Raw genomic sequence first — 70,000 nt, 5'->3', positions numbered from 1 at the left:
ACACACTGCAAATACATGCATGCATACACACATACATATGAACACACATACACTGATATGCACACACACACACATATACTTACACATGAACACGTGCACATACACCCAAACATACGTGCGCATACACACAGATATTAACACACGCAAAAACACATACACATGAACATAAACGCGCACACACACACACACACACACACACACACACACACACACAGATATTAACACACACAAAAACACAAACATGAACACAAACGTGCACATACACACAAACATACACACACACACACACACACACACACACACACACACACACACAAAAACACAAACGTGCACATACACATAAACACACACACAGAGATATTAACACACACAAAAACCCAAACATGAACACAAATGTGCACACACACACACACGAAAACGCATTGACAGGGTTTAACGCACACACACACACACACACACACAGATATTAACACACACAAAAACACAAACATGAACACAAACGTGCACATACACACACAAACACACACACACACACACACTAACACACACAAAACACAAACGTGCACATACACATAAACACACACAAACACACACACACACACACACACACACACTAACACACACAAAAACACAAACGTGCACATACACATAAACACACACACACACACACAGATATTAACACACACAAAAACCCAAACATGAACACAAATGTGCACACACACACACACACACACACACATACGAAAATGCATAGACAGGGTTTAACGCACACACACACACACACACACACATATACATGAACACATATGCACGCACACAAACACACACATATATGCGCACACACATACACAGATACGTGCATACATGCAAAAACACACAAGCACACATAAATATGCACACACACAAACACAAACACATGAACACACACACACATTTTAACAGACACAAAAACACACAAACACAAACGTGCACATACACACACACACACACACAAAACGAATACATATGAACACACATGTGCACATACACAAACACATGAAAATATACACACGAAAATGCACGCAGAACACGTGCACATACACACAAAGATGCACACACAGAAAAACACAAACATGAACACACACGTGCACATACCCACACACACAGACACACGAAAAAACATGCATACACACAAAAACACACAAGCACACATGCACACACAGATATGCACACGCACAAAAACATGCACATGAACACATGTGCACACACAAACACACACATGACATCACATACACACACACACACACGAAAAAACACACATGAACACACGTGCACAAACACACACATACACACAAAAACACACAAGCACACATGCACACACAGATATGCACACGCACAAAAACATGCACATGAACACATGTGCACACACAAACACACACGACATCACATACGCGCACACACGAAAAAACACACATGAACACACATGCACAAACACACACGAAAAAACATGCATACACACAAAAACACACGAGCAAACATGCACACACAGATATGCACACGCACAAAAACTTGCACATGAACACAAGTGCACACACACAAACACACACAACATCACATACACACACACACACACACACACACATGAACACACATGCACACACACACATGAAAAAACATGCATACACACAAAAACACACACGAGCAAACATGCACACACAGATATGCACACGCACAAAAACATGCACATGAACACATGTGCACACACACAAACACACACATGAAAACACATACACACACACACACACACACACACGAAAAAAAACACATGAACACACGTGCACATACACACACACACACGAAAAAACATGCATACACACAAAAACACACGAGCAAACATGCACACACAGATATGCACACGCACAAAAACATGCACATGAACACGTGCACACACACAAACACACACAACATCACATACACACACACACACACACATGAACACACATGCACACACACACACATGAAAAAACATGCATACACACAAAAACACACACGAGCAAACATGCACACACAGATATGCACACGCACAAAAACATGCACATGAACCCATGTGCACACACACAAAAAAACACACATAAACACACGTGCACATACATACACTCACACACGAAAAAAACATGCACACACAAAAACACACGAGCAAACATGCACACACAGATATGCACACGCACAAAAACATGTACATCAACACATGTGCACACACACAAACACACACGACATCACATACACACACACACATGAAAACACACACATGAACACACGTGCACATACACACACACACACGAAAAAACATGCATACACACAAAAACACACGAGCAAACATGCACACAGATATGCACAAAAACATGCACATGAACACAAAAAGACACACACATTAACACACACATGCACATACACACATATTTACATATGAAAACACACGTGCACAAACACACACATATATGCGCACACATAAAAACACAAACACATAAACACACATGCAAATACACACATACAAATACACGCACAAATACATACACCCCCCCCCCCTCCACACACACACACACAAACATTGCTAAGTGTAATGGCCAGAATAAGTGCGTGAGAAACCTGTCAGGAAACAATCCTTCATTTTACACCTTTATTAAAATAAGTCATCGTGAATGCGCACAAACACACGTGTACTCCAGTCCAGCAGATGTGGACGCATCTCAGTGTTATGTCGGATCACACGACAATAAAGTGCGTCACCAGAGGAAAACAGTCAGCACACACACTCTCACTTCCCCAACACACACTCACATATGACATGTCTGCCTTGCGACACACTTTAACATAACGACACACTCTGTGCAAACAGGACACAAGGCAAGACAAACACACTCCGTCCATAACACACAGCGGTCCTGAATAATAACACAAATGATACCAGGTTACATCTAGAATCAACGTTAGTGTGTATTTAGGGATGTTTAGTCGTGTAAGTATGAACGTATGAGCTATATTTGACTGTCTCCGCCCCCTGAAACACACATTCAGCTTCAATTATCATCTAATAATGAAGTCTAATAACATCTTCTGTGTGTGTGTGTGTGTGTTTACTAGGGCTGCACAATATATGGTTTTAGCATGGATATGGCAACGTGATCATTCACAGTAGTCACACCGCAAGACATATGTAGTGTTGAGTTCGTATTATAATTGATCATTTGCGTGTGTGTTTGATGCCTGTGATTGTATAATGACTTTAAAAGCATTCAGGCATGAGAAATTGTAGCATTTGTGACTTAAACTACGATTAATTTTATTGAATTATTTAATTTTATTGAATTATTTTTATGTTTATCACTCAGATGCTCTACTTGAACACTGTTAGACTCATGATAACACATTTTATTTTTGGTGGATCTTTCTCTTCACATTCGGTAATGCGATAAATCACGGTAATGAATATGCACGATATTGTTATCGCGGGCACTTCAAAATACCGTGAAAAATAATAGATCCGAATTTATATTCTTAGAACGCGCCTTAGCTTATTTTCCATCAACCGCTTGAAGAAACACTGCGTATATGCTGCGCAGAACTGATGCGCACTCTGATGTAAACAATCCCCACATGTAGAGGCACTGTGTGCGCGCCGCCGCTGCCACCGCTCTCTAATCCTCACACGAAGAAGAAGCATGGCGGAAGGAGGAACGCTGCCGACAATTTATCCCCCTTCAAAAAAAAAGTCAGAGGTTTGGAAATATTTTGGGTTCCAAAAAAATGCAGAGGGATTGCTGATCGAAGATGGTTTCCCTTTGCACATTCACTTTGATATAATTGCTCAAGTTTACTTTTATATTGTGTATTGTTTTATTTATATTTATTTGTATTTAAATGTTTGAAGTACTTTTAGTTAATTAAAAAGTTATTAAAGTTACTAAGTTGACGAAACTGAAGTTTTTTGTGTTTTTTTTACCTGTTTCTCTAGTAAAATACCGTGATAATACCGTATACCGTGATAAAAGCTCAATCAATTAATCGCAGCATGAAAATGTGATACCGGCACATGCCTAATTGTTATACATGAAAACACTCACAACACATGCGAATACAGAAACGCACTGCAAATAGCACAGACCAGAGCGAAAACGTGTCGAGGAAATGTATATATTGTTAGATTTACTCGATTTTATGGAGAGGCTCAGGGCGCAAAAGTATTAAGGTCATGTCTGAATCCACTTTTGCTATTGTAAGGATGGATAAATACGTTCTGCGCCCCGGCGCATGGTCTAACAGGGTTGTGCTTATTCTCTTAATGAGTTCTGAGTGTGTTTTGACCATAACCTGTATTAAACCAATCAGAGTCTCGTCTCTCATTCCCATTAAGAGTCAGTTGTGTCGCTCCATGGTGCATTCGCTATTTACATGGCGACTTTATAAGTGTAAAAACTGAACACTTCACTAGTGAGAAAACAGTTAAACAGAGCATCTGCAGCGCGAGGATAAAGAACGAGCCTCCTCCATTCAGCCTCTTTACTTTCTCTTTACGTTTACTCCTCACTTTACTCCTTTACTTTGTTGGAGTAAGGAAACGGTGGAGACTCACTCCACTGAACACATCCATTAGCCCACATATTTAATTTCCTTTGTTAAGATTTGTGTCTAAACTATTTCTAAATTCAGTTCTAATCTCCAGCAAAGGAATAAATGAACAATAATAATGAAGTGTGGTCAAAACACTGAGTTATATCCAAACACACGTCCTGTTCTGATGACCCATATGGTGATGCAGACGTCTCCAAAACCTCACAGCTGGACAAATCTACACTTGTGTTTATTAAAACAGATATAAATCTGCAGATAATCAATAATCCTGCTGATAATAATAACATTATACAGATGCAGATGGTCATGAATGAGCTGAAAAATCATCATTTCTGGATCATTTTAATCCTTTAATTGTTTTCATCTGTAAAGATATTTGTGTGTTGCTGTTCATCCTGTGTGTATTCAGCAGTGTGTAAGTGTTTAGACCTGCACAGGCTCATAACTAACACGCTCTGCTGGACTTTAGAGCAGCTTTTAGTTGGTCAATGGTGCGGTCTATTTCAGTTCCTCAAAACAGCAACGCTCCAACAATGCGCCTTAACACACCTCCTTTATAGACCAGCACACCCATGAGTCCACAGAGTAGCGCACGAATGGATTTGCTATTTAAACAGCGTGATGCAAAATGGATCTGTTGCGCTGGTCTGAAAATAGCAATAAATCACGCCAAACACGTCCTGCACCTTATTGCGCCGGGTGTATGATAGAGTACATTAAGTAATCTGGTGAAATTGTATTCATATCGCACAAAATCACAAAATCACAATGCTAGGTTTTCCAATATGGTGCAGCCCTGGTGTTTACAGTCCTCAGTTAAATAAACATTAGCATGAACCCTCTATTTTCTGAATTACTAGTCATTTCAGTCATATAAAAACACATTAGTGTGTGACTCTGCGTTCTGCTCAACTCTGTTACATCGGTTATAAAAAGCCAGATCAATCTGTAAATCGCTGGCAGAAGAAGCATGTGACTTGCTCCAAGTGATGTCACTTCCTGTGGCGGGAAACTCTGGAAGGCATTGAGGCGTGTCCTTACTCTGCTCTCATTGATGTTTAGGATTCACTCATAGTAGATTAATCACTCTGTTCTTGACATATTTCAGTTAATTCACTTGTTAAACACAATAATATGATGAAAATACATGAAGCTGTGTTTTAGACACGCCATGTGGAGTCTGCTTTGAGGTTAGCAATAACACTAACATGTTAAACAGCAATTATGAACAGAATCCAATGCTTCTCTATCAGTAGTTTGGATTATTTCATATCATTAATGGATTGACTTTACTGTAGATTATGCATTTGTTGTCCATTATTGTAGTTTATGGGAAAAAAAGAAAGGAAAATGCACCAAAATATAACTACAGCTGGGGTAAGCCATTCACTCCCTGCTGCACTCACACACACACACAAACACACACACACTGTTGTTGCGTCACTGCATTCTTCCCTGAGGTGTGTTGTTCAGGTATGAAGCTTTTGAAATGAGAAGATTTCAAGCCAAACCTTCTGTGTGTGTGTGTGTGTGTGTGTGTGTGTGTGTGTGTGTGTGTGTGTGTGCGTGTGTGTGTGTGTGTGTGTGTGTGTGTGAGAAAGGTAGTTCCTCTTTCAGATGATGATGTTGCAGACTGTGAGTCACACCCTCACTGCATCGACTAACAGTTTCAATAATTAAAACAGATTCTGAGGCTGAACTACAACTGCTAAACAAAAACCTTTCAATGAAAAAGCTGATCAAAATATTACTAAATGAAGCATAAAACTACAAAACATTTGAGGCTAGTGTGTTAAACTGTGTGCATTAGTTATGGAAGTTTTATTTGTTTAGTTGTTTATACATACATGTGTCACTGAGCATACTCATTTATAACCATTATATTAATAACAATATGAGAGTATCCCGGTTTATACCATAGGGCCGTATCACAGTTTGGTTGGGTTTGAATACTGTTACACGCCTAATATATATACAAACACACACACATTTCTAAAGATGCCAATGACTTGAAATTTTCACCAGATGTTGGTAACCATCAAAGAAATCCATTTGCAAAGAAAACAAATCTAATTACTTTACAAATTAGGTTTTGTGTAATAAAATAAAAAGGCTCAGGAAAATGTGTTGAACACATGAAGAAAGGGAGCTGTAGAAAGCTAGTGAAAGCCCAGACAGCAGAGTGAAATGACGCAAGGAGAAAGAGCTGAACAACTGAAATGTATTTAAAACTTAATGTAAAAGGCTTGTTTGGTGCTGCAGCTTAAAGACCCCTTTCATATGGAGAATGAAGACTCATGCATTGCTCAGGTGTGAGTTTCTCAAGGACTTCAACAGAGGTCAAAGTCTTGATGGTTCTGTGGGTCTCGTCTGTCAAATCTGAGCTTTAATTTGTATTTTCTATTGGATTCGGCTCAGATGATTGGTTGGGCCATTCTACAGCTTGATTTTCTTTCTTTGAAAGCATCCTGAGAGTCTCATTGGCTGTGTTTTGGATCATTGTCTTGCTGAAATATCTACCCTGCTTTCATCTTCATCCTCCTGCTAATGTAGATGTTGAACTGAAGCAGCTAATACTCATTTACACCAGTGGTGTAGTCCTAAAAAAGGTGGTGTACTATTACCCACCCAACCCAAATGTTAAAAGTAGGCAAAGAAACAACAAAAGTCAGCTTCTTTGATTCATTACCAATACATGTTTATTTAACATCTGTTACCTGTAACTATTGATTACCACATAGAAAAAACAAATACTATGGAAGTCAGTGGTTACAGGTTTATAGATTTCTCTAAAATATTTTTTTATACAACTGAAGAAAAAAAAAAACCAAGTAACAAGTAATGGCTGAGTAAACGATGATAACTTTCACTTTTAGGGTGAACTATCCATTTAAATAGGAAAAATATTTAAACAAACTTGTTCATTTTAAAGCGAGATGCTAATAGTCTATGTTTATTAAATGATTGATGCTTAGCAAATAGTGCCCCCAGCAGTCCCAGAGATTGGCTGAATATTACACTGGAGATATATCCAGCTGCGGACCCGCAGAACCACACACGTTTCAGGCACACACAATCTAGGATCTAGGCAAACCACATATGGTAACTAACTAACTCCTTAGGATTATCGCCACCTATTGAATTTCACAAATATGGTTTCCCATTTCAGTCATTATATCATTATTATATCGTAACGATCACTTTAACATCTCTGCAGTTTCTGAACTCAAATTATGTAAATAAAAATACTAAGTTAAAACACTTATGACTTTATTCACGTGTCCACATTCACAAAGAAAACATAATGGACCGTCTACTTGTAGGATTAAGTGTAATAAACTAATTCAGGATCTTAATATTATCATGGTTAAATAAAAAGCAAACAATAATGTGTCACATTAAAATGAATTACTATAGTTATTTATTTAAACAATAGATAATATAGTTTATATATTATTTTATCTTAACTTATTATATGATTATAAACCAATATCTTTTACTAAACTGTTTAATTTTTATTATTATTTTAATTAATTATTAAATGTTAATTTGTTTGTAATGCTAAATTTGTTTAGACTATTATTGCAACAAATTACCAGTACTTTATGGTTTAAAAACAATATATTGCTTACTATAAATTACTACAGTATTTAATGTGGGAAATCATTAATAAAAAAGTCATCTTAAAAAAAAGAATAATAATTACTAATAAATCGGTGGAGTAAAAAATTAATATAGTGTTGTACATTTATTACATGTAAAAAGATTTTTATTACATATAAAGGTGTATTCTTGCCTATATTAACTTGCTGTGAATGGATTATATAAATGAAACCTGTCCAATTTAGATCGTTCAGCAAGGCCAGTAAACGAGTATCTGCTATATTGACTCTGTCAGATAATAATGACTGATCATCTATGATGACTGATAGAAAACTGTTCAGTCTATTATACTGAATGGCGATCGGAAACACTGCTCCCCATTCGCCCGTCTCAATCGCCATATTTATGAAATAGTAAACACTATTGTTTATTGTGTACAATATTCATAAACAATATATATAAAATTATATTGATGACGATGTCCGAGAAGACGTTAATAACATTAACATCTGTCGTAACATCATTTGGTTTGCATAGATCGTGTGTGCTGGATTGAGTGTGCCTGAAACGTGTGTGGTTCTGTGGTCCTGCAGCTGGATAATATTGTTACACGGTGGTAAAACCCAACTGTTTAACTCTAGGGGACTTGTAAAATTAGCCTATTTAAAAAAAAAAAAAAATATATATATATATATATATATATTTATTTATTTAAATACTGTATAAAAAAGTGTGTTTCAGGACAGCTATATCAAGTATTGTATGTTGTTAACATACACTGTAAATTTAAAATAAAATAAAAATCAGGACAACAAAAAACTACGCACATAAACTTAAATACTATCCTCAAGTACATTTTCCATGTATTAAATAAATAGAGCTGCCAGTATTTAAATTCAAAATAGCATGAATATAAACATAAAAAAACGTACAGGCTTATTTACATCATTCATAATAGGACATCATTTATAATACGATACACCTGATGATGTTTCACTCTGACATGCAGTAAAATGAGCACCTTCACTGAGTGGTTCTGTCACTGTGTGCATGAATGCACTGTAATGCGTTTTATAATCAGGGTTCATTCTGAAATAAACATAGCGAAGTGTTTGTTAAGAGCTGCATTTTCGCTGGAGGAAACAGCTGCGATGATGAGGGGAGCGCTGAGGAAACAGTAGATGGGGAAACCCGAATGCTCCTCCGTGACACTGGGGTACAGGTGATACAGGTGTTTCTACAGCAAAGAACTGCAGATATCATAACAATCTATCAATAAGCACGCAGCCTGTTCTCCTGCTCTGCACAGCTGTGGTTTGCTGATTAAATGAAAAACGAGTTGAAAACGGAGGAGCGGAAGTCTGCCGCCGATTTCATATTAAATTTAAAGGGGACTGAGGCGATCATTCAGTAGTGTACAGTTCATGAGCACATAGCAAAACTTTTAGGGGGGTTAAATCGAAATATAGGAGGGCTAAAGCGACGCCCAAAAAAAACATTTGGTATACAGTTAAAGGGGACGCGAATACACAAAAATTAGAAGTCTAATCAGCAAAACAAGTATACCGAGGGTATTCGCAATATTTGACCATCAGAAGTCATAATACCCAAACAGCTCGTGGAAAAAAAGTAGGCATACGGAGTATATGTGCGTACAGCCCCGACTACACCACTAATTTACACTGAGGAAGGGCAGAGGGTTCCTGAAGAACTACTGAGAGATTTCAGCTGCTGTCTGGGCGTTCACTGACAGAATACACCTCCCTTTCTTCATGTGTTCAATACTTTTTCCCTGCATCATTTCATTTTATTACACAGAACTTAATTTGTAAACTAATTAGATTTGTTTTCTTTGCATATGTGGATTTCTTTGGCTGATTTCTTTGGTGGTTTCCGGGGAAAAATTCACACTGTATTTATATTCATATATATATATATATAAATAAATAAGCAGGGGCTTTTATCAGAGCCCTGACTACACCGCTGAATTACACTGAGGAAGGGCAGAGGGTTGCTGAAGAACTACTGAGAGATTTCAGCTTCTGGCTGGGCTTTCACTGACAGAATACACCTTCCTTTCTTCATGTGTTCAATACTTTTTCCCTATATATATATATATACAAAAATAAGAAAGCAGGGTCTTTTATCAGAGCAGAAATGACTGCAGTGTCAGCGTTTCATATATATTGTGTGTATATTAGGTACCGTTACAGCCAGTTATAATAATAATACTAATAAATATTAATAATATAAACAAAATAAATATGCAGAACCTTTCCTATGAGCAGAAATGCCTGCAGTAGGTGTGTCTCACCGTGTTCGTGGCTGCGGTCCGGTGTTTCGGCCCCTGTGGAGGTGTTGAGGGCTGCGGACGCCTCGCTGACACTCTCTCTGGATCCGAAGCGGACCCTGGTGTTGGAGCGGCCGCTGATGTCCGGGGACGTGTCCGGCAGATCCTCCGCTTTGGTTGGGGTGACAGTGAAGCGCACGGAGGAGGCCACGGCAGCGTCCCGCACCGCCGGCTGCTGGGGGTCCATCAGGACGGAGTCCCCGGGGTCACTCAGCTGACGGCGCGTGCAGCACAGCGGACACACACACACAACATCATTCTACTATCAGCTGATGTGCGAAAATAACCAAAACACTCTCCTATGAGCTTAACAGAGCATTAATAATGCACTAATTTAACACTACGAGGAATCGGAGCATTCAGTGTACGAGTGTGAATCCCAAAAAGAGCTTGTTTTTGCTCAGATCAGCATCTGAATCTGCTGCGTCAGCGCTTTATGGCTCTGTGGGACATCATCTGACAGTGTGTGAAAAATTAACACGGCTCTTCTACTGTTATTCAACATAAAGCATGCTGTGTTTATAAGAATGCTGTCGTGATGGATCAAGTGTGTGTGTGTGTGTGTGTGTGTGTGTGTGTGTGTAAGAGAGAGGGAGGGGAGAAAAAGAGAAACAGAACAAAATGGAGTTAAAACATGACGCAAAATACTGAACCTAAAAACTGGTTCTAGCTGGTCTTCAATAAAAATAGGAGAATCACACATAATACACGGATGAAGTCACAGTTATCTTCTCAACAGTGTTCAGCCAGAGTCAGAATAAAACAAGCAAAAACAAAGGCACAGATGTATATATACACACACATACATTTAAGCATTTAGTTGATTAAAAATAAAATTTAAATAACAAATTATTTCTTTTTAGTTATATTTTGTTAAATATATATATTTATTATTTAATTATGGTGTCATTTTCAAAATATATACAATATTTTAACAATCTAATAACGCCACTTATGATATGAGAAACTCTCATAATGTGCACACATACAGTATGCATACTGTATATTATGTAAAAGGAGTATAATTATGCTTTAAATACTTATATTTACATGCGTAGACCATTACATATTAGTATGCATGTATATATATATATATATATATATAGATCAGTGTCTCAATTTTTGTATTATATCTACATGTATGTCTATATGTATATATGCATGTACAGTGCTCAGCATATATAAGTACACCTCTCACAAATCTCTATTTTAAATTCATATGTTTAACAGGAAGCTCTATATTATTATATTTGTGCATATACATTAGATTAGGCAGTACTGAAGCCAAATCTGGAGCAGATATAACAAAATAACTTATGATAACGTCCAAAAACTAGCACAGCTAAATTTACATGATAAAGAAAAATATTAAATACAAATTTTAAAAGAGGAAAAATCAAGAAAAGCTAAAAAAAATGTAAATATTTAGTTGAAATTTTGTAGGTTGTATTTTATTTTTGCAATATTTTGTTTGAATTTATTTGTATTATCTTTATATTTCTAAACATGTTTGGTGACTAAAATATTATTTTATTAAATACATCTGTTTAATAAATCTGTTTTGTTTAAATGCACCACAATACACTGCCTATATTCACTGAGAAATGGAGGAAAATATTCATTTTCAAAATGGGCTGTACTCAATTATGCTGAGCACCAGGGGTGGATTTAACCAATAAGCGAGGTAAGCAGCAGCTTAGGGCCCACAATAAATATCTAGAAGTATACATTATACCTATAAACTATCCATGACATCGTTTCTACCATATTTTGTATGGTTAGAGGTACAAATACAATTTTAACGCAATTAAATATATAGTATCCAATCAAACGTGATATTATTATTATAATGTAATGCTATGTAATAACAGTAATATTTAAAATAAAATAAAATATCCATCATGGAGCAGTCCAGCAATAAAATTCATTAAAAATATATTAGTTTTAGAGACTTCCGGTTAAGCATGTGAGCGGGTAGACACGCTTGAAGTGAGCTCCCGAGCATTTTCATCTTTTAATATATCTAGCTGGCTGTTTTAATCTTTAAACACACTTGGTGGTTTCTTCTTTGTATCGCGCATCAAACGGTTATAGTTTGGAAGGATTTATGGCGTCTGAAAGGCAGAAAAAAATTAAAACGTCGGCGGCCGCGACAGAAAGTCATGGCGACAGGCTGCCGCTGGATCTGGAAAATCTCCGTGCCACTCTGATCACTGAGCTAACTTCTACCATTGCAGAACAGGTGAAAGCAGCAATTGACGCTGCTCTTGCTCCAGTTGTTGCATCTTTTGAGAGTTTTAAATCAAGCATCGAGGCACAAGGTCAACGCATTGACGAGCTTGATCAGCACATGAATGGTTACAGCGACCGCATTGTAGCACTGGAGCAGACGGTGCTAAAGTTGAATTCAGCCAATAAAGTACTCACCGAGAAAGTGGAGGACTTGGAATCGCGCTCTCGGCGTTGTAATCTCCGGGTTATCGGCCTTCCAGAAAGAGTAGAAGGGAGCGATCCGGTCGCATTTATGTCGCACTTTTTCCAGGACGTGCTCGGATCAGAGATGTTTCCAGCGCCTCCGTTGCTGGATAGAGCGCACCGCATTGGCCCCGCGTCTTCGGCCGACCGGGAAAATCAAAGGGCTAGAGTGATGATCGTGCGGTTTCACTACTTCACCGATAAAGAAAAGGTTGTTCGGCGAGGGAATTGGAACCAGCTCTTCTATCAGAACCACAAGATCTTCATTTTTCCTGATTATAACTCTAGTGTGGCTAAAAGGAGAGCAGCATTTTCAGTTGTGAGAAATGGCTTACGTGAGAAGAACGTGAGATTCTCTCTTAGATTCCCGGCTCGCCTAATTATCAGCCTTGGCGATGAAAAGTTTCAATTTGACTGCCCAAAAGAAGCCCAGCGGTGGCTCAACGAACGGTATTCTACTTCTTAGACATCACACTGAGATGAATATGCAATAAACATCATTGCATTAACAGCTGTACTCCGTTAACTGATGACTGTTAACCAAGTTGGTTCAGACAAACGTTTTTTCTTGTTGCCAGAAACGACATTTGCTTTATATGTTCGGGAGTGACCTCACGTGATTTAGATGCAGATATATAAAGTTTTTGTGCATCGGAGGTTAACAAGTTTTGGCGTTCTGCCTCCATTGTTTGGGAATGGAGAGAAGAAATTGAGTAATGTTCAGGGTAAAGCTGGGTGGGGAGGGATGGTGGGCGGTGTTGTTTGTTTATTTATTTATTTATTTTATTTATTTATTTATTTTTTTTGTTGTGTGCTTCCCTATGCTTGTGGCCTTCTCTCAACTAGTATATTAATGCAATTGGATGAACAAAAACAGAAATTTAGTTAGATTCTTGAGTTGGAATGTGAAAGGACTCAATGGTCCAATTAAAAAATCTAAAGTTTTGACTCATTTGAAGCTACAAAAACCTGACATTGTATTCCTTCAGGAAACACATCTGCGACTTAAGGATCAAGGCAGACTTCAAACTCGTTGGACATCACACATTTTTCATTCTAACTTTGATTCCAGATGTAGAGGAGTTGCCATATTGATAAATAAGACTGTTCACTTTTCTATGGACAATGTTATTTCTGATGTAAATGGCAGATACCTAATTGTGAAAGGGAAAATTTCACAAACACCAGTAGTACTGGTTAATGTATATGCCCCCAACTTTGATAATACTATTTTTGCTCAGAATTTGTTGTCAAAGATCCCAGCTTTGAACACACATCTTTTAATATTCGGGGGAGACCTAAATTGTGTTATTGACCCAGAATTGGACAAATCCAGTACTATTAAGAAAGTTCCCTCTGGTATGTCAAAGATTTTTTCTGAGTTTATGGTTCAAAATGGTTATACTGACCCATGGAGACACTTAAATCCTTCAGCAAGGAAATATTCATTTTTCTCAAATGTCCATCAATCTTTCTCTCGTATTGATTATTTTTTTATTAATAATTCTCTAATCACTCAGGTGGTAGATTCTGAATATTTACCTATTGTTATTTCTGATCATGCCCCTCTAAGTCTTGATATTAACTTAATTTTACCTCATACTTCTCGATCACCCTGGCGATTCAATTCTTTACTTCTATCTGATTCGGCTTTTTGTGAATATATTTCTAACTCAATAGATGACTTTCTCCTTACTAACCAGACCGATTCAATCTCTTATTCCTTACTGTGGGAAACTTTAAAGGCCTTTCTAAGAGGAAAGATAATTTCTTATTCTGCCTATGTTAATAAGGAGCGTAGGAATAAGATAAAAAAGTTATCTGATGATATTCAATCATTAGATGACCAGTATGCTCATAACCCAACTCCTGAGCTAAATAAACAAAGGCTTAATTTGCAGTCAGAATTTAATTTGTTATCCACAGGTGAGGCAGAGAGACTTTTGTTACAGACACGTGGCAATTATTACGAATATGGGGATAAGGCCAGTCGTCTTTTAGCCCATCAGCTTCGTAATCGAGCTGCTTCACGCTTTATTACGCAACTTGCACAGCCTGATGGTACACTAACATCTGATCCAGTGAAGATTAATTCCATATTTAAAAACTTTTACTCCTCTCTGTATACAAATGAAGCTTCTAACAATCTAGAAGAATTAAACCAATTTCTTGGCCGTATTAACTTCCCTAAGGTTGATTCTATTTTAGTGTCTGAAATTGATGGACCCATTACCTTAGAGGAGATTACCAAATCAATTAACTCATTGCAGTGTAAGAAATCCCCAGGCCCTGATGGTCTACCATCGGAATTTTATAAGAAATTTAATTTCAAATTGGCTCCGCTGCTCCTGTCTGTTTTTAAGGAATCCTTAGATCTAGGTAAATTGCCCCCAACATTGAGACAAGCATCTATAACCCTATTGCCTAAAGACGGGAAGGATCCAACATTATGTACTTCATACAGACCCATTAGCCTTCTTAATGTTGATGTTAAGATCTTAGCCAAAATTCTGGCCTCTCGATTAGAAGCAATACTTCCTAGTATTATCACAGAGGAACAAACTGGATTCATTAAAGGACGATATTCGTTTTCTAACATTCGCACTCTGTTTAATATTATATACTCAAAACAAAGCAGCGACTCCTCAGAGGTAATTATTTCATTAGATGCCGAAAAAGCATTCGATAGGATAGAGTGGGTTTACCTTTTTAGAGTGCTGGAAGAGTTTGGTTTTGGGGATGGATTAATATCATGGATTCGCTTACTATACACTGACCCGCAAGCTTCAGTTTATACAAACAGTGTTAATTCTGAGTATTTCAACTTGTTTCGGGGCACACGTCAGGGGTGCCCTCTGTCTCCATTACTTTTTGCGATAGCTATTGAACCCCTCTCAATAATGTTTAGAACACTTCCTGTATTTCAAGGTATAATTCGTAAAGGAATTGAACATAAGTTAGCCTTATACGCTGATGACTTATTACTCTATATCACTGATCCAATTGCATCTATTCCCCACATAATTTGTTTATTAAATGATTTTGGTAAGTTTTCTGGGTATAAATTGAACTTACAGAAGAGTGAATGTTTACCCATAAACCAATCTGGCCAAACATTAAAACAGAATGACATTCCATTCCATTTGGAGAGATCTAAATTCAAGTATCTTGGTGTTAATGTTACCCTTTCCTATTCTGCCTTAAAGTCAGAAAATTTTACACCTTTAATTTCATACATGAAATCAGCTTTTTCAAGATGGGCATCTCTCCCATTATCACCACTAGGCAGAATAAATGCTGTAAAAATGAATAATCTTCCAAAATTTCTCTACCTCTTTCAAGCTATTCCTTTGTTTCTGCCAAAATCTTTCTTCAAGAATATAGATCAGATAATTTCTTCTTTTATATGGGCAGGTAAATCTCCTAGAGTTTCCAAAAGTTCTCTTCAAAAAAGTCGGATAAGTGGAGGGCTCTCCTTGCCTAATTTTATGTATTATTACTGGGCGGCAAATATTCAGAAATTGATATTTTGGGTACAGGCCTCTTCTTTATCATGGTGCAACTTAGAAGCAAAGTCCTGTTCTTCAACATCTCTCCCTGCTATGGTGTTCTCTTCTCTACCAGTGTCCCCTTCGCATTATACAGATAATCTAATAGTGAGTGCTTCTCTCAAAATATTCTTTCAATTTCGGCGTCACTTTAAATTTACTACTGCATCGACTATGGCCCCTATACTTAACAATCATCTTTTTCTTCCTCCTTTCTCCGATTCAGTATTTTCTTTTTGGGAAAAGAAGGGTCTGAAATGCTTTGAAGATCTATATATTAACAATATGTTTGCAAATTTTTCTGAATTATCATCATTATTTAATCTGCTCCCCTCCCACTTATTTCGTTATTTTCAGACTAGACATTGTGCTTCCTCTCTGTTCTCTGAGTTTCCCTCCTTGCCTACAAGGTCTCCATGGGAAGAGGTATTTAAACTGAATGCTCATATGAGTGGGATAATTTCTAAGATATATGCAATTATTTTATCAAAGGATAACTCTCATAACATTAAAGCTATCAGGGCCTGGGAAGAGGAACTTGACTTAGAGTTTGAAGATGACTACTGGAGTGCAGTATTGGACAATGTGCGCACCTCCACTTCATGTGCTAGACTCAGCTTTATACAATTTAAAACGATATACAGAGCTCATCTCTCAAAGGCCAAACTTTCTAAAATATATCCCAATGTTTCAGATATGTGCGATAAATGTAAACTCTCACCATGTAACCTTAGTCATATGTTTGTATTTTGTCCCAAGTTGCAAAATTATTGGATTACTTTTTTTAAAATAGTTTCTGATATTCTGGGGGTCAAGTTAGCTGTTTGCCCTTTAATCGCAATCTTTGGTGTTCCCTCTCAGTGTCAACCTTTAAACCGGAGACACGCTGACATTGTGGCTTTCACATCTCTTCTCGCTAGACGCAGAATACTGTTGTCCTGGACCTCCCCACAACCCCCCTCTATCTCATTGTGGCTCAAAGATTTGGTCTTCTTTTTAAAACTTGAGAAAATTAAATACAATATCAGAGGTAGGGGAGAACACTTTTTTGAAAAATGGCAACAATTTATTGCATTTTTTAATCACTTAAAAACCTTAGATGTGGATTGAGTGAAGGTATATGTGTATGTATGTATATGGTTTGATATTATAATTTTATTATTATTTTTTTTTTTCCTCTGTATTTTATTTTATATATTATTATTTTGTTTATTTTATTTATTTACCTATTTATTTGAAATGTTGATTGTTTTATTTGGGGATTGTTTTGTGGGTTGTAATAAAATGTAAAATGCTATTTGCAAGAATAAAAATTCCATGACAAAAAAAAAAAATATATATTAGTTTTAGATGTAAATTAATTTTGAGAAAACTAATCACTTAAAGTGTAGAGATTGCATTAATTTAAAATGTCAAAAAGAAGAATGAGTGATATATATAATATAAAAAAAATAAAAAATTAAAGTAGAAAGGGTGCATTTCAAAGGGGGGCTAATAATTCTGACCTCAACTATATAAATATATATATATATATGCATGCATGGGCGGATTTAACCAATTAGCAAGGTAAGCAGCCGCTTAGGGCCCACAATATATATCTAGAAGTATACATTATACCTATAAACTATTTATAACATCGTTCTAGAAACATCTTTTCTATCATATTTTGTATAGTGAGAGAATTTTTTTACATAATTAAATATTATTTAATATACACTAAAATATAATATTATTATGATAATGTAATGTTATGTAATAATAATAATATAAAATAAAATATCCACCACCCCAATCATGGAACAGTCCAGCAGACAAATTTATATATATACCTATTTACTATTTTTTATTGTAAGTTTTTATTGTAAGAACTAATCATTCAAAATGGGGTGAAGTAGTGGGTAGTGCTGTCACCTCACAGCAAGAAGGTCGCTGGTTCGAGCCTCTGCTGGGTCAGTTGGCGTTTCTGTGTGGAGTTTGCATGTTCTCCCTGCGTCCGCGACCCTTGATTAATAAAGGTACTAAGCCGAATAGAAAATGAATGAATGAATGAATGAATGAATAATCATTCAAAATGTAAAGACTGAATTAAGATAAACCCAGCAAAATAAATGATCATTAAATTAAAGTAGAAAGGGTGCATCAGGACTTGGGCCCCATGGCTGGAGTTGCCTAGGGCCCCCACGTCGCTAAATCCGCCCCTGTATGTATGTATGTATATTTTATTTGTGTGTGTGTGTATGTATATATTTGTCACTGAATAACAACTAGCTAGTTTATGGTAGCATTATACCAGCTAGCTTCCCAAATGGCCATATTTCTGGCCATCGCACCATCAGGAAGCTTCAAAATCTAGTGAGCATCCTAGCTAGACAGCACTTGTCAAACCCTAATGAGCTGTCTACATGGGTACATTTTGGACAGTAACAGTATTAGCATCCTACGTGATAATACCATGACACATTTAAGGCACAAAAGCCTTAATAGACTACTTGTCGAGGGCCTGGCTTGTGTGCTGTCTACATAGGGTGTTCGGCAGGGTTTGAGACACAGACCAACCGTTGTTTCCTGCGACACTTTCAGTGAGGGAACACAAACAGCACCTGAGCGCCTCCATTAAGCCAATTATAAGCAGATCACAGACACACACACGGCTCACACTGACGCAATGTCCACTGATAAAGCGACTTAAACTCTTCATACACAAGAAATAAAGCGAAAGTAATACATCACTCTTTCGCGCTGTTTGGGGTATAAACGCAGAGCCGCATTAACAGTCGCGTTACTCACTTCCGATCAGCAGAATCGCTTCATTTCAGGCTCCAGACGATCTCTAGTGTGCTGTCGGCGGTCACGGGCTCGGTAAACGCCGGTCATCACGCGAATAAACCCGGTGTGTTTATCGCTCCGGTTTCAGATCATCAAATCAGCACGTTTGACTGACTACGGGCGTAAAGCGCGCTCCCGACAGGCACGCTGCTTGGCGGCGTGACGCATGCGCAAAGGCTGCGCTGTAGGGAAATGTAGTTCTCAGCGTCATACTTCATTTATTAATAAATAAATACAAGTTAATAACGAATACATATATATTTTTTATTGTTTCTATCTTAGATGATGTTTTAAATAAGCACAAAACACACAAGTATCACGCTTTCAGGCATTTAATTTTATTTTCCAGTTGCTCCACATAACCACATTGAGCAAACAATGGAGCCATGCGTTTGGGAATCACAAATCATATTACTCTATTTAAAAAAGAGAGAGTTTAAAATAATATTGAGCACTAATGATGGTCATGTGAAATCAGAAAACACTTCTTCATAAAAAAACAATAATAATGTGTGTAGAAGTCCAGTGTTGTTGAGTTTGTGTGTGTGTGTGTGTTCAGAGCACAGGCCGGGGCTGTTGCGTCAGCAGGAGTCCGAATCTCTTCTTGATGGTCACTCGGTGTCTGGAGAACTTGTCGTCGGGTGAGAATCGTGCCGGATGAGCCGAGCTGGTGGGCTGACCGCTGGGGTCCACTTTCTGCACACACAAACACCACAATCAGCCATGCAAATACACTAATCTACCTTTCAGATGATGGAAAACCCCCACAATAACTACTAAACTTGTATTGTTGCAAAGCAGTACATTAAAACAAGTCATTTACAACTGAGAAATGTTCTGAAGATGCAGAATTGTCTTACTAATGAAATCAAAACTAGCTGTATTGATGTTGTTAGCTCGTTGCTAGTTTTGTGGTGAATAATTCATCTGTGCTGGTCATTAAGGAACATAAATAGTTTGCTCTTCTAATCTTTAATTGAAATCTGAGAATGCACTTCCTGCTTGTTTTCAGTTAAATTCTCAGATTAGGTCTGTCTGAGGTATTGGGCGGGGCTAACACACTTAACCACGCCCCTTCAGCTGTCAGTATTGACATCAACAAACAGAAATGGTGAGGAGGGGGAGGACACTGTAAAGCTACGGTCACACTGGGCTTAGTGTGCGCGAAATTCTGTCGCGCGGCGCTGCGAAAAGGGGCGGAATTAAACAAGATGATTAGACATTAAAAAAAGCGAGCGATTGCTCCATGTTTTAAATTTCTGTCCAGAGAGGTCCTGTTTTGATCCTCGATTGGTCTAACTCAGTCAAGTGATGCGATATCACAGTTCAGAGTTCACCAAGCTTAAACTTTGCACCGCAGCAACCTGCGAAACTTGACGCATGACCTTGCGTTTCCAGTCTGACGCAATCGCGTGCGTATGAATGGAAGTCTATGGGAGGAAAAGCCCAGTGTGACCGCAGCTTTAGGCTGTAATAACTCTCGTCAAACCCTTTATTATTTATCGCCAGTGTTTTCAGACATTTTTCGGCATTCACACAATTTTCACTGCCAATGAGCCAATGAACACGCAAAATCCCTCCCTGGCATTTCATGTCACTTACGAAAAACCGAAATACTCCAGTACACAAGGTGGCGCTGCAAAACTTTACAATACAACTTTTCAGCAACGATATCACAACGTGATCATTCACAATAGTCAGGATATGCAACGTCAATACTAGGGCTGCACAATTAAATCAAAATAAATCACGAACTCGATTCAACCCTACACGCAATCTTAATTCAGCTTTTTTACGATTAGCATTTTAACCAACAGTAGACCCACACATTGGCCTAATATTATTATTATTGTTGCTGTTTTACTATTTGAGAAATAACTATATTAGCCTACTCATATTAACCTTTATTTTACATCTACAGAATCCTGATCTTGATTTTAAAGCAAAAATTAAATTAAAATTGCGATTCTCATGTTAGCCAGAATCATGCAGCCCTAGCTGAGACTATTATAAATGATCATTCGTATGCATTTTTAATTTCAAAAGCAATCAGGCATACAAAAATTGTATGGATTAGTTTCTTTTATAATTTATTTTACTTATTTATGCTAGGGCTGGGCGATATGGGAAGGAGGAATGACTGTATACGATATATATCCGGTATTTTCCCATAAATGGTTAGAGTTAAAGCCTTTATTAAAACGTTTTTTATATATATATATATATATATATATATATATATATATATATATATATATATATATATATATATATATATATATATATATATATATATATATTTATTTATTTAGAGAGATAGTTTTATTTTTATACAGAATTAGATTTAAATAAAATTATATATTTTAATAAAATGCTGATAATAGAAAATAAAAGGCACAACAAATGTGTAATATATAATTGTTATTTTAAGATAGTATAATATTTGGTAATAAATAAAGGCTTAAACAAGCTTCTCACACAAAGATTTTAGAGAAAATGTCAGACAGATGGGCCTTCAAAAATTGATCAGAGAAAGAAGTGGGCCCTGCAGTGAAAAAGGCTAAGAACGCCTGGTTTATAGTGAATACTATAGTGTTTTTGAAAAATACTACAGTAAAGTACTTTAATCTGTTTTGGTGTTTTAACAGAAACGGTAACACTACAACTATAGTAATATAAACAAATCACCCAATGTTGTTGTTTTATACAACTATATGGTATATTCCAAGTTAATCTTAACCATACTCCATGGTATATTACCAAGTTAAAGACATTTTTAAGGCCATTATGAATAAAATTTAAGACTTACACAGGGCTAAATGCCTTTAAGATTTTTTTTTGAATATCCGCTAGAAAAGATCTTCACTAGTCCTATCAAAAATGATTATAATTTAATAACACAATGATAATAATTTTGGTTGAATATTTTGTATTAATTTTCAAGTATATCCATTCACAAACCCTATAACCTTTACCAAGAACAGTACACAATAAACTGCGAACTTTTAAGCAAACGTTACTGTAAGCAAAGTAATTACATACTATTTTTAAATAAAAAGTTAAGTTCATTGAGATGGATTGTTGGTGATTGTACGGGTCTTAATGACCAGATTGGGCAGCTATATAAACAAAGGAAAATTAAGACCTGTTAAAAAAGATTTAAGACCTACAACACAACATTTCAGTAGATTTAAGACTTTAAGGCCTTTAGCTTTTAAGCTTTACGACATTAATACCCCGCAGAAACCCTGTATAGTACAATACACCGCAGGTTACTATAGTAAAAACTAAAAAGTACTACAGTATTTGTTAGTTTATCTATAGCTAATACTACAGTATTCTTTAGCACTTGTTAGTGTTGTAAATAAATAGTACAATACATACAGTGACATACACTTTACTAGAGTTCGGTTCAAAAACACTACAGTATTTTCTTCTAATATAGTATACTGTAACGATGAGGTCAAGTTGGGTTTATATTCCCACATTCAGACTCTTCTTAATAATAATAAACTTCAGAAAAGTATGATTAGCAAATTCTAAATGGATAAATCATATCATCAGCCAAAGATGATCAAAGCACAAGCCTGTTCATAGTCAAATAGATGGTGCTAATGTTGTTTAACATGCTAAATCAGAGCCAAGATTCAAAGTAGAGCGGTAAACAATGAATGAGCGAATATAAATACAACTCATTAAGGTCAAGTTGGTTTCATACTCGCACATTCTGACTTTCTCTTTAAAAGTATATTTTCAGAAAAGTATTATTAACAAAGTATAAACAGAATAGAGTGATACTAGCAGCCATTAAATAGTGCTGATGTTGTTTTAAAGTCATCCTGACATGTGATTACAGAGTTAATATTCAAAGTAGCGTGGTCAACAGTAAGGGGACAGTTATAATGAGCTAATGTGTGAATATAAATCCAACTTTACCTCAATTACAGTAACAATCGATGTGGCTACTATACGACCGGATTAAATAAACACCATGACGCGTGTTTAGCCAGAACGCCGCGATAAAACAGCAAAACCTCACCTTCAGAGTGTACACCCTCTCGCCATTCTCATTGAGGTAAAACTGCAGGAACATGATGAACTCTCACGGGTCTATTTCGACGACTTTTGAAGAGAAAACAGGGTTTTATGATCAGAAAGTTGCGGCGGTACAAGGCAACACGTGTGCGAGTGACCGCGAGCAGAGCGGATGTGCGGAGCGAGACGCAAGGCAGGATGGGAAATGGAGTTTTCAAAAATAAAAGCTCACGTGTGAGAGAAAGCGCGACACCTAGTGTAGGATATAATAAAAGATTTATTTTTCCATGAATTAAATAATAATAAGTACTGATTTTAATTCATTATAATAATAAATAGATTGCTAACCATATAATAAGTCAGTGTTATGAAGGTAGCAGTATTGGTTGGTTTGTTTTTGTTTGTTTTTGAAAGTGTGCAGTTCAAATTCAGCATTCTGCATTGAGCGACTGACTCAGGTGTGTTGGGTTTTCTTCTTTACATTCACAAATAGTTGCTTTATTTGATTATCGGACATTATGAGGCAAGAAACACTCGACATTTCAGCTTTTTGATTAAATTATTGTCTGATAAAATTAGCAATATTGATGCTCCAGTGTCAGAGACAGTAGATTTACAGTGCTCAGCATTATTGAGTAGACCCCATTTTGAAAATGAATATTTTCCTCCATTTCTCAGTGAATATAGGCAGTGCATTTAAACAAAACTGATTTATTAAACAGATATATTTATTAAAATAATGTTTTAGTCACCAAACATATTCAGAAATATAAAGATAATACAAATAAATTTAAGCTAAATATTGCAAAAAATAATTACAACCTACACAATTTCAACTAAATGTTTCATTTTTTTGCTTTTCTTGATTTTTCCTCTTTTAAAATTTGTGTTTAATATTCTTCAATATCATATAAATTTCACTGCACTAGTTATTGGAGTGTTATCATAAGTTATTTTGTTAGATGAGCTCCAGATTTGGCTTCAGCACTGACTAATCTAATGTACATGCACAAATATAATATTGAACAGCTTCCTGTTAAACATATGAATTAAAAATAGAGATTTATGAGGGGTGAACCCATATATGCTGAGCACTGTACATTGTAATGTTTTCTTCAGCAATTATTTACATTTCTGATTGATTTACTGATAGTAAACACAATGAGTGATTTGTTAATAATGTACCAGCCGTTTTCCGCCAGGACATTGTATATTATTTTACACTTAATTGTTTTATGTGTTTGAAAAGAGCTATATCTTTTAATAAATCAATTAATTTAAAGTTTTACATGTCCTCTGCAGGTCTTCAATACAAGAACACTGAGCAATCCTTCACCTTCAATGCATACAGGTATTTGATGTTGATGTTTGGATTATTTTCAATCCGTTCAGGATGCATATTCATTCATATTAATTCAATTCAATAATTGATTTATTGGCAAATGTATCGTCAAAGCATTTATAAAGTTTACATTTAAAAAAAGAACATACACGTATAATAATAAAAAAAATAGTATTGTTCAAAAACTCTACAGTATTAATTAAATATAAATTCAATTCATGCCGCTGTTCATTTGTGCTTCATCTAAAACTTCACATTTATAATCCGATTCACACGGGACTTCAGTGTCAACGCTTGACGGAAGGCGTGTCTAAAGCAATCATCATACAATTGCAATTGCATGATGTGCAATCAGCTACTGTCTGAGCTGGGGTATTTGCATAAAGCGATCTGATTGGCTGACGCTTCTGTTGGCGCTTGAAAAGTATAACTGGCTAATTTTGAAATGGCGCAGGCTGCATGGTGGCGCAGTGGGTAGCACGTTCACCTTACAGCAAGAAGGTCGCTGGTTCGAGCCTCGGCTGGGTCAGTTGGCGTTTCTGTGTGGAGTTTGGATTCCGTGTTGGCTTGGGTTTCCCCCACAAGTCCAAACACATGCACTATAGCGGAATTGGGTAAGCTAAATTGTCCGTAGTGTATGTGTGTGAATGAGAGTGTATGGGTGTTTCCCAGTGATGGGTTGCAGCTGGAAGGGCATTCGCTGTGTAAAACATATGCTGGATAAGTTGGCGGTTCATTCCACTGTGGTGACCCCAGAGTAATAAAGGGACTAAGCCGAAATTAAAATGAATGAAATGGCGCAGACGGATCCACAAATCAGTTCGGCAACACTTGACATCACCCACTCAGAGCGAATGGGAAGCGTGGACGCTGACGCCGCGTGTGAATTGGGTGTTAGTCTATGCCATTGGTTCCCAAAGTGGAGGTCGAGGGACAATGACAGGGGGTCACTTGGTGATTTCCAAAAGTCAAATGAATTACATTAAATAATTAGAGTTACCATATTTTATCCATAACTCACAGACGATGAAAAAATGTATTTAATAGTTACATAAAATACAATACATAAAAAATAAATACAGGCCACAACTAAACATTGAGGATGATCTCTGAGTGGTGGTCTCTAAAATTAACCCAAGAATAAACCTGTGCTGAAAACCTTGTGCCATCATTAGGTGAGGTTAATATTAAATAAACAAATTAATAAATGACTATAACAATTATATGTGTTTTAGACTATTGCACTTTTTGTGTTGTCGATATGCTTGTGTTTATTTAAGCCTATTGTTCCTAAATAAACAAGAGTGTATTGCACGTTTGTATATTCATAACAAAGTCCCTTTAAGGCAAGTCATTTCACTCGGCGGCCATCTTTGAAACACCTCTCGGGCAGTATGCTCGGGCATTCTGTCTGAATGGGGAAACATTAAATTCTCCAAAACTACTTGCCAAGCTTACGATTACGTTACAAATTACAAATCACCAATAAAATTATACAATAACTGTGTCTTTAATTTCATTTCTAAATGTTCGTATCACACAAAATCTGCAGAAACTCACGTCTGGTCTGAACCCCTCCCCTGGAGAATTGTCATTCTACAATGATTGCTGATTGGCTCCTTTACTCTAGGGCAGGCTTTATTCACCATATAGCGATCGCTGATTGGCTCCTTTACTTTAGGGCAGGCTTTATTCACCATATAGCGATCGCTGATTGGCTCCTGTACTTAAGGGCAGGTTTTATTCACTATATAGCGATCGCTGATTGGCTTCTCTTCTAGAAGGCGGGCGTTATTCGCCATATAGAAAACGGTGATTGGCTCCTGTGCTAAAAGGCAGGCTTAATTCATCATATAGCGACTGCTGATTGGCTCCTGTATTAGAAGGCGGGCTTTATTCACCATGTAGCGATCGCTGATTGGTTCCTAGAAGGCAGGCTTTATTCGCCATATAACAATTGCTGATTGGCTCCTGTACTAGAAGGCAGGCTTAATTCATCATATAGCGACTGCTGATTGGCTCCTGTATTAGAAGGCGGGCTTTATTCACCATGCAGCGATCGCTGATTGGTTCCTGTACTAGAAGGTGGGCTTTATTCACCATATAGCTATCGCTGATTGGCTCTGGTTCTAGTAGGCGGGGCTTCATTCACCATATAGCGATCTCTGATTGGCTCCTGTTCTAGAAGGCGGGCTTTATTCGCCATATAGCAATCGCTGATTGGCTCCTGTGCTAAAAGGCGGGCTTAATTCCCCATATAGCAACCGCTGATTGGCTCCTGTACTAGAAGGCAGGCTTTATTCACCATATAATGATGGCTGATTGGCTCCTGTACTAGAAGGCAGGCTTTATTCGCCATATAATGATGGCTGATTGGCTCCTATACCAGAAGGCGGGCTTTATTTACCATTTAGAGATCAATGATTGACTCCTGTACTAGTAGGCGGGGCTTTATTCACCATATAGCAATCACTGATAGGCTCCGGTTCTAGTAGGCGGGGCTTCATTTACCATATAGCGATCTCTGATTGGCTCCTGTGCTAAAAGGCGGGCTTAATTCGCCATATAGCAACCGCTGATTGGCTCCTATACTAGAAGGTGGGCTTTATTTACCATATAGCGATCGCTGATTGGCTCCTGTACTAGAAGGCGGTGTTTCATTCACCATTTAGCGATCTCTGATTGGCTCCTGTTCTAGAAGGCGGGCTTTATTCACCATATAGCCATCGCTGATTGGCTTCTGTGCTAAAAGGCGGGCTTAAATCGCCATATAGCAACCGCTGATTGGCTCCTATACTAGAAGGCGGGCTTTATTTGCCATATGACGATCGCTGATTGGCTCCTATACCAGAAGGCGGGCTTTAATCACCATATAGCGATCAATGATTGACTCCTGTACTAGTAGGCGGGGCTTTATTCACCATATAACAATCACTGATTGGCTCCTGTACTAGAAGGCGGGGCTTCTTTCACCATATTGACATTTACACTTTTCCCCATTCAAAAGAATACGAGTGACATGTCTTGTGTATTCTACAGCCACCTTAGGGGATCGTGGGGGTCGCGAGTCAGTGGCATTGTTATCTTGAGGGTCGCAGGCTGAAAAGTTTGGGAACCACTGGTCTATGCTGACATTATCGTCAGCAGTTAAAACAATCTAATGGCTAATGGACAGACGGCTGCTTCTCACTCAGGGCGGCTGATTATGCTAATGAGGGAGAGATGGGCACTAGTGGGCGGGGCTTTCCCCCTCTGATGACATGTACAAAGAGAGAATGTCAATCAAAGTCTGATAATAAACAATACAAATTCATTCATGTTGACCATTAGAGGCTGGAGATATTCACACACTGCTGACACACAACTGGGGTTAAACCACTTATAAGAGTGATTTCTGCATAATAGCTCCCCTTTAAAACTGATTTCTAACAGTTTTCTCTCTCTCTCTCCTGTTTTTAGATGGAAGATCATCAGTCTGCGTTTGGTGGCCAAATATCAGGACAGCATTTTTCACATGCCCAAAATGCGCACGTCATGAATGGCTGGGCATCGTTTAACGAAACTGCAGTTTCAATACCTAACGAGGGTTCATACTCATCCCAAACACCATCTCTTCACTATCAGACTCAAACACAGCCGTTCCCGATGGAGGATCGACAGCAATCCAGCAGCAAGACTATAGCGCTTAACGACAACACACAAATCCTCTATATCACTGATGATTCGGCACAAAATCTCCAAAAGACACATATAATCTATCAATCAGATCCTGCCGTCCAGCAAAAGCCTCATTTTGACGGATACTTTCATCCATCTGCTGCATTAAATCATCCTCCACCAGTTTTTACACATTATAACACACATCCTTGTGTAATTCCTCAAATGAGCCATTCATGGCCTATGATAGCGCCTCAGATGAACGCTAATATTATGTGCGATGCTCTAAACGCTCGTCATAATCCGTTCTGTCAGATTTCCAGGCCTCCGTTAAATTTTAATCAGGCTTTTAATTCAAATGTAGTCCCGTGTATGAATAGTCCCACATGGTCGTGTCCTCATCAGAGCGTTTACCCTTTACCGCGGTCAGAAAGTGAAGTCTACGAAGAACACAGCGGTCATGCGAAGAACAGTTACACTCAGAAGGATCTATCTGAATACTCACAGATCATGGAGACCTTAGGGTCAAAGGTCAACGAAGAATCAATGGTCAGCAAAGGGTCAGAGGTCACGACCGGCGTTGAGGAAGAGGACGATGATGTGTGTGCGCAGTTCAAAAACGGTGAATTTCTGACTGAGGTAAAAGACTATACTCTTATCGATACTTTTATTTGTTTGTTTACATCAGCGAATTATGAATATTGATGACAAGATTAATGTAGAAAAATCTAAATATTACAATAATAATATAGGTGGGATATAATAATGATGTAGTTTGTGCTGTCAATATGCAAAGTTAAAGCTTTGAAATCTGCATTTTTTATTCTACGTTTGACGTAATCTGAACTGATTCATAAAGAGAGGGTGGGGTTATAGAGTAGCTCCTCCCCTTAAAACAGACAATAGCATGTTGTTTTTCTCACAGCTCTGCCAGTGAGAGTGGTTGAGCTCAAGCACATCAAATGAACAGCCATCGTAGAAGGGGTGGGGCAGGTCAGACACGAGGGAGCATTTGATTGGTCAGAAGATTTGATGAGAAACTGAAGTAGGAGACAAAATAAATAAATAAATCAGTGATCCATTTAGGAAGAGAAAAACTGCAAATGGTAGAGGTTTATATCCTATAAATGTGAATTTTGTCCGTTTTTGAGCACACTAGATTATAGATATCCTATCTAACATACTTCAATAATCAAAAGAAAGTCCAAGATAAACATACTCTCTCAATAGAAAGTCAGCTCTGAATCATTTTAATGAGTTATATTTTTGAAGCTTTTGCTTGTTAAACCAGCTTGACTACCTTGCCAGGCTGGAAGCCCAGCCAAAACCAGCTATGTCCAGCTTAAACCAGGCTGGTCAAGCTGGATTTAGCTGGTCATTTTCCAGCCTGACCAGCTAAGACCAGGCTGGAAATGGCTGGAAACCAGCCTGGAAATGGCCAAAACCCCTCTAAAACCAGGCTGGTCAACCAGCTAAAACCAGCCAACCAGCCTAGGCTGGTTTAAGCTGGATTTTTCAGCAGGGCAAACTGAACCAGACATCAAAAAGAAAATGATTCAAATATTAAATGCATATTTTGAGAAAATTTAGGTGTTTTTGAGACCTTTGATGCATTTACAGCTGCTGTATGAGCCTCAACACAATGTTAGGAAACTTTAAAACACCATACCTGCTCTTTGGATCTTTGTGAAGCAGTTTAACATTAGCTACAAGCTAACAAATTAGGTAAACATTAGATCACTAATACAAGATACTTGATCGATTTGATTGCTATTCACATGTTTCTAATTCGTATTTATGCATTTCAATGTAGATTAAGCAACTACTTAATTTAAAAGTAAGTTTTAAGATGTATTACTTTTTGGTTCACTGTGGATTCAGTTTAGTAACTGAAGCGCCCAATTGATTCAAATGTACTGAATCGAATACAAAATGATTCAAATATTAAAACGCATTTTCTGAGAAACATACAATGGTTTCTGAGGTTATATGCATTTAAAAACTGTTCAATGAGACTCAACACAATATTAGGACACTTACCTGCTGTTTAGATGAGAATTTGTGCAACCAGCAGAAACCGTTAGCCACAAGCTAACAAAAAATAAACATCTAAACGCTATTCAAGATACTTGATCGAGCTGATTGCCATTCACATTTTGCTAGTTTGTATTTATGTATATCAATGCATAATCGACAAGTACTCAATTTAAAAGTATGCTTTAAAAGGCAGTCTATACTTTAATTTGGTTCACGTTTGATTCAGTTCAGTAACGGAAGCCCTCGATTGATTCAATCGAACTGAATCGAATCATTACAACATTATTATGGTGGCTTGAAAAGCCAGCATACTGTTATCTATCTTAAACTTATTCTTCTTCTTCTTCTTCTTCTTCTTATTCTTCTGAGACTAATTTCTAAGTGTATCTCCTCCTAGGCCTTTCAAGCTACATACTTCAAACTTTCGTCAAACCTTCAAACTGGTCTGACTCGGGTTGCTATATCTTTTCTAACTGATCCGACCTTGGGTTTTCCGAAAAACGACCCAGAAAAATCCCAAAAGTCCCATTGACTTAACATTGGGTCAAACTTTGTGAGCTCATAACTCTGCATCAGACTGTCCTACAGACTTCTAACTGGACTCATTTAACTCAGTCTAGCCAGCAGCCAATAACTGATGACTTTTTAACTTACTAGCCACTCCCTAGCAACCACTTACAGCACCCTAGCAACTGTCCCATAGACTTCCATTGTAAAAGACTCCCATTTACTTAACATTGGATCAGCCTTTGTGAGCTCATAACTCTGCATCAGACTGTCCTACAGACTAGAGTCTGGCCTCATTCAACTCAGTCTAGCCAGCAGCCAATCACTGATTACCTTTAAACTTACTAGCCACTCCCTAGCAACCAATTTCAGCACCCTAGCAACTGTCCCAGAGACTGTGACTAGCTATTCTAACACACGCTAACAGTTTTAACATCCTACTGACATGCTAATCTGACATGCTAGAAAGGTGCTAGCAACACGATAGTGACATGCTAGTCATGCTAGTAACATGCTAATTCATGCTAGAATCATGCTAACAACATGTTAATTCATGCTAGAAACAAGCTGACTCATGCTAGAATCATGCTAGTAACATGCTAGTTACATGCTAATTAATGCTAGAATCATGCTAGTTACATGCTAATTCATGCTAGAAACATGCTAATTCATGCTAGAATCATGCTAACAACATGCTAATTCATGCTAGAAACATGCTAATTCATGCTAGAAACATGCTAGTAACATGCTAATTCATGCTAGAATCATGCTAATAACATGGTAATTCATGCTAGAATTAGGCTAGTAACATGCTAATTCATGCTAGAATCATGCTAGTAACATGCTAATTCATGCTAGAAACATGCTAGTAACATGCTAATTCATGCTAGAATCATGCTAGTAACATGCTAATTCATGCTAGAAACATGCTAGTAACATGCTAATTCATGCTAGAAACATGCTAGTAACATGCTAATCCATGCTAGAATCATGCTAGTAACATGCTAATTCATGCTAGAAACATGCTAATTCATGCTAGAAACATGCTAATAACATGCTAATTTATGCTAGAAACATGCTAGTAACATGCTAATTAATGCTAGAAACATGCTAGTAACATGCTAATTCATGCTAGAATCATGCTAGTAACATGCTAATTCATGCTAGAAACATGGTAGTAACATGGTAATTCATGCTAGAATCATGCTAGTAACATGCTAATTCATGCTAGAATCATGCTAATAACATGCTAATTCATGCTAGAATCATGCTAATAACATGCTAATTCATGCTAGAAACATGTTAGTAACATGCTAATTCATGCTAGAATCATGCTAATAACATGCTAATTCATGCTAGAAACATGTTAGTAACATGCCAATTAATGCTAGAAACATGCTAGTAACATGCTAATTCATGCTAGAATCATGCTAGTAACATGCTAATTCATGCTAGAAACATGCTAGTAACATGCTAATTCATGCTAGAATCATGCTAGTAACATGCTAATTCATGGTAGAATCATGCTAATAACATGCTAATTCATGCTAGAAACATGCTAGTAACATGCTAATTCATGCTAGAATCATGCTAGTTACATGCTAATCCATGCTAGAATCATGCTAGTAACATGCTAATTCATGCTAGAAACATGCTAGTAACATGCTAATTCATGCTAGAAACATGCTAGTAACATGCTAATTCATGCTAGAATCATGCTAGTAACATGCTAATTCATGCTAATTCATGCTAGAATCATGCTAGTTACATGCTAATCCATGCTAGAATCATGCTAGTGACATGCTAATTCATGCTAGAATCATGCTAGTAACATGCTAATTCATGCTAGAATCATGCTAGTAACATGCTAATTCATGCTAGAAACATGCTAATTCATGCTAGAATCATGCTAGTAACATGCTAATTCATGCTAGAATCATGCTAATAACATGCTAATTCATGCTAGAAACATGCTAATTCAGGCTAGAATCATGCTAGAAACATGCTAGTAACATGCTAATTCGTGCTAGAAACATGCTAGTAACATGCTAATTCATGCTAGAATCATGCTAGTAACATGCTAATTCATGCTAGAATCATGCTAGTAACATGCTAATTCATGCTAGAATCATGCTAATAACATGCTAATTCATGCTAGAAACATGCTAATTCATGCTAGAATCATGCTAATAACATGCTAGTAACATGCTAATTCATGCTAGAAACATGCTAGTAACATGCTAACTCTTGTTAGAAACATGCTAGTAACATGCTAATTCATGCTAGAATCATGCTAATTCATGCTAGAAACATGCTAGAAACATGCTAATTCATGCTAGAATCATGCTAGTTACATGCTAATTTATGTTAGAATCATGCTAGTTACTTGCTAATTCATGCTAGTAACATGCTAATTCATGCTAGAATAATGCTAGTAACATGCTAATTCATGCTAGAAACATGCTAGTAACATGCTAACTCATGTTAGAAACATGCTAGTAACATGCTAATTCATGCTAGAATCATGCTAATTCATGCTAGAAACATGCTAGTAACATGCTAATTCATGCTAAAATCATGCTAGTTACATGCTAATTTATGTTAGAATCATGCTAGTTACTTGCTAATTCATGCTAGTAACATGCTAATTCAGACTCGGCTTTTCAAGCCACCATAAAGTTTGTCCTCAAACTTTAATATCTAGTTCAAATATTAAACGCATATTCTGAGGAAAATACAATGTTGTCTGACTGAAGTTTGATGCATTTAAAACTGTTGTATAAGATATTAAGACACTTTAAAACACTATAACCTGCTCTTTGGCTTATTTTGTGAAACCTGCAAAACAATAAAGCCACAACAAAAAATAAACATCAAAACGCCATACTAAATACTGATCCATTTGATTGCTATTCACATTTTTCTCATTTGTATTTATACATATCAATGTATATTTTACACCTACTTAAAAGTAAGCTTTACAAAGCAGTTTACACTTTGGTTCGCTGTTGACTCAGTTCAGTAGATTATCTGAAGCCCCCAATTGATTCAATCGAACTGAATCGAATCATTACAAAATGAGTCAAAACATATATTCTCCCTACTAAAAAAAAAAACAGATTAAACCAGCCAAAGCTGCTTGCCTGGTTTTAGCTGGTTGACCAGCCTGGTTTTAGAGGGGGTTTTGGCCACTTCCAACCTTTTCTTTTTTACTATTTTACTAATTTACTATGACCTTTTATGTGAAGCTGCTTTGACAAAATCTACATTGTAGAAGCGCTATACAAATAAAGGTGAAAAGGTGGTCTTAGCTGGTTAGGCTGGAAAATTACCAACTAAAACCAGCTTGAGCAGCCTGGTTTAAGCTGGACATACTTGGTTTTGGCTGGGCTCCCAGGCTGAAATGGCTGGAACCCAGCCTGAAAGTGGCCAAAACGCCTCTAAAACCAGCCTGGTTTAAGCTGTTTTTTTAAGCAGGGCTGTGAAAATTCCGATGTTTTCTGAGCTTAGATGTATTTAAAACTGTTGTATGAGACTCCAACACAATATTAGGATGCTTTAAAATGTATTTCTTCAAGTTAACCCAGCATTTCTTGTAGCCTGTGTTTATTTTTCTCTTTCAGGCTGATTTGGACATGGACTACATCAACTTTCTGCTGTCCTCAGATCACAACATATCCGACATCCTCACCGAAAACTGCAGAAACACTCCTGGATGTTCAGACTGGATCCCTACAGTGGTTTTTGAAGCACAGATTCAGTCGGCATGGACTCCACAGCCTGATTCCAGTTCATCCAAAACCACAGATCTGCGCTTACCTCAAGACCCATTTCATGCATCTAAAACACATGCATGTCAGGAGATTATGATGGAAAATGAGCTTCTTACTCTTCCTGAGCATCTGTTTGCCGATCACGAGGGCCAAAATACACAAGCAGAGCAAAATGATTCAATTAGAGAGTCTGTAAATCTTGAATCTGATAGAAACAGCACAAGACAACAAGATGAGACTGTTGACTCGGTCACTCAAACATCGACTAAAAACATAGTAAATAATCAGAAATTGGAGTATGATGGAGGCAAAAACATGGACCAAGAAAAAATGGATAAAGATCAACATGTGATAAATACAATTGACGGTGGCGACACAAACTCAGAGTTACCCATTGCTTCCCAACGTCAAGTCAAAACAAACACAGCGAAAACTGACGGAAATACTGTTAACAAAGTTAAAAGATCCAGAAGACGCAAACACCGAAAGACAACGAAGCCCAATGAGAGATCAGCGCCTGAAAATGAAGATGAAAGAACAGAATCGACTGGAAAAACTCAAGGAAGATTGAAGAGAAGCAGAAAGAAACGGCAAAATAAGCCAAAAAGGGATGAGAAATGCAGCAGTGTGAGGACCAGAGAGAAGAAAACATGGAAGAAATGAAGTGAATAAAGACAAGCGACGAAAAAAGCAATGAAACATAGCGGAAAATAATACTGACGTGTTGAATGCTATTAGCGGAAAGCATGTAAACAAACTAGAATACGACCAACGAAAACTCAATAAAATATTCAAATGAACCACAGGACTGTTGGGTATTGACTTTATAAAAGTAATTAATCACATAATTTCCATTGTATTTAAATTACTTCTCTAGTTAGCGTCTACTTCTCTAGTTAGCATCTGAAAAGTTATTAAATTGCTTGATTCAGTACTGCACCGAAAGAAGTGTTGCATGCAAAACTGTTGCAATTTATTTGTGTTGAATTTAATCAAACAAATTAAATTTAATAATGTACAACTTAATTTGTTTGTTTAAATTCAACACAAATAAATTGTTTACAACCACTTAACGTAAAAAAATTGAGTATATCCAAGGAATCATCCTTGAATAATTTGTTTCAGTGTAGTTAAAATGCATCTTTAAATGTCAATATAATGAAAAAATAATAATATTGATGTGCTGAAAGCAGACTGACTGGAGGAAAACAAAGAAAATTCAATTCACCTTTACTTCTATAGCACTTTTACAAATGTAGAGTGTCAAAGCAGCTTCACATAGACGATTATAGTGAATTGAACCACTGTCAGTCCAGTTTTCAGAGTTGAAGTTCAGTTCAGTGTGGTTTAATATTCACTACTGAAAGTTCAAACACTGAAGAGCGAATCCATCGATGCGCAAATGAATAGTAATAATACATTTCATTTATAATGTGCTGTTCTCAGTCCCAAAGTGCTAACAGGGATACAGGGCAAACAAAGCAGAACAATAAAAATAGTCAAAAAATAAAAAGACCACAGTAAAATATGAACGATTCAATACAATTGGATGATAAAATGAACAAAAATAATCAATCTAAGTTAAAAGCAACGGTAAAAAGGTGAGTCTTGAGGAGTTTAAACCATTCCAGAGAAACAGCATTGCTGATGCTGCTGGGTAGGCCATTCCATAACTTAGTCCATAGTCCACCCATAGTCTTCAGTTTACAGTGAGGCTGATACAGCAAGATTGCAGATGAAGAATGAAGACTGCGGGTGGGAGCGGCCAGAGTTACCAGGTCACAGATGTAGTCAGGTGCTAGCCCATGCACTGCTTTATATGTTAAAATCAGAGTCTTAAAATCAATACGTGACTTAACAGGAAGCCAGTGCAGTGGCAGAAGTACAGGAGTGATATGGTGGTGCGAGGAAGTATGTGTTAAAACCCATGCAGCAGAATTTTGAGTGTACTGTAAACATCTCAGAGAGCTTGCTGGTAGGCCTCCGAAGAGTGAGTTACAGAATTCAAGACGAGATGTGATAAAGGCATGGAGAAGCCTTTCCGCATCAGGCCGTGATAAAGGTCTAATCTGTGCGATGTTACGTAGGTGAAAGAAGGCTATTTTAAGTGTTTGAAGTGTAAGCTGTGCATCAAAAAGCACCCCAAGGTTGCGCACCTGAGTAGAGGGAGACACTTGAAGATCACCAACAGAGTTTAAAGTCATTACACTGGTTAACATTGGTAGGAGTGCTAATAAGTAGAGCCTCTGTTTTAGAACGGTTTAATTTGAGGAAATTGATTAACTTCCAGTGAACAGGCAGATAAAACTGACGTGGCAGAGGTGAGATTAGGGCAAGCACTGATGTAAATCTGTGTGTCATCAGCATAGCAGGCCAAATTTATGCAGGATCTGTCCAAGAGGCAACATGTAGATACTAAATAGGAGTGGGCCAAGGACAGATCCTTGGGGGACACCCTGGCGCAGTGGGACAGTCTGAGATCTGTGACCACCCAAACTGACAAACTGTGAGCGGTCAGTGGGATAAGACACAAACCAGTTCAACACCATATCCACTTATTGAGCCTGTCCAGCAATATCTTGTGACAGATGGTATCAAAAGCTGCAGTCAGATCTAAGAGAACTGAGATGCCACATGCCCCAGAGTCCGCAGTTAAAAGAAGCTCATTGACAAGTCTAACTAAGGCAGTTTCAGTACTGTGACCCGATCTAAAGCAGACTGAAATTTCTCAAATAAACTGCTTGTTTGGAGATTGTTTTGTAGTTGGCATACCACCACACGTTCAAGGACTTTAGCCAAGAATGGTAGATTTGAGATGGGCCGATGATTAGACATCAGCGAAATGTCACTGCCAGGTTTTTTGAGAACAGAATCTTCAGAACAGGTGAAACTAACCCACTACTGAGGGAGGTATTAACAATGGCAGAGATGAGGAGCTCATAAACAGACACCGAGTGCTTCAGTCGTAGGAAATGGATCGAGTATACAGGTGGTAGAATTCATTGACAGTTCGAGATGTGTAATAAAATCAGAGTCAACAGTGTTAATAGTTGAGAAACCAGAGACAGGAAGGATGGAGGGAAGCAGCTCAACAGGGACAGAAGTATGATTACAGGCAATAGAGTTTAATATGTCATTAATTTATCTGTAAAGAATTGAAGAAACTCATTGCATCGTTCAATAGTCGGGGGATCTGAGTTACAAGAGGGTTTGATCAGATTGTTGACTGTACGAAGCAGAACTCTGGAATTAGAACTATATATGGTTCTTGAATACAATTCCCTCTTTGCGGCTGTAAGAGCATGGCGATAGTCATTTTGGTGCTGATCTAACAAGTCAATGCACCAGGAGACCAGATTTAATGTACTTCTGCTCCTATTGCATGCCAACAGCTTTCATTTTACGAAGATCGTGTGTATACCACGGAGATGATCTTTTAAATCTAACAGCATGACTTCTCATGGGAGCTTTGTCATCCAATACACGCTTGAAGACAAGATTGTACTGGTCGACTGAAGAAATAACAGATAATCCACCAGTTATTTGCCGGAGTTGATCATGGTCAGTTTTTCCAAGTTTCCTAAAGAAAATAGTGCGTTCTCTGGCAATCTGTGTAGCGGGTAGAGTGAGATTGAAAGTGGGGAGTTTATGGTCTCTAATCGACACTTCAGCCCCTGCAAGTGAATAATCACTCCTGAGGAGCAAACCAAGTCCAGTGTGTGACCATGTTTGTGTGTCTGAAAATGAACACGCTGAGTGAAGTTAAAAGAGTCTAAAATGTGCATAAAACATGAAGCACTGACAGTTCATATGGTCAACATGAAAATTCAGGTCACCAGTTAGAAGAACAGCAGAGCAGTGTGCGCTGGCGAGCGTCAACAACTCAGAAAATTCGGAGAAAAAGTCAATATTAAGTTCGGGTGGACGATAGATATTTAAAATCAGGACCGGGGATGGATCTAATATTTTAAACGCCAAATATTCAAAGGTGGGGAAACCAGAAACCCGAACCAAACAAGCCAGTGGTGATCAAAAAAAACTCCATTGACCAAAGTGAAGGAAAAAAAATCTTGAGAGAAACCAGGCTCAGCTGGACACGACCATCTCACCTATGGCCAAACGTCTAGTGCAGAGCTGCAGTCTAGGCGCCGGAGAACGCTGGACGTCCATCATGGAGAAATAACAGTCAATGAGAATGACCAATGACAACAAACTATTCAAATGAACCACAGGATTGTGGGTATTTACTTCATAAAAAGTAATTATTACATAATTTATATTGTATTTGAATTATTCTCTAGTTAGCACCTGAAAAGTCAAATGCTTGATTCAGTACTATTTAAAATGCATCTTTAAATGAAAATACAATGGAAAATAGATTTTTTTTTTGTTATACGAGTCAAACGTGGGCCTTTTAGCTTAAAAACTAATTAAACAAGACTATGAACACAAAAACTTTTAAACCTTTCATAATCAGTCAAATTTCTCACGCAGTTTATTCTCTCTTCAAGCATTACGATGTAGCAGTGCGGTGTGGCTGTAAATCGGTCATTTTGCACCGCTACGAGCGTGATCATGTTTATACAACAGTTCGGCGGCATAATAGTGTGTATAAATAAAAATCAAACACAGAGTCTCAAAATCCTTTAAGAGGAACTACTTTCTTCCGCCATTCATTCACATCTGCAGTTGACGTCAGAACAGCAGAAATCGTTGCTCATTTACTAACAATACTATATGCCAGAGACTCATTCAAACACTAGCTCTAATGTCTAAAGTGAAGATAATACAGCTGATTTTGCTCACATTAAGATTATAAGGCTGAACAGCATGAAATGCCATCAGTCTACAGAGACTTCCCAGTATTTCTGTTGCAATCGGGAGATCACAATAATGAACCCCTTAAGCAAACACTAGCAGATTACTCTGGTATAAATACAGCACTACTGGTCACTGAAGAGTTAAATAATGATTTGATCAGCTTTAATTTGAAATGACTGTCTCCATCTCCATCTTGTGGTGGAGCGTCAGTCTTTGCTCTGCTCGGTATGACAGGCTAATGGCCACCGATGTGCTGAATCTCCGAAATTGTGTTTAAAATAGGCACTCTCCTTATAAATAAACTGCATAGTTGCAATCTTAACTACATCGTCGACTAAAAAAAGCCTTAAAAGTACAGGATGTTGTTCAACAGCTGCAATATTTGTCAAACTGTAGTGTGTTTATTGATCTGCTGTCACTATGTGGGCGGAGTAATACACAAGGGTGAAGAGGCTGTACAAGTGCTGTTATTGCAGAATATAGCATAGCGATTAGCCAATCAGATTCGAGAACCAGACAGAACTGTTGTAAACGTATTCAAATGTCATGACCAGAGAACACATCGCATCTTTATTTAAGAGATTTAATATATTAAAGTATAAAATATATGACACATCGACAGTACAAACGTCTGTGTTCTTCCCCCCCCTAACATATACAGCTTAAAAATGACAAAAATATACAATTATAAATACACACACAGATCCTTCAGGAGTCATTATAAAATATATAGAAGTGTTTGTTCAAAGGCACGATTATTTAGTAGTATATCCTCACAGTATTTTCCCCAGCGCCAAGATTTACGTCAAAAACTAATACATTAAAAACCTTAAAAGTCTCTCGTAAACGTCAGCCTTCACACTCTCATGTCTTTTCAGTATTTAAGATGTTCATTCGCGGATGTTCATCACAGTATTGCGATACTCTAATAGATCACGTGTTTTCAATCTGTTTTCCGATTGGTCGTTCTGTAACCGTTATAAATGCCGTTATTATTGCCGTTGGTTTTTCCATTGGGAAGTCCGTTGTGATGTCCAGCCTCGAGTCCACTAAAGTGCAGATACTCCGTTATTACCTTCTGGTACGTCGGATGGGTCATCAATAAATCTCGGAGAGAAGCTGTGAAAGAACAACAGATAATCAATTATTAATTATTAGTAGAGCTGCATGATTTATTGTTAAAAAGGTCACAATTTCAGACTCAATCCAGAATTGCAGGTACACTTTACATTCATTTATTAGTATGGGAAATGCATCTCAGAGTAAACTGAATCCATTATTACTGTAAAATAACACAAAGCAAAAGAGAACATCTGACTTACTAACTGTTAATAAACTTGTTAAAATAAAAGTAGACTATAACAGAGTTGAAGATAAACCATCACTGTTGATGAAAGCAAGAGTTGACGAAACAACAGAGTTGATGATAATAGTTGATGGTAGCAGTTGACAATAGACAAAGTTTAACAATTGACAAAAACAAAACAGAATTGACGAAACAATAACAGAGTTGATGATAATAGTTGACAAATCAATAATGGAGTTGACGAAAAACAACAGTTGACAAATGCAAAAAAATACAAGAGTTGACTAAACAATAACAGTGTTGACGACAACAGAGTTGAAAACCAATAACAAAGTTGATAAACAGAATTGATGACGACAGAGTTGATAAAAACAGAATTGACGACCAATAATAGAGTTGATGAAAAAAGTTGATGAAAACAAAATTGATGGCCAGAGTTAACCAATAACAGAATTGACGACCAATAATATAGTTGATGAAAACAGTTGACAACAACCGAGTTGATAACCAAGAGAGTTGATGAAGAGAATTGACAACCAGAGTTGATAACCAATAATAGAGTTGATAAAAACAGAATTGACGATCAGAGCTAACCAATAACAGAATTGATGACCACAGAGTTGACAGCCAATAAGAGTGTTGATGAAAACAGTTGACAACAGAGTTGATAACCAATAACAGTTGATGAAAGCAGAATTGACGACAAGAGTTGACAAGCAATAACAGCTGACAAAAAAATAAAAAATAAAATAAATAAATCAATAAAGTTGGCAATAGATGAAAGCGGATGGGTGGGGGGGATTGATGAGATTAAAAAAAAAAGTTAATAAACAATAACAGAGTTGACGACAACAGTTGACTATAAACAATAACACAGATGATAAGTTGACAATAAACAAAAACGGTTGACAAAAATAAGAGTTGACAATAACAGTTGTCTATAACCAATAACAGACTAGACGAAAACAGAGTTGACAAACAATGACAGTTGACAAAACATTATAGTAGATGGTAACAGTTGACCGTAACAGATAGGGGTGTCAAAGTTAATTGTTTCTTCGGTGCACCGCGATGCAGACGCTGACAATTCGGTATGGGTTCAGTAATAATCATAACCTGTAGCTCTGTGGCGAGGGAGGCGAGCGCGGGTATTTACAACACTACAGGCACCAATTTAACTTAATTTGACTGTGTGTGTGTTTTCTGTACAGTCTTTCACTGGCACTTACAGCAGAAGCCCCTATTTCTCTGTGATTGAGGGAATGAAAGTAAACTCCATTTCTCTCTCTCACTGTGGCCCAATTCACCTGCTGGCGTGACTTTTCCTCCCCTCTCTTTTCCTCTCGGCTGTATGCAAATTTCAGAATAAAGCGTGGGAGCGGTCGGTAACTCTGGTGTAATATTAACAGGAGTGGGCGGTCTCACAATATCACTCCAGAGCGAGCGAGCGAGCGCATGTGGCGTGTGTGTGTGTGTTGTTTGGTGCTGTCTATGTTTGTGTATGTGTGTGAATGAGAGAGTGTGGTGCTGTGTGTGTGTTTATACAGACAGCTTGTTATAGCCACCCCCAAAATACAACACTGTGTATGGAAAGCATCGTCAATGCACCGTGATGCACCGAAATATCGAATTGAACCGAATCGATGGCATGATAATCGTAACCGAACTGTGAGACCAGTGTAGGTTCACACCTCTAGTAACAGAGTTGATGACAACAGTTGATGAAACAATAATATAGTTGACTGTAACAGAGTTGATTTTAACAGAGTTAACAAAATAACCTCCTAGGGCTTGAGTGGCCACATACGTGGACAGCACATTTTAGCTCAAGTGGCTATTTAAAACACTTTGTATGTCTGTAGCAAAATATAAAACATTCAGTGTCATCCTGTAACTGTTTTGCAGCATATGAAATGTCCCAAACAATATTTTTAACGGTCCAAAATGGGGAAAAAAAATGTTTATACTCTAATAGTCAATGCAAGTAAAAAAAATGCATTAAAAACATTCAGGAAAAAAGGTGTTTTATGGAAATTCAGACCCCAAGTCCACATATATGGACATCATTTCTCTGAAATACATCAAATCAAAAGATGATACTTACATTTTTATTCTAATTAAGTTCCAATAAGCCCAAATAGCAAAGAGAAATAAAAAATGCATGTAAAAAACACCCTGGGCCTTAAGAGAATAATATAGCTGACGGTAGGATGGTAGTTGATGACCAATAACAGTTGACAAAAACAAGAGCTGATGGAACAATTGACATTTTCTTTGTTGTACTTCATTACAAACATTATTTTTAGAAATAACTGGATACGTGTTATTATTCCAAATGGTTTCATTAAAAAAATTGTTGTAAAAAATAAATAAAAAAATTATAATAAAAATAAATAAATAAAATAAATAAATAAATAAACAACAACAACAACAACAACAACAACAACAACAACAACAACAACAACAACAAATAATAATAATAATAATAATAGATAACTATAATAACAATAATAATAACAACAACAACATTAATAATAATAGATAACAACAACAACAACAACAACAGATACCTATAATAATAATAATAATAATAATAATAATAATAAACAACAACAACAACAACAACAACATTAATAATAATAGATAACAACAACAACTAACTATTATAATAATAATAATAATAATAACAACAATAATAACAACAACAACAACAACAACAACAACCAACAACAACAACAACATTAATAATAATAGATAACTATAATAACAACAACAACAACAACAACAATAATAGATAACTATAATAATAACAATAATAATAATAATAATAACAATAACAACAACAACAACATGCATCTTTGAGACGCAAAAAAAAATGTAGCCACAATTCTAGAAAAATCCCCCACATATGAAATCTTAATTCACAATGACCTTATTGTATTATGTTACCTGTTGTACTTCACAATCCTTTTGCAGCAGAATTGTTGTGAAACATTTGTTCAAGCACTGCACATTTATTTGTTATTACACCTGTTAAAGTTACATTTTTGGATTTTCTGCAATTGCAACAAGTCATAAGCCAAGAAAACCATGTTTAAAATCAACTTGGCGCTTCATCATAGGTTGTGGCATTACATTGTTAGACCAAGAGGTGGCGATGAGCAAGCATTAAAATAGTATTGGAATATTTTATTCAAAGTAAAAATGACTATTATAGCTTTAAAAGTTATCATGATGATAGTTTATGTAGTGATGAATAATTTGGAAATTAAATCGCAAGATAATTTGATCCCATCATAAGCCTAATGCTGTAATAACTTATTTAAATTAAACAAAAGTTATCTATATATTTAGTTTATTTAAATTAAATTAAATCATTAAATAGTTAGTTTAATATTTCCATTCAGAAACGTATGAGAATGGAAATCAATATTATAAACCAAACAAAAGACTCTTGTTATTCTCAGTTTACGCTGAAGGGCACAGTACGCACAGCTTAAGCATGTTTATGTATAAAAGGAAATATTCACTCAAACAATGACAATATTTTTTAAATAAATTACAGCAAAAGTCACATTAAATACTAATTTAATCATTTCAATTCAGAAAGAGAATCAAAATCAATTGGAGAAACCCAGAAAGACTCAAATGTTTTGTTTGGTTTATACTGAGGTGGCGCAGCTCTGTATATTAGCCTGGGCATGTGTGTGTGTGTGTGTTGTACCTTCAGTAGGCTGCCCCCTGCTGGTCAGAGCACTGTACATCTCTGTGATGCATCTCTGAGGGATTCCCAGCAGCGCCCCCATCAGGCCGGACAGATCCTCTGCACTCAGCTGACCGTCTACATCCGCATCAAACCACTGCACACAGACCAACACAACATTTACACACTCACAAATGACCACGCCGTGCAGCAATATCAGCGTCGTTGCACAACATGCTGTAAATCAGCCAGAACACACAACACATTCTGCAGAACATGTTTATAACATGACACACCTATACACACACTCAAATACACACCCAAACACAAATGCAAACTCCCTTCTCTAGCTCACACACACACACACACACACTTCACCTCTCACACACACGCACTCACCGTAAAGGCAGTGTGTATGAGTGACTCCAGACTCCAGAATCCAGAAACAGCAGAAACACTCAGACAGATCTGCCGCAGATCCACCGTATCATCCTGAAACACACACACACACACACACACACACACACATTATTCCTCTTCTCCACAGCTAGATCCCCTGTAGAGATGTCGTGTTTGTGTATTCGTCAGGTTCTGTCCTGTGTGTAGCACTAGTGTCCTCCACATCTCCATGTGTTGTGTTCTGACGTGATGTCTGACTGTTGTAGCTGTGAAGTAACTCTACTCAACCCTGAAGCGTCTGTGATCTCACTAGCCCAGATGTATTTTTTTGTAGTCCCCAAACTTCATTCGCTGTAGGCTTTGCTAAAGCTAACTCTGTAAAAGCCAGTGTCTCCCTTTGCAGCGTCTTCCCTTCAGAGATGTTGTTTATGTTCACACAGCTACAATACACACAGTTTAACATATGATATCGTAGTGGACCACCGCTTTAAATTCAGTTCAAGTTGAATAAATTTCCTTCAGTTTTTTGTATTCAGCACATACAATAACTAAATCTAAATGAACCTTGCTGCTGTGGTAAACAGAGATATTACAGTTAATTACAATAGTAGAGCACATGTAACTGCAGGTAAAATATATGTTAATCAGGATTTTAATGCTCAATTTATTCATCTTTATTAAACGTTAACAGATTTATGTAAAGCTCTTTAATGCATTGCACAGGAGTAGACCCACACACAATCTGCACACGCAGAATTACGCAGATTTTTAGACCATCGTTTTTTCTGTGCATTTACTTGTGTACATTTATATATATATATATATATATATATATATATATTTAGTTTAATTTCAGTACTAATATGAAAATATTCATCTGATTAATTTACAATACAGTGTGTACAGTAATATCTTCTGTCTTTTAGTAGAGATGTTATATGAGAGACTTGCTTTGGTTTACCAAATAAAGTGGATCTAATTATTTTTGCATTGTAAACATTAAATAAAACAGTTAAAAAGGTCATTTTTTTTATTCTGTATATTAAATTTTCAGTTATGATATTCCCAAAATAATTCTGCATAAATCTGCAGATTTTCAACAATATTCTGCACAGAAATAGCAAATGTCCGCAGATTCCTTCTGGCCCTACACATGACTATGCATCAGATTATAGTAAACCGTTTGAACCGTCGCTGCCAGTGAAAAAGGGGTGGAGCTACAAAATAACCCCACCCCCTACTCAATATTCAATAGAGTGGAGGAACTATGACATCACTTTGTAGGCTAATCGGCTGCTAGCATAAAACTGGTTCCCTCGATAAAATCCCCATAGGATTTTCCCATAGGCTTTTCGTAGATTGCGATTTATAAGCTCTGTGTTCAAACCCAGTTCATTACACTTACAGGTTTGTCCAGTCGGGTAATCCTCACATGAAAATTCAACTTTGGGCACTTTTGGATCTTAAATGGAAACGCAAGAATTAAAAAGCTAACATTAGGCTACAAACGAACTACAGTGCGTTCGGGGCGCTCGTCTGTGACGTCAGCACCGTCCTGCTACAGACAACTTATCCAGCTTATTTTTAGAAATATGGTCCATGACAGAGTTAACCTCTCTGTTTATTATATTATAATGCATGCTTTATATTATTAATAAATAAATAAATAAATAAATAAATAAATATGCAAAACACATAGACCTACGTGACTTTTGGATCGTTTTTTTTACATGGGAGATACATCTGTTTTGCGTTACAGTTGTTGTAAAGTTTTAAAACTGTATGTATAAATGTGCCTACATAGTATTATCATAAGACATATTTAAATAAGTGTATCGCTCGCGTGCACACAGCCCGCTTACCTTAGATGACAGAAATTATGAGTGAGGGACAAGTCTATATGCCTGCAAGTTCCATCATGGACACAGAGCAACATTCAATAGTCTTTATATATGTCAAGAAGTACAGCGGAAAGCAGCTCATACAGTCACATCTGCTATACATGTTATGGAGGAGTGTAAATACTGCAGTTATGACAGAGTTAAATGTGTCCAGATGAAGAACAAAATGATGAAAAATCACTTGATCAGGTTAAAATGAGAGTTTATATGTGTGTTTTTACACATTCATTCACACGTTTACATTATTAAGAGCAGGACAGAGACTGCACTGGTGAGCTGTATCTTCATAATATCATTTAATTCAAATAAAGGATCAACAAATGAATCTGGATTAAAAAGTCTTGACAGTCTTTACAAGCGAAGGCATTATCTACACACAATCTGAATTCACAATTAGAAAAACACTACACACTATAAAATACTGTTCATGAAACACTTAAATCACAGACAAATCCTAATGCCCAACACGAGCGAACTGCGTTCCAGACCAGCTCAGCTCGATGACCTATAATGTCTCTGACACCGCCTGTAGCAAGATAGCAAGCGTCTTTTAAAAGAAGCATAACTGATTAAAAAAATAAATAATAATAAATAAATAAATAAATAAATAAAGAGTGAGATGTAGCTGATGTGTTTTATGTTGTAGAGTAAAACGTGAAAGTAGTCAGCGCCAATAGCCTAGTGGTATTGTGCTCCGACATATAGCACCGACGTGCTCACGACGACCCGAGTTCGATTCCCAGCTCGAGGTCCTTTGCCGATCCTTCCCCTCTCTATGCTCCCAATGCTTTCCTGTCTGAAATCTCTACTGTCCTATCATAATAAAGGTGAAAAAACCCTAAAAAATAATTATTTCAAACGTGATAGTGTCTTGAGTTTATGTTAGCCACAAACCTTATTTAATCGTTTTTACTGAAATCCCATTCAAAACACCCATTGACCTTGGGACAAGGGAACCGGACCTGCTGAAATGCTAACTCGCTTCTGGGTTTTTGCACATAAATTGACGTCATAGTTCATATTTTAGTTGATCTGTAAATGATTACAGTTCTTGAAGCGGGACTGACTGAAGATCTATTTTACAGCAACTCAACTGAATTCTACAGTTTTGTATAGTATTTATAAAATGAATAATTATTGTTCTAAAGCAGCTTCACAACCGCTGCAGACGGTGACATTACAGCAGTGAATAATGTGATCTTACAGGACACGTACAGCGGTTTCCCCTCACAAACACACTGCAGCTGTAATCAAGAGTCTCGCTCAATGACTGTGTGTGGTCATATTATGGTGTTCTGTTATCATACATGCGCTGGAGTGTGTGTGTCGAGTTTATCAGAGCTGTTCTGGTTTACAAACACACACACTTCACCTTTGAGTAAAGCGAGCAGATCTTCGCCGCCGTCTGCTTCTCCTCCAGGCCCAGCACAGCGGTCAGCTGATCAGCCGTTACCATAGTGATCTGGCCTGAGTGACAGCTGTCAATCATGTCCTTCATCACTGACTCCACACGGGACTTGGAGAAACTGAAAAGCAGCAGGATAGATATGTGTGAGATACTCTATACACACACACACACACGCACACACACACACCATATATGCACTGACACACAAACTTCAAAACATAACACACATGCATACAATACCTGACTAACACAGATACACAAACACACACAAATATAATTCATTAACATAATATAAACACACACACAAACGCGCAAATCAAACACACACACAAATCAAACACACACGCACACACGCAAACTTAAACATAACACGCAGATAGAATTCATTAACATAATATAAACACACACACACACACACACACACCCCAATTAACACTCAATACACGCACACAAATTAAACATAATACACACACATGCAAACTTAAACACAAACATATAACACAAAAATATAATTCATTAACATAATATAAACACACACACACTCTCGTACCCCTGCTGGTGGAGCAGTCGGAGTGTTTCCTGAGCTGGAGGTTCGAGAGGAAGTGAAAGATTTCCCAGTTTTTGGACAGGAAATCCCTCCATCACATAATCAGTAGCGGGAACACCGAGAGCTCTGGACAAACACACACACAGAGTTATTATTACTACTACTACTATTCATGAACTTGGAAACACACACTTCAGTTATAATGCTGTCTGATTAGTCAGCTCCCTATGTAGACATCTGTGTGTGTGTTCTGACCGGGCCATGAGTTTCTGCACGTTCTCTGCATATAACTCTGGGTTCTGCTTCTCCTCCACTGACGGCGTGTACACCGGGAGGAACTACAACCAATCAGAGGAGAGAGGATTATTACTGGACACATTCTATTGGCCACAGCTGGGACAGAGATTGGCCCTTGTGCCTGTCAATCAAAAGGAGGCCCCACCTCCACAGTGATGCTGCTGTAGATCTGAGACGTGGTGTGCCAGAGAGCGCCCAGCCTGACACAAAATCAATCAATCAATACAAAATAAATAATACACAATAATTAAATACACAATAAACCTACAATAAAATATATAAAATAAAACAACCACACACACGAATAAACATTAACAAATGAATAAAGCAAACAAATAAACAATACCATACACACAAACATGTGAACACACACACAAAAATAAACAGTAGTAAACCAACACACACAAAAAAAAAAGCACACACCAATAATCAAAGCAGCAACTGCAACACCACATACGTGTGCACAAACACACACAAAACACCACATATGCATACACAAACCCTACAATATATGACTTGTAATATAATAAAAACAACAACGATAACTATAATAATAATAATAATAATAATAATAATAATAATAATAATAATAATAATAATAACAACAACAACAACAACAACAACAACAACAACAACAACAACAACAACAACAACAACAGATAACTATAATAATAATAATAATAATAATAATAATAATAATAATAATAACAATAACAACAACAACAACAACAACAACAACAACAACAAATAACTATAATAAAACAATAATAATAATAATAATAATAATAATAATAATAATCAACAATATTAACAACAACAACAGATAACTATAATAATAATAATAATAATAATAATAATAATAATAATAATAATAAACAACAACAACAACAACAACAACAACAACAACAACTATAATAATAAATAACTATAATAACAAAACAACAATAATAATAATAATAATAATAAATAACTATAATAATGATAAAAATAATAATAAAAACAACAACAACAACAACAACAACAACAACAACGATGGATAATAATAATAATAATAATAGATAACTATAATAATAATAATAATAATAATAATAATAACAACAACAACTATAATAATGATAAAAATAATAATAAAAACAACAACAACAACAACAACAACAACAACAACAACAACAACGACGGATAATAATAACAATAATAATAATAATAATAATAATAATAATAATAATAATAAGAATTATTATTATTATTATTATTATTATTATTATTATTATTATTATTGTAATAACAAAATAAAATCCTTCTCACCATGTCAGTCCTTTCCAGGTCCAGCGCACTGTGTCCTGCAGAAGAGTCAGGGCAGATTAATCAATAATTCATCATCCTCCCATTCATTAGATCAATTAAATTACTCACATTATCAACCAATACATCACACAATCTTTTTAAAAGTGTATCTTTTATAGCATTTGTAGAATCAAAAAGGAGTCATTTATTGTGTCTGCATAAAACTAGATTTACAAAAGTTAGGTTATATGCAAATATAATATATTAATGTAGAAATTCACAATAAGTTACATAAAAATAAAACATGAAAATATTAAATAAAATCAAAGCTATTCTGGACAAGATAAAGATCATTTATCAGTAACTTATAAAACTATATTATTGTTATATATTAAATGTTATTTCATATATTTAACAACAGCTCTATAAATCGACTCGAGATTTTACACAAAAAAACAACATTAAAAACTTTAAATCTGATTTTTCAGTTTAATAAATTACTTGAGCTTCTGTCATGATCATACTAAATTAGGCATGGGCCGGTAGAAGTTTCTGACAGCCTTGGATTAAAACACCACGGCTTCACAGTGTTGTGTTTACTCCTGTAAAATCACTTCTTTATAAATGTCTTGGTAAAACACAAACGTTTTCCCTAATTTAACACAATATATTACATTTTAGGAAAGATTTAAGATATTTTGGACCAGTAAACATGAAGCTGCGTAATTCAAATGAACCATTATTTCTCTCTTCATTAGCTTGAGCACACAGATTTCTTTACAACACATTAAACAATACTTTAAAACCCCTCTACACAGAGCTCAGAAACAGTACAACAAAACATTACTGCGGTTTTAATACCCTGACTCTTCTAAACTGCAGTAAACCTTGATAACGGTTATCGTCCAATGGCTATAATGAACGTGAAATTATTGAATTTAAGAAATATTGTTATCAGGTGTGTCAAAAACAAAGATGTGTTGATAATAGGAGCATTTCAGAGCTAAACTGTGATCATTAAATAGCGTATTTTAATATGTGGAACAAATGAGTTGTGTGACTTGAGGTTTAGTGAGTGTTTTAGCAAAGTGTGTGTGAGAGAGAGAGTGAGTGTGTGTTCATATTTAGTCCTCCAGAGCTCTAGAGTTACATAAACAGCTAATAATAGCAGCTTCAGGCATTCATTCACTGCACACACACACACACGCACGCACACACACACACACACACACACACACACACACACACACTCACCGGTTGACTGCAGTAGTGGAGCAGCACAGGCTGAACAGGAACACCAGCCACAAACGCACCTAAGACGACACACACACACACACACACACACACACACTAATGAACAAAATCAAATGTTCTCCATCATATTTAACCCTTGTTTGCGCTTCAGATCGACTACCCTTTGGTTATGTCTAAAGCAATGACAGCAGATAATCATGCTTTCTAGACTGTTGCTGGTTTCCTCTGTTGGGATTTAGTCATTTATACTGTTGATCATCAGTGTGCAGCATTAACCCTTTAGTTCAGCCTGTGCTGAAGAGTTTCAGTCCTTTATATGGAGTTCAGTGGAGTGAAACAGCATATTATAGTGTGTGTGTGTGTGTGTGCAGAAATAGCCTTACTGTGCTCTGACAGCTGAGGGGTGCATTTTGAGTTTTTCAGACATATCAATGTGCACAAAGATCTCTTTCACTCACTAAACTCCATATAAAAGCCAGAAATTTTGCACTCAACTGATGATCAACAGTATATATATATATATATATATATATATATATATATATATATATATATATATATATATATATATATATATATATATATATATATATATATATATATATATATATATATATATATATATATATATATATATATATATATATATATATATATATATATATATATATATATATATATGACACATTTCAGCTCTTAATCCCAACAGGGGAAAACCAGCAGGAGTCAGGAATACATGATTATCTGCTGTCATGGCTTTACAATCAATAAATGTGATTATAACGAAGGTCAATGGGTCAAAAACAGCACCAACATAACTAAAGGGGAGTCAGTCTGAACTGTGTGTGTTAATGAGTGATGGAAAAGTTTCCCAAAATATGAGACAAAATCAAATTTGTCAGCAAAAATCATCACATTTTCTGAAACACAGAAAGATGAGGCCAAATTAAGCCTCAAAATCAACCCAGAGTGGATGAAAATGACCCAACAGCACACAAGACATGACACATTTGATAAAAATTATAGATTGAACAGTGAGATATTATATGAGTGTGTGTGTGTGTGTGTGTGTGTGTGTTACCAGGTTTGAATTTGATCAGCGCTCGGCCATTCGTTGTTGTTCCTTCTGGAAACATGAGCATCTGCGAGAGAAATGGAGCACAAAATGAGATCAAACAGAAAACACACGCTGTGAAGTGACACACACCAGCTGACACGTGCTGCACAAGAGTGTGTGTGACAGAGAGAGAGTAAGACCATGTGTATGACAGTGAATGAGAGGAGGCATGTGTGTGTATGTGTGTTCATACCTGAGGCCAGTGCCCGTCAGACGTCACTCTCTCACAGATCTGAGACACACACTTTTTCCTGGATTCAGGATCTTTTCGACTGACCAGCACAGACTGATTAAACTCTAACAGAGCTGGAACAAACAGAGATTACACTTCAGTGCGTGCGTGCGGACAGACATTTATAAATGATAAGAACATAAACATTAGCGTGTATTAAGTGCATACGGTGTATTTCTATTTCTAATGGTCACATTTAACCGAAAAATACAACGACATTAAACTACTAAACTAAAATTAACTTTAGTTATTAATGGATTATAACTATATATATATATATATATATATATATATATATATATATATATATATATATATATATATATATATATATATATATATATATATATATATATATATATATATATATATATATATATATATATATATATATATATATATATATATATATATATATATATATATATATATATATATATATATATATATATATATATATATATAAATATAAATATAATCTAGAATAATAAGAACAATTAGGATAGAACCAAAACACATCTTGAACATAGCTTAAACATAACCAGAACATTACTTGACTATTGCCAGAACAGAGCTTGAACAAAGCTTGAATATAACTAGAATAGTCAGAATGTAGCCTGAACAAAACATGAATATTCCTTCAATATAGCCAGAACACATCTTGAACATAGCCAGAACATAGTCTAAACATATCAAGAACAAAAGCGTTAACATAGCTAAAACCCAACCAGAATATAACTTGAACATAGCCAGAAAAAAAAAAAAATGCTTGAACATTACCAGATTATATCCTGAACATAGCCAGAACATAGTCTGACCATAACCAGTATATAACATGAACATAGCCGGAAAAAAGATTGAATATAACTAGAATACAGTCAGAATGTAGCCTGAACAAAATCTGAATATTCCTTCAATATAGCCAGAAAAAAAAATGCTTGAACATTACCAGAATATATCTTGAAGATAACCAGAATATTGCCTGAACCAAACTTAACAGAATACAACTTGAATAAACAAATGTGGCCTTTAACAAATCTTTAACATAGCTTCAACATAATCAGAAAAGAAACCTGAATATAGCCAGATAAGCAGAACAAAGCTCGAAAATAGCTTGAACCTAACCAAAATATAACAACAACATAGCATCAAACGTAACCAAACATATCTTGAACAAAGTATTAACATAGCTTGAACTTAACAAAACATAACCAGAACATAGCCGGAACAAAGCTTAGGAATAGCTTGAATATAGCTTAAACAGAACTTATATTGCCAGAACAAAGCTTTAGCATAGCTTGAACAGAACCAGGATATAAGAACATAGCTTGAACAAAGGTCTAACATGGCTTGAACGCAACCAAAACATTACTTCACTATAGCCAGAACATAGCTTGAAGAAAGCTTGAATATAACTAGAATAGTCAGAATGTAGCCTGAACAAAACCTGAATATTCCTTCAATATAGCCAGTACAAATATTGAACATTACCAAAACACATCTTGAACATAGCCAGAACATAGTCTAAACATATCAAGAACAAAGCGTTAACATAGCTAAAACGCAACCACAATATAACTTGAACATAGCCAGAAAAAAAATGCTTAAACATTAACAGAATATATCTTGAACACAGCCAAAATTTAGCCTAAACCAAACTTGAATATAACAATACTTGAATAAACAAATGTGGCCTTTAACAAACCTTTAACATAGCTTCAACATAACCAGAAAAGAAACCTGAATATAACCATATTATATGCAGAACAAAGCTCGAAAATAGCTTGAACCAAACATAACATAGCTTAAACATAACATGAGCATAGCCAGAATATAGCCAGAACAAAGTCTAGGAATAGCTTGAATATAGCTTAAACATAACTTGATTTTGCCAGAACATAGCTTGAACGTAACCAGAATATAAGAACATAGCTGGAACAAAGGTCTAACATGGCTTGAACATAACCAGAACATAGCTTGAACAAAGCTTGAATATAACTAGAATACAGTCAGAATGTAGCCTGAACAAAACATGAATATTCCTTCAATATAGCCAGAACATTACCAAAACACATCTTGAACATAGCCAGAACATAGTCTAAACATATCAAGAACAAAGTGTTAACATAGCTAAAACCCAACCAGAATATAACTTAAACATAGCCAGAAAAAATGCTTGAACATTACCAGATTATATCCTGAACATAGCCAGAACATAGTCTGAACATAACCAGTATATAACATGAACATAGACGGAAAAAAGCCTTAACATAGCTTGAATAGAACCAGAACATATCTTGAACATAGTCAGAATACAGCCTGAACCAAACTTGAAAATAACAGAATATAACTTGAATAAACAAATGTGGCCAGAACAAACCTTTAACATAGCATCAACATAGCCAGAAAACAACCTCAATATAACCAGATTATCTGCAGAACAAAAGCTTGAAAATAGCTTGAACATAACCAGAATATAACAAGAACATAGCTGGAACAAACGTTTAACATAGCTTGAACGTAACCAGAACATATCTTGAACAAATGCATTAACATAGCTTAAACATAACTTGAACATAGCCAGAACCGTTTAGGAATAGTTTGAATTAAGTTTAAACATAACTTGATATAGCCAGAACAAAAGCTTTAACATATCTTGAAGATAACCAGAATATAGCCAGATTATAACTAGAACAAAGATTTAACGTGGCTTGAACAATCAGAATATAGCCGGGACACAGCCTGAACATAACCAGAAAACAACCAAAATATATGCAGAACAAAGCTTGAAAATAGCTTGAACATAACAAGAACATAGCTGGAACAAAGGTTTAACAAAGCTTGAACATAACCAGAACACAACCAAAACATAGCTTAAACATAGATTGATATACCCAGAACAAAGCTCGAACATAGCTTGAACGCAACCAGAACATATTGAACAAAGCATTAACATAGCTTGAACAGAATTTTACCAGAATTTAACTTGATCACAAGTTCAACATAACTTGAACATAGTCAGAATACAGTTGGAACAAAGTTTAGCAATAGATTGAACGCAACCAGAATATAGCCAGATTATAACTGGAACAAAGATTTAAAATGGCTTGAACTTAATCAGAATATAGCCGGGACATAGCCTGAACATAACCAGAACATAACTCGAACATAAACTGTACAAATAAAAGCGTGTGTCAGTAATAAACTCCGCTGAATGACTGCCTCAGTGTACATTATAATCCTCACCTCCAATCACAGGCAGTTTGGCGTTCTCGGAGCGGGACACGACGATGGGCAGCCCGGTCACACTGAGCACTAGCATATCCAGAAAGCTGCTGTGAGGCGCTACAGCTAACACAGGCGCCTCCTTCAGCCCCGCTTGCCGGCCTTTGACCCTGACCCACAGGAAGCCCACGCAGAAGAAGACTGCGCGGCTCAGGAACACCATGATGTGGTGGAAGAGCCAGCGGCGCCAGCCCTGCACCGGCTCCGCCCGCCGAGACTCCGGCAGACCAGCCAATCGCAGACGAGCTATCGGCCACATCAGCAGGAAGAAGAGCACGGCGAGAGTGATGCGCACAGGAAACAGAAACACACCCAGAACGAGTCCCTGAGAGACACAGAGGAAGAAGAGAGTCAGAAATATGACAGATGCTGAGCCTTCTTCAAGAACTTCTTCAAAGTTACAATCAGTGCGATTTCCTATGCGTCAACGCTTTTAAAAATCAGATTCAGACCTCAAAAACAAAATGAGAAACGATATGTTAAAGGATCGATATAATTCAGCATTACACATACTCGAGATGTTACTATTGTGAATGATCAGATTGTGATATCGATGCAGAGACCACATATTGTTCCGCCCTGAAACAAACGAACGTATAAAACTAACTTAAATGCAGAAAATGTCCTTAAGAGAGTTCATTTCATAAAGCCTTCGGCATCTATTAAAAACAGGACAGTTCCTACAGGGAATGGGGTATTTATATTAAAGACCTCAAACTCAACTCCTGGAGAAACTGCAGATTTATTTAATCATTGATTTATTTTTTTATTCGATTTATTTAATTATTGATTTTTTAATTCGATTTATTTAATTATAGATTTTTTATTCAATTTATTTAATTATTGATTTTTTTATTTAATTTATTTAATTATTGATTTTTTAATTCGATTTATTTAATTATTGATTTTTTTATTAGATTTATTTAATTATTGATTTATTTTTTAATTCGATTTATTTAATTATTGATTTTTTTAATTCGATTAATTTAATAATTGATTTTTTATTCGATTTATGTAATTATTGATTTTTTATTCGATTTATTTAATTATTGATTTTTTTATTCAATTTATTTAATTATTGATTTTTTTATTCGATTTATTTATTGATTGATTTTTTTATTCGATTTATGTAATTATTGATTTTTTATTCGATTTATTTAATTATTGATTTTTTTATTCAATTTATTTAATTATTGATTTTTTTATTCGATTTATTTATTGATTGATTTTTTTATTCGATTTATTTAATTATTGATTGTTTTTTTCGATTGTAATTATAGATTTTTTTTATTCGATTTATTTAATTATTGATTTTTTTATTTGATTTAGTTATTATTGATTTTTTATTCTATTTATTTAATTATTGATTTTTTAATCGATTTTTTAAATTATTGATTTTTTTAATTCAATTTATTTAATTATTGATTTTTTTATTCGATTTATTTAATTATAGATTTTTAAATTCAATTTATTTAATTATTGATTTTTTTATTCAATTTATTTAATTATTTATTTTTTTATTCGATTTATTTAATTATTGATTTACTTATTTTTTCAATTTATTTAAATATTTATTTTTTTATTCGATTTATTTAATTATTGATTTTTTTATTCGATTTATTTAATTATTGATTTTTTATTCGATTTATTTAATTATTGATTTTTTTATTCGATTTATTTATTTATAGATTTTTTTATTCAATTTATTTAATTATTGATTTTTTTTTTAGAAAACTAAATTAAATGCAGAAAATGTCCTTAAGAGAGTTCATTTCATAAAGCATTCGGCAGCAATTAAAACAGGACACTTCCTACAGGGAATGGGGTATTTATATTAAAGATCTCAAACTCAACTCCTGGAGAAACTGCAGATTTATTTAATCATCGATTTATTTTTTAATTCGATTTATTTAATTATTGACTTTTTTTTTCGATTTTAATTATAGATTTTTTTATTCGATTTATTTAATTATAGATTTTTTTATTCAATTTATTTAATTATAGATTTTTTTTATCGATTTTTTAAATTGTTGATTTTTATTAATTCAATTTATTTAATTATTGATTTTTTTATTCGATTTATTTAATTATTGATTTACTTATTTTTTCAATTTATTTAAATATTGATTTTTTAATTCGATTTATTTAATTATTGATTTTTTTATTCGATTTATTTAATTATTGATTTTTTAATTTTATTTATTTAATTATTGATTTTTTAATTTTATTTATTTAATTATTGATTTTTTTATTCGATTTATTTAATTGTTGATTTTTTTATTCGATTTATTTAATTATTGATTTTTTTATTTGATTTTTTAAATTCGATTTAATTATTGATTTTTTTATTCGATTTATTTAATTATTGATTTTTTATTTATTTATTTAAAAAAATTTTTTATTAGATTTATTTAATTATTGATTTTTTATTTATTCAATTTTTTTAATCAATGATTTTTTTATTCGATTCATTTATTTATTGATTGTTTTTATTTGATTTATTTAATTATTGATTTTTTTATTTATTTAATTATTGATTTTTTTATTTATTTAATTATTGATTTTTTTATTTATTTAATTATTGATTTTTTTATTTATTTAATTATTGATTTTTTTTTATTCATTTAATTATTGATTTTTTTTATTCATTTAATTATTGATTTTATTATTTATTTAATTATTGATTTTTTTATTCATTTAATTATTGATTTTTTTATTTATTTAATTATTGATTTTTTTATTCGATTTATTTAATTATTGATTTTTTTATTCGATTTATTTAATCAATGATTTTTTATTCGATTCATTTAATTCTTGATTTTTATTCGATTTATTTATTATTGAATTTTTAATTTATTTAATTATTGATTTTTTCGATTTATTTAATCAATGATTTTTTATTCGATTCATTTAATTATTGATTTTTTTTCTATTTATTTCATTATTGATTTTTTTAATTTTATTTATTTAATTATTAATTTTTTATTCGATTTATTTAATCATTGATTTTTTTTCTCTGACTTGCCTTTGTCCTTTTTTGTTTATATTTGTATGTTCATTAAAACCAATAAACAAAAAATTTTAAAAGAAAAAGAAAAGAAATAACGAGTTAATATTAAGTGAGTTTTTACTTAAAACAAGCAAAATGATCTGCCAATGGGGTGAGAGAAATATTCATACTTCAGTGTAAACAAGATTACTCCGCTTCCCCTGTTGGCAGATTATTTAGCTTGTTTTGAGGAAAAACTCACTTAACTTCGGCATATTTCTGAAATCAACATAATGTTGTACTTGTCCAGAAAATGCTTCTTGATTTAAGAATGTTTTGATATTTGGACTAGAAACAAGAGAGCAATCCAAGTAAGAGAAGCGTTTTCAGCGGTATATAACTTCACTAAGGTTTTAAAAAGGATATTTCACACAAAAAATAAAATTAAACTCTCCCTCAAAGTGTTCCCAAACCTTTATGAGTTTCTTTTTTCCATTTAACACAAGACATGATATTGTGAAGAGCGTTAGAAATTGGTAACTATTGACTTGCATAGTAGGAAAAACAAACACAATAGAAGTCAATGGATACAGGTTTCCAACATTAATCAAAATATCTGCTTTTGTGTTCAGTATTAGAAAGAAACGGAGTAAATTATGATATTATTAAATGACATTACTCTCCCTTTAATATTGTCAATATTAAACTGCAGCACAATCAATCCCATAGTAAGAGTTTGTCTGAACACACCAGTCATTACTACTATATTTATAATCAGTCAAGTGTATAACCATACTTAATCAGCCTCCAAACTAAAAAAACATTTATATTTTTTACACATTTCTGTGATTTAGATGCTGAAACACTAAATAAACAAGGTTTTGATTACTCCATTTTATTTAGGAATGTTTCATTGTTTAGTTCAGCTTTTCTATAAAAAAAACAAACAAACAAACACCCAATTAACAATACAGTATGACATTACAGCAGATATTAACAGTGTTTTTGAACTACAAACATGACTTACAACCAGCTTTATTTTCTCTACAGAGTACATGATTTCAGGAACAGCGCTGCACGGTGTTATATACATCTAACTTCATATTTTAGGAATAAATATTATGATAAGATGGCTTTTCAGGAGGATAACGTCAAACTGTTTGGCATTTAAAGGGACAGTTCAACTAAAGTGAACATTTCATAATTTACTGAACCATTTAAATCAACTATTATGAGCTTTTTTTCTTCGGTTTAACACAAATTAAGATATTCTGAAGAATGCTGGAGAAAAAAAACATTGAGTTCAACAGCAAATGACTAAGGAGATGTTCATTTTTGGGTGAACTGTGCACTTACAAATAAAATAAAATTAAATTAATAAAAAAAAATTATTAAATTTATTATTTAATTAAATTAATCATTTAATTAAAAATTAATTAAAACAAAATACAGACATTTGCTGGTGTCTCTGAAAGTGACCTTCATTATATAATCAGTTTATATTAGTCACCTCAAATTCAGTATTTTACATCCCTTTATTAATCAATTAACATGTAATTTAAGAAGTTAAAAAGATTACTGGAGTACATTTAAAAAATAAATAAAAAATTCAGCTTTTCCATGTCAAAATTTTAATTTAGTGCATTAACAGCAACTGAGTGCCCATTATTTGCCCATCATGCTCTTTTTCAGATAAAGTACAGCAGAATTACTATTATTTAAGCTTTTTAAAGTTGCTTTGACACAATCTACACAGTAAAAAGCACTATAAAACAATAATATTAATAAAATATCACTATCAAAATCTGCTCATCGCAAACAGAACGTTCTCCTAACGTTCTCATTATGGTTCTCATTTGGTTAATTATTGAATAATAGATTTTTGTGCTAACGTTAAACAAAAACTAGCCTTCACAAGACATTAAAAAGGACATTTTTTGTAGCAATTTAAAGAGAACTGTTGCTTTAAAAGCCTTTTCAGGAGGATAACATTGAGCGGTTTGGCATTAAAGGGACAGTTCAACTAAAGTGAACATTTTCTCATTTACTGAACTATTTAAATCAACTATTATGAGTTTTTTTCTTCTGTTAAACACAAAATCAGATATTCTGAAGAATGCCTGAATAAAACAACCATTGAGTTCAATAGTAAATGACTAGGAGATGTTCATTTTTGGGTGAACGGTCCCTTTAAAAACAATACAACAAAGATATTTGCTGGTGTCTCTGAAAGTGACCATCATTATATAATCAGTTTATATTAGTCAATCTCAAATGCAGTGTTTTATATCACTTTATTAATCAATTAACATGTAATTTAGGAAGTTAAAAAGATTACTGGAGTACATTTTACAAAAAAAATAAATAAAAATACAGCTTTTCCATGTCAAAATATAAGACTATTAAAAGCAACTGAGTGACCTTTATTTGTCTATTTCAGTTTTCAGATAAATGCTTTAGAAATTACTATAATAATAATAATAATAATAATAATAATAATAATAACAATAATACTATTATGCCAGGTTGGCTTCTTGGGAGGATCACATCGAGCTGTTTAAAGGGATGTTTCGCTTAATGATCATTTTCTCATTTACTGAACCATTTAGTTTTTTTTCTTCTGTTTAACACAAAATCAGATATTTTGAAGAATGCTGGAGTCATCCTCTCAAATGCGGCGTTTTATATCCCTTTATTAATCAATTGACAAGTAATTTAAGATGTTAAGAAGATTACTACAGAGTGACCATTATTTGTCCATCACCTGCTTGTTTTTTTCAGATAAAGTACAGCAGAATTACTATTATTCAAGCTTTTTAAAGATACTTTCACAATCTACACAGTAGAATGCGCTATTAAAACAGTAATATTAATAAAATATGAAATATCACTAACAAAATCTGTTCCCAGCAAACAACGTTTGCCTAATGTTCTCATTAAAGGGACAGTTCAACTAAAAATTCACATTTTATCATTTACTGAACAGTTTAAACAAATTATTATAAGTTTTCAGATAAATGCTCTAGAAATTAATATAATAATAATAATAATAGTAATAGTAATAATAATAATGCCAGGTTGGCTTCTTGGGAGGATAAGATCGAGCTGTTTGGTATTGAAGGGACAGTTCGCTTAATAATGAATATTTTATCCTTTACTGAACCATTTAAATCAATGATTATGAGTTTATTTCTTCTGTTAAACACAAAATCAGATATTCTGAAGAATGCTGGAGTCATCATCTCAAATGCAGTGTTTTATATCCCTTTATTAATCAATTGACAAGTCATTTAAGATGTTAAGAAGATTACTTCAGTTTTCCATGTAAACATTTAAATTAAGAGTATTGAAAGCAACTGAGTGACCATTATTTGTCCATCATCTGCTTGTTTTTTTCAGATAAAGTACAGCAGAATTACTATTATTCAAGCTTTTTAAAGATACTTTCACAATCTACACAGTAGAATGCGCTATTAAAACAGTAATATTAATTAAATATGAAATATCACCAACAAAATCTGTTCCCAGCAAACAGAACGTTCGCCTAATGTTCTCATTATGGGTTCCCGTTTGGTTAATCATTGATTATTACATGTTTGTGGTAAAGTTAACCAAAAACGAGTCTTCACAAAACGTTTAAGGGACATTTTAGTAACAATTTAAAGAGAACTGATGCTTAATTAGCCTTGTGCTAATGGATCAAACCAAGTAAACATTATTCTATGTTCACAATAATCACAGTCGCCAAATTATTAATCTCGGTCGCCATGGTGATTTATATACCGTGCAACAGATGTTATATGACGTCAGCACTCAACTTTCTCTCACACACACACACGAACAGACACACAAACACATGGACTTCTCACCTGAATCCGCTGAAGAGCGGTCAGATTGACCTCATGGATGAACGGATGAGCGGTTTGTCCTTTATTCATCAACATCCTCCAAACGCTGCTGAAAAGCTATCGTACGATAACACGCCGGGAAAAGAGCGGATAAAAAGTTAAGATGGCGCTGTCAATAAAACTAAACTTCGCGAGTGCCCGAGTGACACACACACACGCGCGAGTTTATCTGTTAAAATACTGCCGTAAAACACAAACTGCGAGAACTTCCAGCCGACACACACAACCTGAACTCAGACTGAAACTGAAGATGAGGAACACGTTTTTATGACCCCGCCCCCCTACATGTAGAGCCATCAATCACACTGACCACGCCCCTACAAATGCGCATACCTGCTGACCTTGTCGCTAGAAGGGATACAGCTGCGGCCGAAAGCGAACGAGAATTATTTATATTATTTATTTAAACAGCCATTAATTGTATTTTATTAAGGTCTACCCCTTCTCTCAACCATAACAGTAATGTTAAAAGAGTCATTATACTTAGTTTTATTCATATAATATATTAAAATACCCATTAATTATATTTTATTAACATCTACCCCCTACACCAACCCTAATCCAACCATCACAGTAATGAATAACAGTAATTATAACGAGAATTATTTATTAAATTACCCATCAATTAAATGTATTGTAATGAAAAACAATAATTATACTGAGTATTATTCATATAACTTGTTAAAATACCCATTAATTGTATTTTATTAAGGTCTACCCCTACCCCAACTCTAAACCCAAACATCTCAGCAATGTAAAAACATTATTAATACCATGTATTATTTATTAAATTACTCATTAATTATACTTTATTTGTGTACAACTATCCCGAACGTAAACATACCCATTACAGTAATGTAAAAATATGAATATTTGTTGTACAGTCTCACAAAAAGTATGCTATATAGATGTGAGCATACGCAGCTGTATCCCATCTAGACTTTGCCCTGACCCCGCCCTCTAAACTCACAATTCGCTGTTTGGCCACGCCTATATGTCAATCATCGAGGCCCTGCCCACCAATACACGCCCAAAGCCTGAAAATAGAAACCAAATAAAAAAGGTTTCTTCAAAACTGTGCTAAAGTTCATCTGTGGATATGATAAGGACAAAAAAAATAATATTTATTTTAACAACACTCCAGCTTCCACTCTATGTAAATAAAATATGACCAATTTGCATATTTAAAGGGATAGTTCACCCAAAAAATCTAATTCTGTCATGTCATTTACTTGTTTTAAACCTTTTAGGAGTTTCTTTCTTCCGTTAAACACAAAAGAAGATATTTTGAAAAATGTTGGACAGATGTTTTTTCTACAATGGAAGTCACCAGTGTTCAGCTTTCTTTAAAACATCTTCTTTTGTGTTCATCAAAGTTTATAACCACCTGAGCGAGAGTAATGATAATAATGATAATAATAATTAATACATTTACATTAATAATAATAATAATTTACAATAATAATAATAATAAATTAATTTACAATAATAATAATAATAATTTACCATAATAATAATAATAATAAATTAACATTTATGATAATAATAATAATTAATACATTTACAATAATAATAATAATAATAATAAATTAATTTACAATAATAATAATAATAATAAATTAATTTACATTATTAATAATAATAATAAATTAATTTACAATAATAATAATAATAATAAATTAATTTACATTAATAATAATAATAAATTAATTTACAATAATAATAATAATAATAAATTAATTTACATTAATAATAATAATAATAAATTAATTTACATTAATAATAATAATAATAAATTAATTTACATTATTAATAATAATAATAAATTAATTTACATTAATAATAATAATAATAATAAATTAATTTACATTAATAATAATAATAAATTAATTTACAATAATAATAATAAATTAATTTACATTAATGATAATAATAATTATTTTATTTGTGTAGCATTTTTCATGCATAAAATCACAGGAAATGGGATGTCTGATTAAAGAGGAAAAAGAAAATCAGTTAAAATATGAAACATGACTCAATTATGAACTTCTTTATTCACATTTAATGCAAAAAAATATCAAATCTTTAACTTTTTGTTTGTTGTGCTTCTTTTATTTAGCTTTAAAATGTAATTTATATATATTTATATTTATTTATATTTGAGGTGAAATATGACTAGGGCCAGACAGAATCTGTGGACATTATTTGCTATTTTCTGCACAGAATTGTATTTTAAAAATCTGCAGATTAATGCGAAATGATTTTAGGAGTATCATAACAAGAAACGTAACATATCAAATTAAAAAATACACTTTTATTTGACTCTTATTTAATGTTTAAAATGCAAATCCATGTAGAACCTCTTATTTGGTAAACAAAGCAAGCGTCTCATATGATACATCTACTACAGTACAGAAGATATTACTGTACACACCGCATTGTAAATAAATCAGGAGCATTTTCATTCATTCAACGACCTTCTTGCTGTGAGGCGACAGCACTACCCACTGCGCCACCACGTCGCCCGAGCATTTTCATATCAGTCAATACTACTGAAATTAATTTAAAAACTTAATTTACACAAGTAAATACACAGACTCAAGGGTGGGCTAAAAATCTGCAGATTTCTGTGCGTCCTGATTCCCTGTGGGCCTAAATAAGACTAACAATTTGAAAGAAAATACTCACTGCACTAACACTGCACATATAATTCTGTGTTATTTGCCGTTTTTGCATCTGATGGTATGCATGTGTTTTTCCTATATTAATTATAAATATATATATATATATACACATACAAGTGTGTCTAATTAAAAGAAAATTAATAACAATATGACAGAACTATTTTATTCAGATTTTATGCAGTTCAATTATCAATTTAATGTGTTTTTACTTTTTTATCCTTCTTTTATTTAGTGCAAAACTGATCTTTGACAAGAAACTTGATATTAAGATTCTGCAGGAAAATACAGATTTATTCATGTATTAAACTGCACATTTAATTCAGTGTTACTTGCTGTTTTCTGCTTCTGCTGTTGAAATGTTCAGAATGTGTGTGTGTGTGTGTGGTTGTGTAAAGTGTTGTATTTTCTCAGTGCTTGTGAATGTGCTGTTTACATAGAGTGTAAAGAGGAGCGTCTGCTTCTGTCAGGATGTTTAATGTGTGAAAGATGCAGTTTTGCAGTGTGTGTGTGTGTGAAGCCTCTAGATGTGTGTTTATCTGAAAGTTCACTGGCCCTGAACCCGTCGCTCCAGTTCAGTGTGTTGCTGTGTTTCTGGGTGGAGAAACTGAATGTTAATGAACACACACACATTTATCATGCAGAAATGCTGTTTAACCCGTCGGACAGATCACAACAGCGCTTATGTAACAAACAAAATAACATCTGACAAGAACAGCAGTTATGAAGCATCTCACACTCCTGATTCATTAAGATATTGAGAGATTATTGGGTTAAAAATACTACACCCAACGTGAACAAAACACTCTTATATTAATGAATTATGCTATAAAAACTCTAGTGTTTCAGAACAATCCCATTTAATTAATCTTGTGGTAATTCAACAGTTGCTATAGTAACACATCTACCATAGTAATTTATAGCAAACATAACAGTATTTTAACACAGCTTTATTCTATTAATCTTGTGGTGATTCTACAGTTGCCATGACAGCACAACTACAGTAATTGATCTGTTGTTGTAATTCTACAGTTGCTATGGTAACATGCCAACTACAGTAATTGATCTGTTGTGGTGATTCTACAGTTGCTATGGTAACAACAACTACAGTAATTGATCTGCAGTTTTGATTATACAGTTGCTATAATAACACAACAGCGACAGTAATCGATCTGTTGTGGTCATTCTACAGTTGCTATGGTAACACAACAACTATAGTAATTGATCTGTTGTGGTGATTCTACAGTTGCTAAGATAACACGGCAACTACAGTAATTGATCTGCTGTGTTGATTCTACAGTTGCTATGGTAATAACTTCTACAGTAATTGATCTGCTGTGTTGATTCTACAGTTGCTAAGGTAACACGGCAACTACAGTAATTGATCTGCTGTGTTGATTCTACAGTTGCTATGGTAAAAACTTCTACAGTAATTGATCTGCTGTGTTGATTCTACAGTTGCTATGGTAAAAACTTCTACAGTAATTGATCTGCTGTGTTGATTCTACAGTTGCTATGGTAACACAACAACTACAGTAATCAATCTGTTGTGGTCATTCTACAGTTGCATGTTAACAAGTTCTATAGTAATTGTTCACATCGTATATATATCGTGTAGTAAAAAATGTGAACTACTATACTAATATATTCTGAAAATTTATTGTTATATCTTTCTTCAGATGTAAAGTTATTAACTATATATATATATATATATATATATATATATATATATATATATATATATATATATATATATTTTTTTTTTTTTAATCGGGTAACATGGAATTAACCATGAATATTTATTCACGTTTTTTGCAATATAATATATAATTTATATATTTAAAAAAAAAATTTGCCTAAAAAAATGGAAAAAAGGAAAAATTATTAAAACATATGTACTCCCATTATATGGGGAAAATATCTTAATGTCAGTAATGCGTTTTTATCCTAATTTTTAATTCATATATATATATATATATATATATATATATATATATATATATATATATATATATATATATATATATATATATTATATCTGATAAAATATTAAATATTGAAGATTAATAATTCACTGTGTTTGCTAAATATATTCTTAATGTATCCATCTTTAATGCGTCTCAAATATCTAATAGATGTGTTGAATTAGTTTAAGCTAAACTACACTTCCCATCACTTGTGCATAAGTGATATTATACTTGTGTAATGTAGTTTCACCCAAGCATCATGATCAATAACTCATGCTTCATGCAGATAAAATAAATGCAAAACTTCATAAATATCATGAAAGCAGCAAAAAGTTAAAGAATCTTTATTAATTTGATGCACATTATTAATCAGATCTCTGCTAACACAAATCACAAATATAAATTAATCATCAGTGTGTGGGGTTAAAATGTTCCTGTTAAATAAGAGTGTGTATGTGTGTGTATGCGCGCGCGTCACATGACCATCCCTCCGCCCATGATCTCCAGCCTCTGCAGAAACACAAACAGCAGCAGTTCTGGGTAAATAACTTCAAAAACGTTTGACTAATTATATCATTAACATTGTAATTATACATTGGTCCTCTGCTTTTCTGAGTTTTGATTTACACAGACCTGCTGAATACAGTCTTTAATGGAAGTACATTATAATTAAATCACCAAAATGGTTATTTACTTTACATTATTAGCAAGAAAAGACATATCATTACAGTAACTAGCTACTCTGAAACTAATTAAACCCAATATAAACAGTGTGTGTGTGTGTGTGTGTGTGTGTGTGTGTGTGTGTGTGAGAGAGAGTCTGACAGCTGTCTCATGTTTATCCACGTACCTGCGGCGGCTCGATGAACGCCAGCCAATCAGAGGAGTGCGTGGGGAGGAGCCCCATTGATTGACACTTGTAGATGGCCAATGCGGAGCCCAGCAGGTTCCCGATGAGGTACACCAGACCCTGCAGCCACTGCTGACTGGAGCTCTCCAACAGTTTAAACGCTGCAACACAACAACATTAATATATTATTATTAAACACATCATAATAATAATAATGTGCAGAAATATTCAAACATAATACAGGATTCATTTTGGCACATTTGCAGGAATGAAGAAATTATGTTTATTAATATTATAATATTTATCATTCATTATATATTCAATTTATTAATATCATATTTAAAAGAATAATTATGGGGGGGTATTTATGCATATAATTATTTTATGTTTGTAGAAATGAATAAATAATGTGGGGGGGGGGGGTTATGCACAGTTATTTTGTGTATAATAACAGGTCCATTTTTGGCATATTACAATCATTTTTTTTTGGGGGGGGGGGGTAATATTAATGTATATAATTATTTTGTGTTTTTTGGCACATTACAATTATGTTGATGTGGGGGGGGGGGATTTATGCACAATTATTTTGTGTATAATAATGGATCCACTTTTGGCATTTTACAATAACGTTGGGGGTGAATTATTATTGTGTATATTTTAATAATTATTCTGATAACTTTATCAAAATATGACTTTTAATAACTGGTCTATTTTGGCACATTACAATTATGTTTGGGGAGGGGGTGAATATTTATGCACATAATTTGTTTACTAATAATGAGATTTACGACACAATATTTGCAGGAATGCATTAATTATGTTTGGAGGGGGATATTTACGCATAAAATAACTGAGTTTAATAACTTTTTTTGGCATATTTGAATTAATATTTCAATATTTGAATTAGGAATAACTTAATAATGTTTGCGTGTGGGGGGGTAATTATGCACAATTATTTCGTGTATAATAACAGGTCCATTTTTGGCATATTAAAATAATTTTTCTTTTGGGGAAGGGGGGGGGTAAATATTAATGCATACAATCATGTTGTGTTTAATGACTGATCTTTGTTGGCATGTTTGTAGGAATGAATGAATGATGTTTTTTAGTTGGATATTTATGCACAATTATTTTGAGCTTGAAAACGGATCGATTTTTGGCACATTACAATTATGTTTTGAGGAATGTTTTGAGGAATATTTATGCATATAATTAATTTATGCTTGTAGGAATGAAGAAATAATGTCGGGGTGAATATTTATGCACAAATTATGTTTACTAATAATGATA

General features: G+C 34.7%; 5 protein-coding genes across 6 annotated transcripts in view; 1 reads left to right on the top strand and 4 right to left on the bottom strand.

Annotated features, from left to right (window-relative positions):
* The window catches only part of LOC130231523 (solute carrier family 12 member 6-like), a 55,686-nt gene extending 36,135 nt beyond the window's left edge, over window positions 1–19,551 (bottom strand). Inside the window, 2 exon segments of the mRNA XM_056460860.1 lie at window positions 10,526–11,091; window positions 19,372–19,551. Of these exon segments, the coding sequence (XP_056316835.1) occupies window positions 10,526–10,748 (223 nt within the window). The 5' untranslated portion in view covers window positions 10,749–11,091; window positions 19,372–19,551.
* A 175-nt stretch (window positions 19,552–19,726) lies between these two features.
* On the bottom strand, window positions 19,727–23,613 carry nop10 (NOP10 ribonucleoprotein homolog (yeast)). The gene is made up of 2 exons (XM_056462616.1): window positions 23,450–23,613; window positions 19,727–20,106 (listed from the first exon to the last, which is right to left on the bottom strand). The coding sequence occupies exons 1-2, from the start codon at window positions 23,501–23,503 to the stop codon at window positions 19,966–19,968; spliced, it is 195 nt and encodes a 64-aa protein (XP_056318591.1). The 5' UTR covers window positions 23,504–23,613; the 3' UTR covers window positions 19,727–19,965.
* Window positions 23,614–28,254: 4,641 nt separating this feature from the next.
* Window positions 28,255–35,525, top strand: LOC130232736 (uncharacterized). The gene is made up of 2 exons (XM_056462713.1): window positions 28,255–29,083; window positions 34,612–35,525. Exons 1-2 carry the CDS (start codon window positions 28,322–28,324, stop codon window positions 35,422–35,424), a joined length of 1,575 nt encoding a protein of 524 aa, XP_056318688.1. The 5' UTR covers window positions 28,255–28,321; the 3' UTR covers window positions 35,425–35,525.
* Window positions 35,526–40,151: 4,626 nt separating this feature from the next.
* Window positions 40,152–63,470, bottom strand: lpcat4 (lysophosphatidylcholine acyltransferase 4). The gene is made up of 13 exons (XM_056460859.1): window positions 63,174–63,470; window positions 56,277–56,640; window positions 52,992–53,104; window positions 52,763–52,823; window positions 51,682–51,740; window positions 50,449–50,483; window positions 49,289–49,343; window positions 49,102–49,184; window positions 48,850–48,972; window positions 48,264–48,417; window positions 44,991–45,083; window positions 44,613–44,748; window positions 40,152–40,701 (listed from the first exon to the last, which is right to left on the bottom strand). The coding sequence occupies exons 1-13, from the start codon at window positions 63,246–63,248 to the stop codon at window positions 40,526–40,528; spliced, it is 1,527 nt and encodes a 508-aa protein (XP_056316834.1). The 5' UTR covers window positions 63,249–63,470; the 3' UTR covers window positions 40,152–40,525.
* A 4,718-nt stretch (window positions 63,471–68,188) lies between these two features.
* The window catches only part of emc4 (ER membrane protein complex subunit 4), a 6,455-nt gene continuing 4,643 nt past the window's right edge, over window positions 68,189–70,000 (bottom strand). For both annotated transcript variants that reach the window (XM_056462612.1, XM_056462614.1), the window contains exons 5-6: window positions 68,711–68,871; window positions 68,189–68,370 (exon numbers count right to left, since the gene is read on the bottom strand). In XM_056462612.1, the coding sequence (XP_056318587.1) occupies window positions 68,335–68,370; window positions 68,711–68,871 (197 nt within the window). In that variant the 3' untranslated portion in view covers window positions 68,189–68,334. The remainder of the gene's footprint in view (window positions 68,371–68,710; window positions 68,872–70,000) is intronic.

This window comes from Danio aesculapii, chromosome 7 (assembly GCF_903798145.1).
Source record: "Danio aesculapii chromosome 7, fDanAes4.1, whole genome shotgun sequence".
In the NCBI taxonomy this organism is placed as follows: domain Eukaryota; kingdom Metazoa; phylum Chordata; class Actinopteri; order Cypriniformes; family Danionidae; genus Danio; species Danio aesculapii.
Note: the sequence above shows the minus strand (reverse complement) of the source record. Positions and strands in the feature narration are given on the sequence as shown.

Coding starts and splice junctions, on each gene's coding strand:
- nop10 (XM_056462616.1), bottom strand. CDS start 23,503: ATGTTCCTGCAGTTTTACCTCAATGAGAATGGCGAGAGGGTGTACACT. Junction 20,107..23,449: donor AGAGGGTGTACACTCTGAAG/GTGAGGTTTTGC, acceptor TTGTGTGTGCAG/AAAGTGGACCCCAGCGGTCA.
- LOC130232736 (XM_056462713.1), top strand. CDS start 28,322: ATGAATGGCTGGGCATCGTTTAACGAAACTGCAGTTTCAATACCTAAC. Junction 29,084..34,611: donor ACGGTGAATTTCTGACTGAG/GTAAAAGACTAT, acceptor TTTCTCTTTCAG/GCTGATTTGGACATGGACTA.
- lpcat4 (XM_056460859.1), bottom strand. CDS start 63,248: ATGTTGATGAATAAAGGACAAACCGCTCATCCGTTCATCCATGAGGTC. Junction 52,824..52,991: donor CTGACGGGCACTGGCCTCAG/GTATGAACACAC, acceptor TTTCTCTCGCAG/ATGCTCATGTTTCCAGAAGG. Junction 48,973..49,101: donor GTGCAGAAACTCATGGCCCG/GTCAGAACACAC, acceptor GTGTTTGTCCAG/AGCTCTCGGTGTTCCCGCTA.